Here is a 72,089-nt window from a genome sequence, read left to right as displayed (position 1 = left end):
CACATATTCCCTAGGAGTCTGTCCTACATCAGATTATCCCCTTTAAGTACCTTTAACAGGTAACTTTCCTAATTATATTTTGAAAAGGTTTTCTCAGCATTATACTCTCAACAAACACCTGACAATCTCCTATGTTCATATGTTGCCCCACCCTACCCCCAATTTCTTGGGCAATATTACCCACCGGCCCATCCCTAGCCCCCCTCAATCCCACAAAGCCCCACCCAAAGGTAACCCTATACCCCCATTTTATCCCTTCCTTGTACATATACTTAACTCCAGCTTATCATAGATTTCACTCATGTAGATGTCAGCTTACATCCTTCCTCTACCCCCCGATTTCCTGTAAGCCAATCTTCCAGTCACTAGCTCTCTGAGGCAGCTTGGTTTACTTATTTCATATCATTGAGGTCATGTAGTATTTGTCCTTCAATGCCTGCGTTGCTGCACTCAACATAAGGGTCTCAAGATATCACATGTGTTTGTAGTGTATTTGTCTTAAAGGCGAGTAGTATTCCATTGTTTGTATATACCACATTTTATTGATCCACTCATCTGTTGATGGGCATTTGGGTTGATTCCAACTTTTGGCGATAGTGAACAATGCTGCTATGAACATTGGTGTGCATATATTGGTTTGTGTCCTTGTTTTCAGTTCTGCTGGGTATATACCCAGCAGTGGTATTGCTGGGTCATATGGCAAATCTATGGCTAGTTTTTTGAGAAACCACCAAGCTGTCCTCCAGAATGGTTGGATCCTTCTGCATTCCCACCAGCAGTGAATGAGTGTTCCCCTTTCTTCACATCATCTCCAGCATTTGTATTCTTCTGTCTTTTTCATAGCTGCCAATCTTATGAGAGTAAGATGGTATCTCACTGTAGTTTTGATTTGCATTTCCCTGATAGCTAGAGATTTGGAGCATTTTTTCATGTGCTATTTAGCCATTTGTATTTCTTCTATGGAGAAGTGTCTGTTTAAATCTTTTTCCCATTTTTTAAATGGGTTGTTTATCTTTTTATTTTCAAGATATATGAGTTCTTTATACATGCAAGTTATAAGTCTCTTATCCGATATATGGTTGTCAAATATTTTCTCCCATTGTGTAGGATCCCGTTTACTTTCTTGACAAACTCCTTTGAGGTGCAGAAGGCTTTAATTTTGAGGAAGTCCCACTGATCTATTAGTTCTTTTGCTGCTCGTGCTTTTGGTGTGATATTCATGAAGCCATTTCCTATTACAAGGTCCTGTAGATGTTTCCGTACACTGCTTTCCAAGGTCTTTATGGTCTTGGCTCTTATATTTAGGCCTTTGATCCATCTTGAGTTGATCTTTGTATAAGGTGTGAGATGGTAATCCTCTTTCATTCTTCTACATATGGATATCCAGTTCTCCAGGCACCATTTGTTGAATAGGCCATTCTCTCCCAGTTGAGAGGGTTTGGTGGCTTTATCGAATATTCTATGGCTATATATAGGAAATTCTATATTAGAACTTTCAATTCAATTCCATTGGTCTGTGTGTCTCTCCTTATGCCAATACCATGCTGTTTTCAGTATTGTAGCTTTGTAGTATGTTTTGAAGTCAGGTAGTGTGATTCCTCCAATTTCGTTTTTCTTTTTCAATATGTCTTTGGCTATTCGGGGCCTCTTCCCTTTCCAAATAAATGTCATAGTTAGTTTTTCTAGTTCCTTAAAGAAGGCTGTGTTGATTTTTATTGGGACTGCATTGAATGTGTAGATCAGTTTTGGTAGGATAGACATCTTAATAATATTTAGTCTTCCTATCCATGAACAAGGAATATTCTTCCATTTATTTAGGTCTTCTTTGATTTCCTTGAACAGTCTTGTATAGTTCTCAGTGTATAAGTTTTTTACATCTTTAGTTAAATTTATTCCTAGGTGTTTGATTTTTTTATTTACTATTGTGAATGGTATTTGTTTTCTTGATTTCCTCCTGATATTGCTCATTATTGGTGTACAAAAATGTTACTGATTTTTGCGCATTGATATTATAACCTGCGACTTTACTAAACTCATTTATGAGTTCTAGAAGCTTTGTTGTAGATCTCTCAGGGTTTTCTATGTATAGGATCATGTCATCTGCATATAATGAAATTTTGACTTCTTCCTTTCCAATTTGAATGCCTTTTATATCTGGTTCTTGCCTCAGTGCTCGAGCAAGTACTTCTAAGACAATGTTAAATAGAAGGGGAGACAATGGGCATCCTTGTCTTGTTCCTGACTTTAGATGGAAGGATTTTAGGATTTCTCCATTGTAAACAATGTTGGCTGTAGGTTTTTCATATATGCTTTTTATCATGTTCAAAAAATTTCCTTGTATTCCGATCTTTTGGAGTGTTATTATCAAGAAAGGGTGCTGTATTTTGTCAAATGCTTTTTCTGCATCGATAGATATAATCATGTGATTTTTTTCCTTCAATCTGTTTATATTGTGTATTACATTGAACGATTTTCTTATGTTGAACCATCCTTGCATACCTGGAATGAATCCCACTTGGTCATGGTGTATAATTCGTTTAATGTGTTGTTGAATATGATTAGCAAGTATTTTGTTAAGTATTTTTGCATCTAGGTTCATTAGAGAAATTGGTCTGTAATTTTCCTTTCTTGTGGCGTCTTTGCTTGGCTTTGGTACTAGGCATCATAGAAGGAGTTAGGCAATGTTCCTTCTGTTTCAATTTTTGGAAGAGTTTCAGCAGGAGTGGTGTTAGTTCTTTCCATAATGTTTTGTAGAATTCACCCGTGAAGCCGTCTGGCCCTGGGCACTTCTTAGTTGGGAGGTTTTTAATGACTGATTCTATCTCTTGACTTGATTGGTTTGTTGAGATCATCAGTTTCTTCTTTCATCAATATGGGCTGCTTATGTGTTTCTAGGAATTTGTCCATTTCCTCCAAATTGTCATTTTTGTTTGAATATAGTTTTTCAAAGTATTCTCTTATGATAATCTTTATTTCTGTGGGGTCAGTGGTGATATCTCCTTTCTCATTTCTTATTTTGTGTATTTGCATCTTCTCTCTTTTTTTCTTTGTTAGTCTAGCTAAAGGTTTGTCAATTTTCTCGATCTTCTCAAAAAACCAGCTCTTGGTCTTGTTTATCTTTTCAAGTGCTTTCTTATTTTCTATTTCATTTAGTTCTGCTCTTATCTTTGTTATTTCCTTCCTTCTTCTTCCTGTTGGATTACTTTGTTGTTGTTTTTTCTAATTCCCCCAAATGTGCAGTTAGTTCTTCAATTTTTGCTCTTTCTTCTTTTTTTGATATATGAATTTATAGCTATAAATTTCATTCTCAGTACTGCTTTTGCTGCATCCCATAGATTTTGGTATGTTGTGTTATCATTATCATTTGTTTCAAGGTAGTCCTTGATTTCTTTTGAGATTTCCTCTTTGACCCACTGTTTTTCTAAGAGTGTGCTGTTTAATTTCCAAATCATGGTGTGAAATCTGGGCCTCTGACCCTTGCAAATTTCCAGCTTCACTCCACTGTGGTCAGAGATATTATTTAGTATGATTTTGATCTTTCTGAATTCATTAAGCCTTTCTTTGTGGCCTAGCATATGGTCTATCTTGGAGAATGATCCATGTGCGCTTGAGAAAAATGTATATCCTGCTGTGTTTGGGTGTAATGATCTATATGTATCTATTAGATCCAACTCCTCTAATATACTGTTCAAATGTTTTGTTGCTTTAGTGATTCTCTTTTGGGATGTTCTGTCGAGAGTTGATAGTGGTGTATGAAAATCCCCCACTATAATTGTAGATACATGTATTCTTTCACTTAGTTTTTCCAGCATTTGCCTCACGTATTTAGAGGCACCCTTGTTAGGAGCATAAATATTTATGATTGTTCAATCTTCTTGACAGATTTTCCCTTTTACTAAAATGTAGTATCATTCTTTGTCTCTCACAATTGTTTTGCATTTAAAGTCTATTTTGTCTGATATTAATATAGCTACTCCTACCTTTTTTTTGTCATTGTTTGCTTGTATGATTGTTTTCCAGCCATTCGCTTTCAGCCTCCATGAGTCTCTGGGTCTAAGATGTGTCTCTTGTAGACAGCATATAGATGGGTCATATTTCCTTATCCAATGTCCCAGTCTGAATCTTTTGATATGTGAGTTTAATCCGTTGACATTCAGTGTTTTTACTTTCAAGGAATTATTTGTGTTAGTCATATTTTGATTGGACTTGTCTTTGTCATATTTTGTTTGCTTTTTTTCCCCTTCTCTTTTTGTCTTTTTTGTTGCTCTTACACTCTCCTCCAACTCTGCCTGTCCTGTTTTTTCCTTTCTTCCTCCAGAACTCCCTTTAGAATTTCTTGAAGGGGAGGTTTCTTGTTGGCATACTCTTTCAGTTTCTGTTTATCTGTGAATATTTTGAACTCTCCATCATGTTTGAATGCTAGTTTAGCTGGATAGAGTATTCTTGGTTGGAAATTTTTTTCCTTTAGTACCTTGACTATATCATACCACTGCCTTCTTGCCTCCATGGTTTCAGATGAGAAATCAGCACTTAATCTTATGGAGCTTCCCTTGTATATGATGGTTTTCTTTTCTCTTGCTGCTTTTAGAATTTTCTCTTTGTCTTGAGCGTTGGATAATTTGACAAGTATATGTCTTGGGGTGGGCCTGTTGGAGTTTTTGACAATTGGAGTGCTCTGTGCTTCTTGTATATGGACCTCTGTCTCTCTCAGTAGATTTGGGAAGTTTTCAGCCATTATTTCCTGCAACACTGCTTCTGACCCCTTTCCCTTCTCTTCTCCTTCTGGAATGCCTATAATACGTATGTTTGAGTGTTATGCATTATCATTCAGGTCCCTAAGTCCTAGCTGGATTTTTTCTATCTTTTTATCGACCCCTTCTACTATCTGTTTGATTTCCGATGCACTGTCTTCCACATCACTAATTCTCTGCTCTGCCTCTTCTAGTCTGTTGATATTTGCTGCAAGTGTATTTTTGATTTCTTGAACTGTGGTGTTCATTCCCATCATATCTGTTATCTTTTTGCGTATGTCTGCAATTTCCCCTCCAAGTGTTGTCTTCATGTTGTTAACCTCTTCCTTTACTTCATTAAATTTGTCGGTGATAAATGTTCTGAGATCTTTCATTTCTTGTGTGAAGTTCTGCTCCCCTTCCTGATTTTTAGTTTGTTCATTGGATTCAGCCATGTTTTCCTGATTACTAGTTTGGTTGCTGTCTGGTCATCATTTTTTCTTGACAGGTTTAATCAGTTCCTTAGCTTCTTTGTCTAGTCTTGTGGATTAATTAGCTGTTGTTTTTGCATAAGTGTTATATCTTCTCTTTGTCACTTTGTTCTTCTTATTCTAATTTTTTATTGCTGGTTGAGTTCACTTTAAAGGAAAGTATTAGGGCCGGGGAAAGGCAATTGTGTAAGCAAGGAAAAAGTGTAAAGTAGTGTTGGTGAGAAATGTTAACAGAACAACAATATGAGATCTGGGAGGATGGATATTAGATTCATGTAAGTTGTGTAGATTTATAGCAGTAGGTATAGCACCTATAATGAAGTAGTCGACTGAATATGGGAGGAATATGGTGTGAATTAAAAAGCTAGTATTTTTGTGAGAGAGGGAAAGAGAAAAGGAAGGTAGTAGTTTCAAGAGTGGATAAGATACAGAAAACAAAACAAAGGTATTAGAAATTAAGAGTTAGACACTTTGTGGATCAAAGAAAGGGAGGTGGAATATAGGAGAGACAGTAGATGATGGAGGATATCAAGATGTAGGGGAAAGGGGATAGTGTAGGTAGCCAAAATCAATTCACACAGAAATGAGGCAGTGGAAGATGAGGAAACCCAGCAAATGTGAGGTGTTCCGTGCAGTACCTATTGTATAATTAAGATAAAATAAAATAAGAAGAAAATGAGGGACAAGAGAGAAGAAAAAACAGAAAAAAAAGAGAAGAAAGGAAGAAAGAAAAAGGGGGTGGGTAAATGGCAGGGAACAGGTAGGGGAAAGAAAAAAAAAAGATATACACCAACCACAACAGGAACACCAGCAAAAAAAACAAACAACCCTAAATAACTGGGAAAAAAAAGACTTTGGGGGATACGCTGGGAGAAAAGACTAAGGGATAATGCAATGTTAGCAGTCAGGATATTAAAAAAAGTAAAAAATAAGATAAAATGAAAATAAAAACAAAACAAAATGAAACAAAAAAAGAAAAATGCAAACGTTGTGGGCTAGGGCATTCAAGGACCTCAGATGGACCTTAGGGCGTGATGGATTCAGGGATGGAAATCTGAGATATTGAAGACTCAAGAGGTGTGAGTCTCTGGGGTGTGGGCCACCAGGGTTTAGGGGACTCAGACCTGGCAACCTCAAATCTGGTCAACAGGGAGCCTGGGAAAACTGCAGTATAACACAGCCTTCAGGGATCCCCACAGCTGGGTGCCAGCCCTATGGGGGAAGTCAGATCTGCAAACTCTATCTTATGTCCGAACCCCGCAATTCACTCACTCACTGGGGTCTATTCTGTGGATGTATCATTAATTCGGCTTCAGGACATCTCCCACCCTGTAAGCCCCCAGAATAGCCACCTGAGGTCGTCTCTACACTGCAGCCAATTTAATGACACACATCAGAAGCCAGGCCCAGGGGTGGGGCTCCATCCGGAAAGGTGGACAACAGAGTCCAAAACCGGAATTCCCATGCTTCACAAAATATTCCCCAATCGGCTTCCAGACGTGTCCCCCCACTCGCCACACCCTGTAACAACCTCCCGATTACATCCCTTTATTGCCAGCAATCTAATTCCGCTGCAGATCCGCAGCCGGGCTTGTGGGGGCGGAGCTCCAGGCGGAAGTGCTATTACTTGTGTCCACAATCAAAAATTCCCCGCTTCGCAACAAAACCTCGTTTGTCTCCCCAAATCGGTCTGCAAAGGCGTCCAGTCCTGTCAACCCCCTAACAGCCTGCCCAGGGCTTGCAAATTCCCCAGTAATGCAGAGCTTCCAAAAAGCATGACTGCAGTGCCAGTTCCATGGCTCCACCCACCCCAGGAGGGAGCGTCCCACGTGCAGCTCTCACCTCCGTGCAATAGAGTTTCAATTATATCTTATAGACTAATCCTCTCCGATACCTTCCCACCAAATCGATGTCCAGACACTTCCTGCCCTGCAAAAATCCTGAAACAGCCTGGTCCCGGAGAACCTCCAACACTGCCCAGCCGCTTCTTTGCAGGAGAGACCATCAGGTAAGCTCACTCAGCCACCATCTTACCCCGCCCTCTCAGTTTTGTATAGTTATAGCAATAAGTAGAGTGCCTATAATGAGGTAGTTGGCTGAATATGGGAGGAATATAGTATGAATTAAAAAGCCACTGTTTTCATGAAGGAGGGAAAGAGAAAAGAAAGACAATAGTATCAAGAGTGGATAAAAGACAGAAAACAAAACAAAGGTATTATAAATTAAAAGTTAGACAATTTGGGGACCAAAGAAAGGGTGGTGGTATATAGGAGAGACAGTAGATGATGGAGGATATCAAGATGTTGGGGAAAAGGGATAGTGTAGGTAGCCAAAATCAATTCACACAGAAATTAGGCAATGGAGGATGAGAAAACCCAGCAAATGTGAGGTGTTCCCTGCAGCACCTATTGTATAATTAAGATAAAATAAAATAAGAAGAAAAAGAGAGAAAAGAAAGAAGGAAAAAAGGGGATGGTGGGCAAAGAGAATGGAGGGAAACAATCAAGAAAAAGAAAAGAAGAGAAAGGGAAAAAAACCCTAAATAAATGAAAAAAGACTTTGGGGGATACAATGAGAGAAAAGACTAGGAGATAATGTAATATTAGCAACCAGGACAATAAAAAAGAAAAGAAAAAAAAAGAGAAAAAGGAAAGAGAAAACAAAGAACAAACAAACAAACAAAAACAAACTGCAGCCATCGAGGGCTAGGACAATCAAGGACCTCAGATGGACCTCAGGGTGTGATGGGTTCAGGGATAGGAAGTCTGTGATATTGCAGACTCAAGAGGTGTGATTCTCTTGGGTGTGGGCCACCAGGGTTCAGGGGACACAGACCTGACAACCTCAAATCTGGTTAACAGGGAGCCTGGGAGCACCACAGTACAACACAGCCTTCAGGGATCCCCACAGCTGGGTGCCAGCCCTATGAGGGGGGTCACATCCGCAAACTCTGATCTCTGTGTCAGAAACCCAAAATTCCCCCTCTCACAAGAGTCTCTTCTGTCACTGTGTCACCAATTAGACTTCAGGACACCTCCCGCCCTGCAAGCCCCCAAAACAGCCTGCTGGGGGCGCCTCTTTATTGCGACTGATTTAAGGACCGCCACAGATCGGCAGCCAGGTCTAGGTGGCAGGGCTCTAGCCAGAAGGGCTGAACTCCGTGTCCGAAATCCAAAATTCCCCCCCTCGCCAAAGACTCCTCCGTCTGTTTCACCTAATCGGCTTCCAGCCACCTCCCAACCTGCAAGCCCCCGAAATAGCCTGCTGCTAGTGCCTCTTTATTGTGGCCGATTTAAGGACCACTGCAGATCGGCAGCCAGGCCTGGGAGGGGGGGTGCTCTAGCCGGAAGAGCTGAACTCCATGTCTGAAATCCAAAATTCCCCGCCTCGCAAAAACTTCATCTCTTTCTCACCAAATCATTTTCCAAAGGCCTCCTGCCCTGCAAGCCCCTGAATAGCCCGCTCAGGGCTTATGAATTCCCCAGCACCACAGAGCCTCCAGGAATGCTTGATTAAATTTTGATTAGGGTTTTCTTTGGGTCACATCAGTAGGACAAGGGAACAGGAACTCAGAGAGAAAACAACATGAAGAGAGAGTTGGAATTCTGATGCTGGAGCCCTGGAAAGTAAATATACAGAGAAGCAGAAGTGAGGAAAGAGAGAAGTCTCCATTAGACATGGCAGAGGCCCCAGGAATAGACATGAGCCCTTTGCCTGGTAGTTTACAGCTGGCCTTGTAGAGAAAGCAGGCTAGCTGAGCCCAGAGAGAAATGAGCCCCAGGAGAGAGACGAGACTTGTCCCAGGCTACAGCTGAAAATGGAAGAAGCTGAGACCACGGAGCCTTCATAGGAAGAGGAAGCCAGAACACTTGCAGACACCACCTGCCATCTTGCCCAATATGTGACAAATGACTCTGGGTGAAAAAATATCTCTTATGCTACCTTGAGTTGAACTCTTTAGGGTCTGTTATCTGTAAGCATCTACCCCAGATAAATACCCTATATAAAACCTAAAAGATAGTGCTGAAGGTGGCAAGTATATATCCAAGAGACTTGAATCTCCAGGATGTCCATGTACCAGCTGGGCCCTGAGCCTCAACAGATATTGCAACACCTATGCTCCAGTTCATCAGACTCACCCAGGATAACTAACAAGGAGATGAGGGTGGACAACTATCACACCAAGGTACTGAAAGAGTCTACAAGTAAGGTGTCCCATCCATCAGCTATATGGGATTGAGGCCCCCTCTCAATTAGAAGTGGAGTGGACCTCACCATTCCAGAATCCTCAGGATTGGCAAAGAAAATATGGACTAGAATAGAATTATTGGTATTCTACTATAGACTTTTTGTGATTCTAGTTGTGGAAGAAATTATATCATTGATGTGGAGACAATTGCCACTGGAGGTGCTAAAGGCAGGAAAAGGGGAAAAAAGGTGTAATATGAAGGCATTTTGGGGACTTGCAATTGTCCTGAATGACACTGCAATGACAGACATAGGCCATTATATATCCTGCCAAAACCTACAGAATTGAGTGGGAGAGATTATAAACTAAATTGTAAAGTGTCATCCATGCTTAATGGTAATGCTCCAATTGTGTTCATCAATTGCAATGAGCGTATCACACTAATGAAAGAAATTGTTAATGTGGGGAAGGGTGGGAGATGTGGGGAGTGGGCATATGGACATCCCTTATATTTTCTGGTATAACATATCGTGTAATCTAAGTATTTAAAATACACTTATATTTTTTAAAAATCAACAGATTTTTTGGTACTTTGCACAGCACCCCTTTGACTGACTAATACATCTGTCCACACACAGCAAAGACTGAGGAGTTGTGAGTGTAGGCTTTGCCTACTGCATCAAGTGACCTCTGCTTGAGCACCAGTTTATGGAACCCTACCTCTCTACCAACATCTTGCACAATCTGCCTGCCCAAAAAAGCTGATATGAATACCCAGCTCCAATGGCATTTCTTCCCAGGTGATGATACATCCAGACAGCCTGTCTCCAAGCCTAGGAACTGCCAATCTACATTCTCCATCTCAACTCCTGTCTGGGATTCCTAGTCATAGTGGAACTGATCAAATTCCTGATTTGGTTCCATCTGCCAAGTTGAGGGGATGGTCCCAATACACAATACCTTGTGTTTCATGAAGTCACATGAGTGGGCCAGGGAAAACCTTGATGCCCATTGCTCCTGCACCTCCAATGCTCTGGGTGAATACTGACTTTCTGTGTTGGACAACTCCCAGTTTAGATCTAAAGGCCAAGGTCTGTGCCTGGTTTAGGATGGGTGCTGTGCTCATGTGAATCTGATCAATAACAGAAGTGCCATGGACTCACTCACAATAAGATTCTGGGTGGGAAGGGTGCACCCAGTGGGAAGCTAGGCAAGGGGACATCCTGGACCTGTCTGTCTAGAGAAGAGATGTCCCTGAGAGCTGGGCAGAAAACAAGACCTTGGGCTTCCTCCTCACCCTGTCTTAGTATGCTCAGTCAAGTCCCCTGGCTGGACCTGGATGGATGGGCCACCCAGGCTAGTGGTTGCCAGCTGGGGGAGCCAGCAGGAGTGCCGGTGGTTCTGGTAGGATGGCTGGGGAAAGCTGGGTCCCTGCAGGGGGGAAGATGGGGCACACATGAACTGGGAAAGTGGTGTGTGTGTGTGTGTGTGTGTGTGTTTGTTGTTTGGGGGGTGGGCACTTCCAGGTACAGAGCCAGGCTGGGTAAGGTGGAAGAGGCCCAAGGGCACACCTCCTGTGGATGCCCAACCTGGTGGGATGTCAGAAGCAAAGCAGAGACCCTCCTCTTTGTAATCCACCAAGCAGAGTGCCCAGGACCCCAAACTGTCCTTGGACTCTGGTTCTCTGGACAGGTAGCTGGACACTGCCAGTGTGGTCTTACTACCTGGTCTGCCTTTTAGCTACCCTTGTCACCCAAGGCTATCATTGCAAGCCAAGCAAAAGGCATACCACTGCATCTGGGGTGCCCTTGTAGCTGGTGGTGGCAAGTAGGGATCAGGAACCAGAGGCCCACAGCCTCTGCAGTTGGATGTCTTTACAGCACTATCTAGTGAAGGCTCTTGAAAGTCGAGACCATGGCAACCACAGTTTTCTGCACTACCACCCTGAACACAACTGATGTCAGTCATCTCTGAATCCCAGAGAATGGCTACCTCTAGCCAGTGCCTCACATTCCTCCCCCACCTGCATGGCTATCTCCACCTTGGCCCTGCCCACAGTGGCACAGACAGGTGGCTGCATCCCAGCCCTTCTGTAGACTCCCAATCTCACACAAGCCTTAATCTGGAAGGAACAGCAGAGACCCAAACTTCTGAGGCCAAGATTTCTCATCTGCTAGACCTCTTTTCAGCCATTAGGCCCCCTTACCCCTTTGCACCTTCAAACAAATGGTGCACACCAGGGGCTACCCTTGGCCTTCCCTGCCTTCCCTGGCACAACAGGGATAAGCCAAGGGAATACACTTTCCATTTGCCCCTGGGCCACACCCTACACACTCCCCATGATAGCAGAATGCTCTGGGTTCTGGCATCTAAGTCCTTGGCTATGTCACATAATAGAATTTAAAAGTAAAAAGTTTATTAAGAAAGAAGTAATAGAAATGAGATAAGTACACACCTGAGATATGGGTGTGGGCCTGTTATATAGTGAGATGTGCACTTGTTGCCCCAGGTTAGGCCTTTTTAAAGTTTTTCCTCCTCCCTTTCTTAATGTTGGGTAGGGGTCCCAGCTGTTCTGATTGGATGTCTTACCTGTTAGCCTTCATGGGACCAATGGGAGGCCTGATGTTTGTAGTTATCCAGGTCTTCCCCTTGGTCCTGGAAAGAGATCAAAATGGGACCTAGTGACCAGGGTCTAGGTGTGACATTTCTGGCTTTGTTTTCAGTAGTAGGGGTTTTCTGGGCAGGGTCTCATCACCATGTTCTCTGCTGGGTCCCATCTGCCTTCCATCTTTCCCTGTACTAATCTGCCTCACCTTCCCTCTCAGAGAGCTCACTCCCTTGTACTTAAGGTGGAGCTGAAAAGTGAAGGTCATTCTTCTGCAGCTGTTTCCTGGTATTTAGGGAGAGTAGTCCCTGCCTAACAAGGTATAAAACCCTCTGTCTATTATACTGAGGTTGAGGGAGGATGGGTCTGGCACCATGGTTGGAAATGGATGAAATCCCCATGTTACTAAGACTTTGTTCTGGCTGGTGTTGATTCTGGAAGAAATAAACTTAGAATTGAATATACACTGCCCTGCTAAAATAATAAAAAGAAGATGGTGGTAAATGAGCCCAACCAGGGGTCAGCCATGACATACTGGACCACAACGGTAAGAAAGACAAGGTGCCCTCAGAGTCTGCATCCTCCCAAAGCTGATGTGAAACCGAATTCTTCCTTAAATTCTTTTATATGTTGATTAACTCTAGGGAGAGATTGTGGTAGACCTGTTGGGTTTGGTATAAATTGCTAGTTCTCACAGTGGTAGTTATGCCTAGGATAACCACCTCTTCTACGAGAGGTATGAAGAGAGGGGCTTTTTATACAGAAACTCACAAAGACAGTATAGGGCAAAACAAGGTAAACATATGGCAAGTAAAATAGAGAGTACTTAAAAGAGTCATTCCTTTATCATAAACATACCCATTATTTTAAAAATGAATTAAATTGAACAGGATTTTAACATAGACTTCACTATTGTTACTTATAATTTTCATTCTCTTACAAACTGGGTTTACTTATAAAATAAGATTTTAAAAATCTCTTTGAAGGCTATTTCTGATTATTCTAATCTGTACTGTGACCATGCAATTTTGCACACAAATTTCATTCTTTTTTGTTATTGACTTATAACCAAATTTTGCAATGTTTTGAAATACACTCTACATCATTTTCCTCTACTTCAGTGCTCTGCTTATTTTCTGTGCAGTTTGATATTATTAAATAATTCCAAAAGGCATGTATAGATTATGTTTGTAAACTGGTCTGTTCCTCTGGGTGTGATACCCTTTCATTGTATTAGATTCAGCTGAGACGACTGTGATTAAAGTATGTTAACATTAGAGCTTTGATTCAATCATGTCAGTAGGGTTTGACACAGCTTTGAATTCCTTCCCCATGGTGAGTTATATAAATGGAAACTCACACAAGAAGACACACAGAAGAAGACATAAGAGCCCTAAAGAAACAAGAAGAGAGAACTTAGTTTTAATGCTGGAGCCCCAGAGGGCTTAGCCATTCACTTGATAGTTTATAGCTGACCTTGTCAAGGGGAGAGAGAAAGAGACCCTGGAAAGAAAGAAGTCTTAACCCAGTCTAAATATGAGATCAGTGGTACATGACTCCCAGGGATGAGCTTCCCTGGCACAAAGGGATTACTACCAATACTAACTGATGATACAACTAGAAAATGACCTTGAACAAAAGGGGGAAATGGTAAAGACAAATGAGTTTATATGGCTAAGAGTCTTCAAAAAAGAGTCAGGAGGTCACCAGAGGGGTCACACTTATGAACACCTTAGCAGGATCCCAGATGTATCCAACAAAGTAGATACTGGTGCTCCTGAGGTCTATGGATACACACAGGCTCTACAATCATGGCAGTTGGCTCTGGAGTTCAGTGTCTTGCCAGTGCACCCTACCTTGGAATTTGTGTTCCTGAGTGTGATGGAGTTAGACTCAGGTGTGACCTTTCTATACATGCCTCTTCTGTCACTTTTACTGAAACTGTGGTTGATGTATACCCAAGAGACTTCAATCTCTGGACTGTCCATATGTCAGTTAGGCCCTGAGCCTCAGCAGAGTTGAAGCTCCTACTCTCCAGTTCATTGGACTTGCACAGGTCAGCTAACAGGGAGGTGAAGATGGTCAACCACCACAGCGGAGAACCAAGAGTGCCTACAACTCCAGGCAGGAGAATAGCATCCATTAACCATGTGGGATCTAAGCCCCCTCTCAATATATACATAGAGTGGGCATCACCAACCCAGGGTCCACAAGATGGAGCAATAAAATATGGATTAGAGTGAACTTACTGGTATTCTACTATAGAACTATTGTGACTCTAGAAATGGAAGAAATTTTATCATTGATGTGGAGACAGTGGCCACAGTAGTTGCTAAGGGCAGGGAGAGGGAAGAAGAGATGTGAAGTGGGGACGTTTTTGGTACTTGGATTTGTCCGAAATGATATTGCAGGAACAGATGTTGGACATTATATATCCTGCCATAATTCACTGAATGTACTGGGGGAGAGTGTAAACTACAATGTAAACTAAAATCCATGTGATGCAGCAGTACTCCAAAATGTATTAACCAAATGCAATGAATGTGCCACAATGATGAAAGAGGTTGTTGATGTAGGAGGAGTGGGGGGGATGTGGTGTGAGGTATGTGGGAACCTCTTATATTTTTTAATGTAACATTTTTTGTGATCTATGTATCTTTTTAAAAAAAGACAATTTAATAAAAAAACAAACAAAGATTGAACTAAATTTCAAGAGCATATTGGAGGAGGTTGAAGAAAATATCAGTGAACTCAAGCAAAAACAATTGAAATTGTCTGGGATACAGAGCAGAACATAAAACAATGGAATAAAATGAACAGAGTCTGACTAACTTGTGGAACAATATAAAGTATGTCAGTACATGTAAAATAGGAGTACAAGAAAGAGTAGTGATAGATAAATGGCCAGAAAAAAATACTTAATGACAGCTAACTTTCCAAATCTGTAAGAACAAATAATCAAAGATGTCCAAAAAAATATCATGGGCGAACTTAATGAAGTGAAGGAAGAGAGTAAGGATATTAAGAAAACCCTTGGAGAGCATAATGAAGAAATTGTAAACATGCACAAAAAGGTAATTGTAACAATTAAAGAAATCAAAAATAGACTCAACAAATAATAGCAGATTTGAACAGGCAGAGGAAAGAATTCGTGATGTGGAAAACAGTACATCTGAAAGGAAACAGATGGTAACATTCATAGGTGAAAAGAGAAAAAATCCAGCAGGGACTTAGGATTTTAATGGCAGCACAAAAACACAAACATATGCATTATAGGCATCCCAGAAGGAGGAGAGAAGGGAAAGGGGGCAGAAGGGGTGTTGGTGAAAATAATGGTTGAAAACTACTGAGGGAGATGGATGTACATGCCCAGGAAGTGCAGTGCACCCCAAACAGTATAAATCTCAACAGGGCTACTCCAAGATACATCTTGTCAAATAATCCAATGTTTAAGACTAAGAGAAAATCCTGAAGGCAGCAAGAGAAAAGAGAACCATCACATACGAGGGAAGCTCAATAAGATTAAGTGCCAATTTCTCATTTGAAACCATGAAGGCAAGAAGGTAGTGGTATGGCATAGTCAAGGTACTAAAAGTAAAAATTTCCAGCCAAGAATACTTGGTCCAACAAAGCTTGCATTAAAAAATATTCACAGATAAACAGAAACAAAGAGAGTATGCAAATAAGAAACCTACCCTTCCAGAGCTACTAAATGGAATTCTTCAATCTGAAAGAAAAAACAGGAGAGACAGAATTGGAGGAGAATGTAAGAACAACTAAAAAGACAAAAAGAGAAATGAAAACAACATATGACATATGCAAATCCAAAGAAAATATACCTAATGTAAGTAATTCCTTGAAAGTAATAACACAGAATGGATTAAAGTAGCCAGTCAAGAGACACAGATTGGCAGAATGGATAAGGAAATATGACCCATCTATATGCTTCTACAAAAAAACAAACTTAGACTCAGGGATTCAAGGAGGTTGAAAGTGAATGTCTGGGAAACAATCTTACAAGCACACAATAAACAAACAAACAAGGCAGAAGTAGCTATATTAATATTGGACAAAAATTAAACGCAAAACTATTGTGAGAGACAAAGATGGACACTATATATATTAGTAAAAGGGGTAATCATTCAAGAAGAAAGAATGATCATAAACATTTATGAACCAAACCATGGCACCTGAAAATACATGAGGAAAACACTGGAAAAACTAAGTGGAGGAATAGATACCCCTACAACTATAGTGGGGGACTTTAGTACATCATTTATCACCATTAGAAAGAACATCTCAACAGAGAACCAATAAATAAAGATTTTGAATAATATATTAGAGGATCTGTACCTAATAGATATATACAGAACACTATGCCGAAATATAGCAGGATATACATTCTTCTCAAGGACATATGGATCTTTCTCCAAGATAGACCACATACTAGGTCACAGAGAAACCCTCAATGAATTCAGAAACATTGAAATCATACAAAATAATTTCTCTCGTGGAAGAATGTGGGCTATGGTGTGGACCACTGGCCATGGGGTGCAGCGATGCCCAGAGATGTACTCACCAGATGCAGTGAATGTGTCATGATGATGGGGGAGAGTGTTACTGTGGGGGGAGTGGTGAGGTGGGGGCAGTGGGGGTGAATGGGGACCTCATATTTTTTTAATGTAATATTTTTTAAAAAATGAATAAATTGAGTAGAATTTGGAAAAAAAAATGAGTAAAAGACCAGAAGAGATATTTTCTAAAGAAGAAGTACAGATGGAAAAAAACACATGAAAAAATTTCAACGTCAGTTGGTATTATTGAAATTCAAATCAAAGCTACAATGAGGCATCATTTCATGCATACAAGAATGACCACTATTAACTAAACAGAAAACTAGAAGTATTGGAGAGGATGTAGAGAGATAGGACCCTTATTCACTGCTGGTTGGAATGTGGAATGGTACAGATACTGTGATGGTCTGCTTGGTGGTTCCTAAGGAAGTTATATATAGACCTTCCATGTGACCTGATGATACTGCTACTAGGTATGTACCTAGAAAAACTGAGAGCAGTGACACAAACAGACTTCTGCATACTGATGTTCATAGTTACATTATTCACAATTGCCAATAGATGAAAACAACTCAGGTATCCATCACCTGAAAAAATGGATAAACAAATTCTTTTACATACATATGATGGAACACTGTGCAGCTGTAAGAATAAATGAAGTCATGAAGCATATGGCAGTATGGATGAAATTGGAGGACATTATGTTAAGAGAATTAAGACAGGCACAAAAGAACAAATATTGTATGAATTTTCTATTATGAAATAAATATAATGAGCAAACTCATGGAGTTAATAGCGAGAGTATATTTCATCGGAGATTAGAATATGGTTAAAGAATGGAAAGCTGAAGTTTAATTTCTTGAGAAGTGGTAAAAATTTTTTGTAAGTGTTTGGAAATAAATATAAAAGTTGAAAGAACATCATAGGATTTGTAATTACTCGTGCTAAATATGGGTATGACATTGGTGTTTTTGTTTTGTTTTCTTTGGAGTAAGGAAAATGCTCTAGTATTTATTGAACAGAGGATTGCTCAACTCAGTGATTTTACCAAATCTTACTGATTATTCACTTTAGATAAATTGTGTGGTTATGAATAAAAATACATAATAGAGTGGATTGAAGGAAAATACACAAAATGTAAGTTATGAACTATAAGTAGTAGTAATACCATGACAATGCTTTTTCATAAATTATTACAAATTTCTCACAACAATGGAAGATACTGGTGATGGGGTGATGTATGTGAGCACTGTATGATGTTTTTATGTAAGTTCAAAACTTTTACTATACATTTATTTTTTATATATGTTCATGTATGAATGGTATATGTCAATAAATTATTTTTAAATGAAAAAATATGACAAAAATTGTATTCCAACAAATTAAATAATATGGAAGAAATAGAAAATTTCCAGGAAATTCATTAATTATCAAAATAGACTCAAGAAGAAATAGATCTGAATCTCTGGACTGACAATGTGATAGCCAGGCCCTGAGCCTCAACAGACTCCAGCACCTACAATCTGATTTTTTGGACTCACCTCACTCAGCTAAGATAGAGTTGAAGAAGGATGACCACCACACCATGGAGCCTAGAGTGCCTACAACTGAAAGTGAGAGGATTGCATCCAGCATCCATGTGGAATCTGAGCCTCCTCTTGACATAGAGGTGCAATGGACACAACCAATCCAATGTCCACAGAGAAAAGGTGGCATTGGAGTGGGAAAAGTGGACAGGTGGGTAATGGGTATGGGGAATGGCAGGAAGAGACGAGATGTGGAGGCGTCTTAGGGACTTGGAGCTGCCCTGGATGGTGCTTCAGGGGCAATCACCGGACATTGTAAATCCTCACAGGGCCCACTGGATGGAATGGGGGAGAGTATGGGCCATGATGTGGACCATTGACCATGAGGTGCAGAGGTGCCCAGAGACGTACTTACCGGGTGCAATGGATGTGTCATGATGATGGGAATGAGTGTTGCTGGGGGGGGGAGTGGTGGGGTTGAAGGGGTCCTCATATATATATTTTTTAATGTAATATTTTTACAAAATCAATTTAAAAAAAAAAAGAAGAAATAGAAGAACCTCAAAAAAAAACTAAAAACTGTGTGACTATTTGATGTTGAATGGACTCAAGAAAACATGTCCTTAGAGTAATTCCATTCCTGTAGGGGTGATCTCATTCTAAGTGGAACCCTTCAATTTGGTCATTTCATTTAAGGACATTTTAATTAGATTGTTTAGTAAGGCTGGGCTCTAGGGGGTCTTAATCCCCTTACTGGGGTCCTTTATAAATTGTATGAATACAGAGAGAGAAATGGTGAAAAAAAGATCAGAAACAGAGAAAGAATGCTTTGGGAGATAGAAGCTGAAATCACCAGAACACAAAAAGAGAGAAAGTCACAAAGCAGGAAGCAGGAAGCAAGGGAGCTCAGAGGAGGAGAGAGAGCCCCAGCAGACACCACCATGTGCCTTGCCATATGAAGAAGGAGTCCAGTATAACTGGTGGCCAGTCTTCAGAGAGAAAAGCACTGCCTGATGGAGTCTTGATTTGGACATTTTCATAACTTCAGAATTGTAAGGTTAAAAGCTAATAAATCCTCATAATAAAAGCCAATCCATTTCTGGCACATTACCCTTAGTAGCTTGCAAAGACAGATAACCTGTAACAAGTGAAAGTGGAACTTTCCACCAAAGAAAAATTCAGTACCAAATGGCTCCAATGGTGAATATACTTAACAGTTATGGAATTAGCACCAATTCTTCTTAAACTCTTCCAAAGAATTCAATAGGACATTTTTTAATTCATTCCACAAATCCAGTATTATAGATAACAAAGCCTAATAAAATATTATAAGAAATGAAAACCACAGCACAATTTCCATTATGAATGCAGAGCAAAAATGCCTAACAAAATACAGCAAATTGAATAAATCATATATTGAAAATATTAAACACCATGACCAAGTGGTATTTATGCCAGGGATGCAAGGGAGGTTCATCCTCATTTCATAAAAATATGAAAACAAGTCAATGTAATGAATTAAATAAATAGAAAAAGTAATTTTAAAAAACCACAATTATCTCAATAGATGCATAAAAGGCATTTGGCAAAATCCAGCACCATTTATTTTTAAGAACACTCAGAACACTAGGACTGGAATGCTGCCATCAGCTCAGCAATAGATTGGCTTGAAGGGAAAGCAATGTAGAACTTAAAGAAGTAAAGGACAGAAACAGACACAAGAGAGGAGATAAAGATGGGAGCAGGGGACTCACAGCTTCTGGAACTGAGAGCCTCAACCCTAGTTTCCACATCGTATTTATTGGAAACTACCAAGCAGCTGTTCACTATTAGAACTGCAACATCATCTACAATATTAGGGAACAACTGCAACATCTACAATAGAACAGGTGTAACATTTACAATAAGGAACAGGTAAGCCAGTTTCCAACATTTCCCCCTTTTTGTTTTTGCAAAGTCTATGCTAATGACATTTCACTGACTACCAGCTTTCTGCATATTTTCACTTTTAGGTTTGAACAATACTCATTAAATTTTTTCTCAATACATTTGGTTCCAGGATTGTTCAAACTTAAGAGATTTACATATTCATTCAACAAGGTACATTTATATATCACTTACAATTCATCAGATCACTTAAGTACACAATACGTTTCAATATTACAGTTCTGACTCGATCAAAAATGATCTCATTTTCCCCAGTTTGTACAGTGCTCTTAGTATCTTCCCTGGATCTGGGGCCATATCCAATTCACAGGCTAAGTCAATAACCACCACCTTCTCCCCCCCTTTTTTTAAAAAGCAGCCTGCTGAAGGTCCTCCTACTCCCATGAAGGACCTTTCCTAATTAACACATCTCAGTGAGGGATAAAAGATTTTTAGTATTCCAAAAGTATTACAAATTATATTAACATGAGAAAACATTGTACATTATCAATTACAGCAGAGAGTATAGTTTTGTCTTACCCAATGAAACAACATACAATAATTTGATAGAGTAAGGGCCTTACAACTTGTTGCAATTGTTTGCCTATTGTAGGCCCTTAAAATACCATTGTCTCTGATGTTTCTTAGAAGGGTCACTGCCACAGATTTCTACTGTGCAGCCAGATTCATTGCCACCAGACCAGGGCAGAAAGCCTTGAGGAAGAACAGCAGAAGTTCACAGTTTTTGCACCTTTTGTATTCATTCAGGCTTGTTTTACTTTTACAAAACACATTATCTCACTGAATGCTACCACAAGATTTTCAAACTAGCTCTATGCATCTAGTTATGTCCTGCATATCTCCATACTAACCATTTTATTTTAGGACAAAATCACCTTATAACATTTCAGTTAGCATCCCACATACTTTTTACCTTTTTCAACATTCACTTAATTTTTACATCTTTCATTTTATCCTTCCTTTCTCTTTTTCTCTTTTTCTTTTATCCTCCTTTCTCTTTCTCTTTCTTTTTCCTTCCTTTTTCTTTTTCTTTTATCCTTCTTTCTCTTTCTCCTTCCTTTATCTCTTTTTCTCTTTGTATCATTTCTTTTTGAACAGTCACACACACTGAAACAATTACAACACGCCCACTGACGTTGAACAAACACAAAAGCAGTTCCATATATACTAACCTAGAATTTTTAATTGATTTTAAATTGACTTTTTATATGCTCTCAAGCTGCCCTGTCTTCTGCCTTTTCTCTGTTTCTTTCCTCTAACATTCATTTTGTTAATTATTCTTCTTGCTTTCTTTTATAATCCAAAATTTCTTTTCCAGTTTTCCTCCTTTCATTTTCCTTCTTAATTCCTTTCTGTCCCCAAGCCATACTTGCTTTATGATGCTGTGCTTGAGCAAGGTTCTGTAGTTTACATACTTTGATGTAAAACCACTCTAGTCTTCAGAATGAGACCTAGCCATGCAGTTTTCAGTGTCTGTCTCTCCATCTGCGTGACTGGAGGTTCTGGGTTCCACAGGTATTTTCCTGTGTTTTGACATTCATGGTATGGCTTTATCTGATGAGGTGGTACCCACACGACGTTCTCTGTCTCCTGGGGAAATACAAGCAAACCCTTGAGGACTTTGAAGGCTTTCCAAACAACTCGGGGCTCTGCACCATTACAATCACTTTAATTTCACTCAGGGTGATCCTTCTTCCATTCAAGTCCCTTTTCTGGCACCAGTTACTGCAAGCCTTCTTCCCTTTAATGCCCCAAATTGGGCTCCAGTTGCTGCGATTAGCTCAGCAATAGATTGGCTCAGAGGGAACCTTCGTAGCGAGCTTTACAAAATAAAAGGACAGAAAGAGAGACACAAGAGAGGAGGTAAAGGTGGGACCAGGAGACTCACAGCTTCTGGGATTGAGAGCCTCGACCCTAGTTTCCACATTGTATTTATGGGAAACTACCAAGCAGCTGTTTGCTATTAGAACTGCAACATCATATACAATAATAGGGAACAACTGCAACATCTAAAATAGAACAGGTGTAACATTTACAATAAGGAACAGGTAAGCCAGTTTCCCACAGCACTGGAAGGAAAGGTTCTCAACATAATAAAGGCAATTAATGAAAAATCTACTACAATAGCATTCTCAATGGTGAAATACTGAAACCTTTCCTCTTAAGATTAGGAAGAAGACAAGGATGCCAACTTTTTCACTGCTATTCAATATAATACTATAAGTACTAGCCAGGGTACTTAAGTAAGAAAAAGAAAGGCATGCAAATTAGAAAGGAAGAAGGAAAACTATCTTTATTTGTAGATTACATGATTACATATATATTTATAGAAAATCTAAAGAAATATACACGGAAATTATTAGACTATTAAATTAATAACTGAGTTCAGCAAAGTAACCATGTAAAAGATCAAAAGGGGAAATTAAGGGAAGCAAATTTGGCTCAACATATAGAGCATCTGCCTACCACATGGGAGGTCCATGGTTCAAACCCAGGGCTTCCTGACCAGTGTGATAAGCTGGCCCACATGCCGTGCAAACAAGGAGTGCCAAGTCACGCAGGAGTGTCCCCCACATAGGGGAGCCTCACACTCAAGGAGTGCACCCCATAAAGAGAGCCACCCAGTGGAAAAGTGCAGCCTGTTCAGGAGTGGCACCACACACGCACAGAGCTGATGCAGCAAGATGTTGCAACAAAAAGAGACTCAGATTCCTGGTGCTGCTGGCAAGAATATAAGTGGACATAGAAGAATACACAGAGAATGGACACAGAGCAGACAACTGGGGAGGGGGAGGGTGGGGAAGGCAAGAGAAATAAATAAATAATAAATCTTTTAGAAAAGGGGAAAATTAAGAAAACAATTATATTTACAATATCATCAAAGGGATAAAATACATAGGAACAAGTTTATTCAAGGATATAAAAGACTTCTATATTGAAAACTGTGTAAAATACATTGATAAAAGACATTTAATATGACCTAAATAAGTAGAAGATAGTGCATTTAATGGACTGGAAGAGTTACTATGCCAAGAGGTGAATATTACACAAAGTGATCTATGGATTTAGTGCAATGCCTACCAAATTTCAGTAGCCATTTTTGCAGAAATGGAAAATGCAAAATTCACGTGGAATTTCAAGGTGTCTCAAATACACAAAAATGTTTGGAAAAAAAACAGAATTGAAGAACTCACACTTCCCAACTTCAATTGTAAATATAAAGTAACTAAAACAGCTGTGGTATGGGAATAAAAATAGACAAATAGACTATTTGAACAGAATTGAAAATCCATAAATAAACCAACACATCTCTCATAAATTGATTTTTTAGAGAAGTTGGAGTTTAATAGAAACATACATAAAATATAGTTTCCACAATCACTCATTATTAAAGCTTTGCATTTATGTTCTATATTTATAACAATTAATGAAAGAATATTTTTATAATTACACTATTAACTATATTCCATCATTTAACATAGGTTTCTATGTGTGTGTTATACAGTCCTGTTTTTTTATTCTATCAACAGAAAAACCACCCAAAATGTATCCTGCTACCAATATTCATGTACATAGTTGAGGGCAAACATGAATAATGCCACTATGAACATTGGTTTGCAAATATCTGTTTGACTCCCTGCTTGGGTATATACCTGGAATTTACCATGCTAAAATTTCTGAGGAAAAGCCAAACTATCTTCCACAGAGACTTCACCACTTTACATTCCCACCAGCAATGAATGAGTGTTCTTCTCCACATTCTCTCCCCAATACTTGCAATTTTCAAATTTTTAAAAAAGCTGTTATTTTAGTGGGTGTGAAATGGTATCTCATTTTGGTATAGATTTGTATTTCCCTAACACCTAATGATGTTGAGAATCCTTTCTTGCCCTTTTGAACCATTTAGGTATCTTTGTTAGTGAAATGTTTAATCAAGTATCTGCCTATTTTTAAATTGGATTCTTGTCTTTTTATTGCTGAATTGTGGGGTTTCTTTATATATTCTGGATGTTAACCTCTTGTCAGATATGTGATTTCTAAGTGTATTCTCCCATTGAGTAAGTTTTCTTTTCACTTTCATGATAATGCCCTTTGATACACAAAAGAAGTTTTCATTTTCATAAGTGTATCTATTATTTCATCTGTTGTATTTCATTTTATCTATTATTTCACTTGTTGCTTGTGTTTTGGGTATGAATTTAAGAAATCAGTGCCAAACACAGTGTCCTGAACATGCTTCTCTATGTTTTCTTCTGTTAGGTTAATCATCCTGGTTCATATATTTAAGTATTTGGAATATTTAGAGTTAATTTTCTATATGGTGTGAGACAGGGAAGCCCCCTTCATACCTTTGCCTGTGGGTATTCAGTAATCCCAGCAGCATGTATTGAAGAGACTGTTCATTTCCTATTGAGTGGATTGGTGGGTTTGTAAAAAACAAATTGGCATAGATACAAAAATCCTCAATAAAATACTTGCATATCAAATCACAAAGCACATTAAAAGAATTATACAACATGGTCAAGTGGGTTTTATTCCAGGTATTCAAGAGAGGTTTAATGTAAGAAAATCAATTAACAAACCAAAGGAGAAAAATCACATGATCATCTCAATTGATGCAAAAAAGGCATTTGACAAAATACAGGATATTTTCTTGATAAAATCACTCTGAAAGATAGGAATTAGAAGGAAAATTTATCAGCATGATAAAGGGCATATATAAAATACAGCTAATATTATGCTCAATGGGAAAAGGTGGAAGCTTTCACCCTAAGATCTGGAACAAGATAAGAATGCCCACTACCACCACTGTTATTGAGTATTTTGAATAATAATAATAACAAGAGCAATTAGGCAAGAAAATAAATAAAAGGCATCTAAATTAGAAAAGAAGTAAAACTTGCACTATTTGCAGATGACTTGATCTTATATATAGAAAGTCCCATAAAATCTATATAAAATACAAAGCTACTAGAGCTAATAAATGAATTCAGCAAAATGGTGGAGTACAGATCAATATGCAATAATTGTAGTATACTATAAACCAGTAAGAACAATCTGAGGAAGAATTCAAGAAAAATATTCCATTTACAATTACAATTAAAAATAAAAAATCTAGGAATAAATTTAAGTAAGGATGTAAAGAACCTAAATATGAAAAATGACAAAACTTTTTCAAAAGAAGTCAGAGAAGATCTAAGTAAATGGAAAGCCATTCCATGCTCATAGATTGGAAGAGTAAATATTGCCAAGCTGTCAATTCTACTTCAAATGGTTCCAGATTCAATGCCATCCCAATCAAAATTTCAACACCCTCTTTGCAGAAAAGGAAAAGCCAATCATTGAATTTATGTGGAAGGGAAGGAGTACCATATTGCCAAAACAATTTTGAAAAATAAACATGATGTTGAAGGACTCACGCTTCCTAATATTAAAAATTAATACATGGGAAGTGGACTTGGCCCAGTGGTTAGGGCACCCATCTACCACATAGGAGGCTCATGGTTCAAACCCCGGGCCTCCTTGACCTGTGTGGAGCTGGCCCATGAGCAGAGCTGATGTGCGCAAGGAGTGCCCTGCCACACAGGAGTTTCCCCCACGTAGGGGAGCCCGACAGGCAAGGAGTGGGCCCCATAAGGAGAGCCACCCAGCATGAAAGAAAGTGCAGCCTGCCTAAGAACAGCACCACCCACAAGGAGAGCTGACACAACAAGAGGACACAACAAAAAGAAACACAGATTCCTGGTGCTGCTGACAACAGAAGCGGACAAAGAAGTAAATGCAGCAAATAGACACAGAGAACAGACAACAGGGGTGGGGGGAATGGGGAGAGAAATAAATAAATAAATCTTTTTAAAAAATTAATACAAAGCTACAGTGGTAAAAATAGCATACTTGCATAAGGATAGATATAAATTAAAAAATTTGTATTGACAATCCGAAAAAAACCTGATGACATATTGCAAATATAGTATTATGAGCTTTTATATAAAATACAGCATAACTCATTAAAATGCATTTGCTTTTAACTATGTTGTGCCTTCAAAATATATGATAAGGGATATCTTGTTCTCCCACAGCACTGGATGCCTAGAAATTTCACTGAGGTGAAGGCCCCTGAATTTTTGTTGGATTTGTTTCCCATCTTCTGACATGCAAATATCTTACCAATAAGACTGCAGTAGTTGTGTGGTATTATTTACCACTGAACCTATGTAATAAGATTTAAAGTCCAGAAGTGAGAGTCCTCCATTTTCTCTCTTCCTTTTTAAGGTGTTTCCGGTATTCAAGGTCACTTATCCTTCCAAATAAGTTTGCTAATTGTGTCTTCCATTTCTTTAAAAAATGCTCGTGGAATTTTTATTGGGATTGCATTGAATCTGTATATCAATTTGGGTAGAATTGCCATCTTAATGATATTTGGTCTTCCAATCCATGAGCACAGAACATTCTTCCATTTATTTAGGTCTTTTTTTTTTCTTTTACCAATGCACTATAGTTTTCTGAATAGAAGAGATTCACTTCCATAGGTAAGTTTATTCCAAAATGTTTGATTCTTTTAGTTGCTCTTGTAAACGGAATTTTCCCCCTAACTTCTACCTCAGAGTGTCTATTACTAGTGTATAGAAACACTAATGATTTGTGTTTCTTAAATCATTCCTATGGGTGTGGCCCATTATAAATAGGACATTTTAATGCAGTTACTTCAGTTATGTTGTGGCCCAAATGAATCCGGTGGATTTTAATCCAGATTATGGAGCCCTTCATAAGGAGAGTAAAAGTTGAAGAGAGAGACCACAGGGATTAACCAGATCTTGAAGAGAAGGGAATAGGAAAGAGAACTGTGTATTGTCATGTAACATAAAAAGCAAGGAACTTCAAGATTGCTGTTGAGCAAACTGATACTGATTCTGGCAGGAAGTAAGTCACTGAAATTGCGGGCCAATAAATTCCTTTTGTTATGCCAACCTATTTTGTGGTCTTTGTTCAACAGCTAGGAAACTAAGACAGTAGCCATTCTATTGGACATGAAAGAGTATCTAATTCTGGTTTTGATTTGGATTTACCTAATGGTTAAAGAATTTAAGAGTCTTTTCATGTGCACAATAAGACAAAAGATATCAAATACTTAGCGGTCATTATTCATAGATGATGGAACTGTCTCCACAGGAAATATTAAAGACCACAGAAAATATTATGAAAACTTAGCATAAATATAAATATAAAATACAAAAAAAAATTATATTACCTTCAAATAGACCTATAGGTTAAAGCTGAGGAGCTTGTATATAAAATACTGCATAACTAGTTAAAATGCACTTGCTTTTAAGTATATTGTGCCTTCAAAATATATGATAAGTGGCAAGGGGGTGGTTTGGTGTTGGATGGGATGATAGTGTTGCATTGATGTGCATGGGATGGGCAGCTAGAATGTGAAGGTGAGTAGGACGTGAAGTGTTAGGTGGAACTATCCATGGAAGAGGGGAGGTCTGGAGGAAGGAACAGGTGAACCCTGGGGATTTGTAAGTCTGTGCTTGAAATTACAATGGTGGGAATGATCTATTAGCAAATATGGCAGGCGATGGTTATTAGTGCAGGGCATCAGGGGTGGGTGTATATGTGGGAAAGGATGCACCTGGGGCATGGGTCTATGGAATATGAAAGTGTTCATCTTGTCATAGAGTGTTATATCAGTGGGTGGACTCCACACAATAAACAAGAAAATATTAAACTCCCATCCTGGAGAGTGCTGCTAGGTTCTCAAATATAGGGGCAAGAGTCTCATGAAAACATAAGCAGTGACTAATAAAAGAAAACAAACCAAGTGATGCATTTAAAAAAAGACCTTAACCATAAGGGAGAAATATTAAATACAAATAAGTTTCTATGGCTAAAGACTTCAAAGTGAGTCAGGAGGTCTTTCCAGAGGTTACACTTATGCATGTCTTAGGAGGATCTTCCTGACCACCGCAGTAAGCAGTGCCTTAAGGAGGGAGACTTCTTTTTTTTTTCTTTTTTTTTATTGATTTTGTAATAATATTACATTAAAAATATATATGTGAGGTCCCATTCAACCCCCCCCCACCCCACCTCTCCCCCCCCCCCCCCCCCAGCAACACTCGTTCCCATCATCATGACACAGCCATTGGATTTGGTAAGTACATCTTTGGTCACCTCTGCACCTCATAGTTCTGAGAGCTTTAGAAATATCTGGACACTAGAGGAGGGGCCAACAACCCCAGGAATTCAGTGCCTTATCAGTGGGGCTAACCTTGGAATATATGATAACCTATCCCAATATATTGTACAGGGAAATTATATATTCCAATATATTGGAGTTGGATTCATATATAATTTTCCTACACATGGTTCTTATACTCCTTTTATTTGAACCTATAATTAGCACATTACCCATTAAATGTGTCCCAGAGACTTATATCTTCACATGGTTCATATACTGGTTTAGCCCAGAATCTCAGCAGAGTTGTAGCCAAAACCTGTTCTTGAGTTTATCAAAGTCGCCCAGGACAAATAACAAAAGGATGACGACAGACAATGCCCACCCCACAGAACAGGATATCTGTAACTGCAAGCAAGACATTTCTGGCCATCTTCCTCATGGGATCTAAGTCCCCTCTCAATCAAAAGTAAAGTGGTCATCATCATGCCAAAATCCTCAAGATTGAGTAATGAACAAACAAAAGGGGAAATGCAAACTATGGGTCGAAGTAGACTTATTATTATTCTAGTAATCGAAAAACTTGTAACATTGATATAAAGGGAGTTGTCTCCAGAGACTCTGAGGGGAGGAAGAGGGAAGAATAAGTATAACATAGGTCATTTTGGAGACACTGGAATTGTTCTGCATGACATTCCAATGATGGATACAGACCATTATACATTTTGTCAAAACCTATAAAATTGTGTGGTGCAAAGTGTAAACTATCGTGTAAACTATAGAACAGGGTTAGTAGCAGTACATCAATATATGTTTTTCCATGATAACAAATGTACCACACTAATGAAAGATATTATTAATGGGGGAAATTGTAGGAGGAAGAGAAGGTGAAGTGTATGGGAATTCCCTATATTTTTGATGTAACATTTATGTCATCTAGAGCTTCTTTAAAAATGATAAAGTAAATATAAATAAATAAATAATAAAATAAAAGTTTCACCTTCACACTAAATAAGTCATATGGTCTGAATAAAAACTCTCAGTTACAATTTCCTTTAAGAACTCATTCCCAATGGAGCTGCCTTTGATGAGGTCCTCCCTCAGTCTCCCAAGTTTCAATGAAATCCCACATCTCCTTTCCCAACTTACAGTGTGGCTTATTTTCATGTTCCCATAGATGTCAGCTTCCAGATGAGGCTTTTTGAACTCATAGTGACCTGATCTAGCCTCTTAGCTTGAGCTGGTATCAGCTGTTCTGAGGCTTCTTCAGTCCAGTTCCTCCTCGGGCTGTTGATTCTCAAGCAGTTGAGTGGGGTCTGTGACATTAAAATGGATGGAGTAGAGATTCTCAAATGAGAACTGGATTACAGTAGCCTCAGGGTGCCAAAGACACCACAAGAAAGGAAAATTACAGAACAATTTCTCTAATGAACCTAGAGGCTAATATCCTCAACAAAATACTTGCTAATCATATTCAACAACACATCAAATGAAATATATACTATGTCCAAGTGGGTTTCATTCCTGGTATGTAAGGAAAGTTCAACTTAAGATCTATCAATGTAATATACCACATAAACATATCAATAGAAAAAAACCCCATGATTGAATACATAGATGCAGAAAAATCATTCAACAAAATACAGCACCCTTTCCTGAAAAAAAAAAAACACAAAACAATACTGCAAAAGGTGGGAATAGAAGGAAACTTTCTGAATGTGATAAAGGGTATATATGAAAAACCCACAGCTAACATCATTTACAATGGTGAAATCCTAAAATCTTTCCCTCTAAGTGTGGGAAACAAAGGCATGTTGTTTCCATAATAGCAAGTTACTTCCTTGACCACTGGGTCATGCTGTCCCTAGAGGTATACGTGCAGCTCATAAATCTCTCAGGAAGATGTAACATTCTGGTGGAACCAGGACTTGCTAGAATGGAATGACCTGGGCAACAAGATTTATGAGTATATTTGTTTCAATAACATAATAGAATATTGTGAGCTTCAGTTACTTTCTAATCTACTGTGTTATTAAGAATGAGATAATGGTAATAATTACCTAGAATAGTTGCTGCTTCTCACGATTGGTTGGGGTATATAAGGAAGCCCCTGAGACCAATAAATTTGTCTGATGAGCTTGAGGCTTCAATGCTCTCAATCCTCTGATCCCAATCTCTCTTTGTCTTTCATTCCTAATAGCCTTCGGGTCCATGACTTCAACACTAAGAGCAGGATGAGGACACAGATATAACATTGTGTTAGAAATACTAGCTTGAGCACTAAAGCAAGAAAAAGATATAAAATGCATCCAAATTAGAAAAGAAGAAGTCAACATTTCACTATTTGCAGATAACATGATCCTATACATAGAAAGTCCTGAGAAATCCACAACAAAGCTTCTGGAACTTATAAATGAGTTCAGTAAAGTCACAGTTTATAAGATCAATGTGCAAATATTGGTAGCATTTCTGTTCACCAATAATGAGCAATCATAGTGGAGAGGTTGAAAGCTTGCTCTCTAAGATCAGGAACAAGATAAGGATGCCCACTGTCACCTCTGCTATTCAACATTGTGCTTGAAGTTCTAGTTAGAACAATTAGGCAAGAAAACGTTTTTAAAAAAAGACATTAAAATTGGAAAATAGGAAATAAAACTCTCACTATTCACAGATGACATGATCAAATATTTATAAATTCCTAAACTATCTACAACAAAGCTACCTGAGCTAAAAAAATGAGTTCAGAAAAGTGGCAGAATAAAAGAACAACAAACACAATTCAGTAGTGTTTCTATATGAGTAATAAGTCAACTAAGGAATTCAAGAGAAAAATTCCATTTACAATAACAACAAAAATCCTCAAAAATCTAGAAATTAATTTAACCAGAAATGTAAATGATCTGTATTCAGAAAGCTACACAACACTGTTAAAAGAAAACAAAGAGAACCCAAACAAATGGAAGGACATTTTGAGTTCATGGATTTTGGAAGACTAAACATCATAAAGATGTCAGTCCCTTTCAGACCCATCCATAGATTCAATGCAATGCCAATAAAAATTCCAACACCATACTTTACAAAAATAGAAAAGTCAATTACCAAATTTATTTGGAAGGGAAAGTGTTCCAAATAGCTCAAAACATCTTCAAAAAGAAGAGCAAAATTGGTGGACTCACACTCCCTGGGCTTGAAGTGCATTACAAAGCTACAGTGGTCAAAACCACATGGGATTGGAATAAATATAGACATATTGGTGAATAGATTTGAACTGAGAGTTCAGAAATAGACCCTCAACTCTATGGTCAGCTGGTTTTTTGTAAGCCTACAAAGTCCACATATCTGGGGCTGAAAATAGATGGTGCTGGGGGAACTTGGGTATCCATAACCAAAAGAATGAAAGAGAACCCCTATCTCACTTCTTATACAAGAATCAACTCAAAATGGATAAAAGACCTAAACATAAAAGTCATGACCATAAAACTCCCCGAAGATAATGTCAGGAGACATTTATAAGACTCCTGGGAGATGAGGTTATCTTAAACCTTAACCCAAATCATGAGCAAAGGTGCAGCGGTGCTCAGAGATGTATTCACCAAATGCAATGAATGTCTCATGATGATGGAGGAGGTTGTTGTTATGGGGGGAGGAGTGGGATGAGGGGGGTGGGGGGTATATGGGGACCTCATTTTTTTAATGTAACATTAAAAAATCAAATAAACACAAAGAAATTTTTAAAAAGTCAAAAAAAGTGAAAAAAGTCAAATAAATGAAACTTCCTCAAAATTACACATTCCTGTACCTCACAGGACTTTGGGAAGAGGGTATCCTGCCTTAACCCACTGCCTGTACTGGGGAAGAGTGTAAATCACAATGTAAACTATTATTCATGCAGTGCAAAAGTGCTCCAAAATGTATTTACCAAATGCAATGAATGACCCACAATGATGAAAGAGGTTGATGATGTGGGAGGAGTGAGGTAGGTGGGGTGTGGGATATAAGGGAACCTCTTATATTTTTTAATGTAATATTTTTTGTGATCTATGTATTTTCAAAAAAATACAATTAAAAATAAGTAAATTAAAAAAACAAAACTATGAGACTATAAAAGAAAAGGTCACTTTACTCAATGGGAGAAAATATTTGGAACTCACACCTCTGAAAAGGGTCTAAAATCCATGATGTACTAAGAGATCCTACAACTCAACAATCATAAGGCAAATGATACAATTAAAAAGTGGGCAGAAGACCAGAAAAGACTTTTTCTAAAGAAGTACAGAGGGAGGAAAAAACACATTATTGAAGATGGATTAGAGTTTCTCAAATGAGAGGTGGATTACTGTAGCCTGAATGGAGATTGTCACAGAATGGTGTGCATTTTGCTGCCCAAACCTATGCTCTTTCCAAGTTAAGGTGTCTCAAGGCACTTCCCCCTCTGTGATAGAGACTGTATTGCTCTCCATTTCTTCTGCCAGCTCTCCTGCTTCTGCAGCCATTCTTACCTCAGAATGTTCAGCTCCTGTTTCTGTGCTCCTGTTATAGTGCAGGCGTTGACAGATTTATCCCCTTTAACGTTCTTCTTCATGGCCACCATGAACCTCTGCTGCTACTGCTGGTGCCACTCTGACCTGAAGGAAAGTGAGGTTAAGTGTTTCTGTCCATTTCAACTGTGTTTCTTTTTTTAAAAAAAGATTTATTTATTTATTTATTTCTATCCCCTCCCTTCCACCCCAGTTGTCTGTTCTCTGTGTCTATTTGCTGTGTGTTCTTCTTTGTCCACTTCTGTTGTTGCCAGCGGCATGGGAATCTATGTTTCTTTTTGTTGTGTCATCTTATTGTGTCAGCTCTTTGTGTGAGTGGCACCATTCCTGTGCGGCTGCATTTTCTTTCACGCTGGGTGGCTCTCCTTACGGGGCGTGCTCCTTGCATGTGGGGCTCTCCTACGTGGGGACACCCCTGCATGGCACGGCACTCCTTGTGTGCATCATCAGTGTTTGTGGGCCAGCTTGACATGGGTCAAGGAGGCCCGGGGTTTGAACTGTGGACCTCCCATGTGGTAGATGAATGCCCTAATCACTGGGCCAAGTCCACTTCCCTCAACTGTGTTTCTTGACAAATTTTACTTAAGGTTTTCTCTAAAATATAGTTCATTCTTTCCACCTTTCCTGGTGACTCAGGTCTCCAGGCTGCATGCAATTTCCATTTAATTTCAAGACACTGATTGACACCTTGTACCACAGTTTAAATAAAAGCAGGTCCATATCTGACTGAATTGTTGGGGCAGTCCAAATCTTGGGATGATTTCCTGGAGGAGGAAATTATTTTCCATGGAATGCTGTTCTGTGCATCAGGGAAAGGCTTCCATGCTCCCTGAAAAGGTGTTTATGAGTACCAAAAGATACTTAAAGTTTCCTGTGGTTTTCTGCATCACTGTGAATTCTACTTGCCAGTATTCAGCCAGGGCAAGCCCTTGACTTTGTGTCCCAAAAGAAGTCCATGATGTTCTCTTTGGGTTATTTTTCTGGCAAGTAAGACACTGGTTAAAGACTGAATGCACTGCTTGAGCAAGGTGAGGTCCCACCACCAATCAGTGAAGAAGGCTTAGCAGGGCTTGCTGTATCAAATGTGTGGTTTGGGGATAATAAGAAACTAGGGGATATAGGAGATTTTCAGGCAGATAAAATAGTCCTTGGCTGTTTTTCAGCCACTTATCCCCTTTTTCTAATTTCTCTGAATTTTCTTGAAAACCCCATTCTCTTGCACATTCAATGTCTGCAGGGGTATAGAGAAGACTTCCTCTATATCTTGAGGAATCTGAGGTTTAATGAGTGCAGCTACTTGACAAGGAGGGTAGCCTTTTCTTGTAGCCTCTGTTGCTGCTTGGCCTGCTTGCCTGTTCATTAGGGTGTCCCCAGCAGTGCACTACAGCTGCTTCTGCAGGTAGTTTTACTGTTTCTAAAAGTTCATGATTTGTGTGGCACGTTTAATGTATTTTCACCCAGATGACAAAAGTCCTCTCTCCTTCCAAATGGCCCCATGTGCATGCAAGACAAGAAAAACATATTTTGAGACAGTGTGCATATTCACTCTTTTTCCATCTCCTCTTTGGAAGTCTCTAAGAAGAGCAACAAGCTCAGCTTTTTGTGCTGAGCTTCCTGGGGGAAGTGGTGCATCTTCTAGTACTTCCCCTGCAGTTACAAGAGCACATCCAGCTTTTCAAGCACCCCCTTCAATGAACCTACTTCCATCAGTGAAGATTTCTAAATGTGTATTTAGTAGAGGAGTATCCTGCAAGTATTTCCTGGAAGAGAAGACTTCCCCTAGCATTTCCATACAATCATGAATTAGTATTTCCTCAGCACTTGATGGGACTAGAGAAGCTGGACTTAAGGCTGCACAAGCTTTTAATTTAACTTCTAGGTTGTCTAGGAAGTCTCTTTTGGGTTATTCAAAAATTTCCTTTCTGTTCAAGCAGTGTAAGTACTCGATGGGGGGTGTGAATGGTGAAGTTTTGCTAATGTAAATTATCCAGCTTCCTGTAGTAAAACAGGTTGCAGCAAAAGCTCTTAAACATGCCAGCCACCCTTTTGCAGTATTGTCTAGCAATTTTGAGAAGTACACTACTGGACGATGCTCACCTTCCATTTTCTGGGTTAATACTCCAAGGGCTACAGCTTGTTTTTCATGGACAAATAAATCAAAAGGCTTTCTTAGATCTGGTAGTCCCAGGGCAGGGGTACTCATTAGCTTCCTCTTCAGTTAGTGGAAGTCTTGCTCACATTTAGAGGTCCCGTGGAGGGACTCTGCATCCCACCAACCAAAGTTGTGTGCAGGGGTTTAGCTATTAGCCCAAAATTTAGAATCCAGATTCGGCAGAACCTGGCCATGCCTAAAAATCCCAGCAGCTGGCAATGGCTCTTTGGACTTTTTTATTTCTAAAACAGCTTTTACTCTAGCAGTTGTCAGGGTACAACCCAAGATAGTAGATTGATTTCTGGACTAGCTGCACTTTATTCTTTGAAACCTTGTGCCCTAAATTTTCTAAGCTATTTAGCATTTCAATTTTATCTTTAACACGTTCCTCTTGGGTTGGGCTTGCAATTAAAATATCATCTACATACTGAAGATTTTGCCCAGTTAACGTAACTGTCTCTCACAAGTCCTGGGCTAATTGTTCACCAAAAATGGTTGGGAAATTTTTGAACCTGTTAGAGATTCTCCCTCACTAGATTTTCAATAATCAACAAGCTGTGACTCAGTTCTCTGATCTCTCCCAAATCAAACACCTTCTCGGATCCCTCTCAACTTATCAAAACACACCTGTCCCTAATAGCCTTATTTACTTTACAGTTGCTTTCCTCTTGCAAGTAAGCTTTTAGCTGACTCCTAAGTCTAGAGGTACTCCAAAAAGCAGTAATCCAAAATATAGTCCCAAATATCTATCTAAACTATTAAGTTAAAGCCTAACTGCATTTATCATGTTTAAATATTCCTCTCTTGATGATTATTAGTAAAAGTGTTTCCAAAAACAAGTTGCATATTATAAACAGCACCAATTCCAAAAAAATATCTTGATATCTTCTTAGCTATAGCCATACCTAAGAAGTAAGAATTATGAGTCAAATTAGTGAACTTTGTTTCTGCCTGTGTGTCATAACTCTTTCTGTTTGTTTGTTCAGTGCCAGTGTATATTTTAATACCTCTGGATGGTAATATTAATTCCTAAAAGAGCTCTATTCAATGGCAAAAAATTAAACAACCACATATATTAACTGTTAGAGGTTTGCAATAATTAACAAGCTGTAGCTCAGTTTTTCCTGATATGCATTGAGGAAAGGCTAACCCCATCCCCCATAAGCCTACATGTCCAAGGGCATGGCACTTCCCCACAAGTTAAATAAAGAAGTCTCTCTTCATACCCCCCCCCCATGCTGGTGAGGGGCCTGAAGTCTGTTCCTCAGACCCCCTCTGTTGGGAGATCTTCCCAATAAGTCTTTCTTTGTCTATAGTCATTTCAGTCTCCGTGTCCCAGGAAGTGCCATATTTTTTTCTCCAACATTAACAAATAGGTAGGAATGCTAATTAGATCTTTAAAGTGATGAAAATTGTAAGTCTTGATGATGAAATTGCTACAAATCTTTTCATAAAAAATGGTTCTTGCCTAAATTAAAATGAAAGTTTATTTTTCCTCACAGGATGAAATGTAGGACATTAAAAGCAGTAAAAAGTTTGTAGGAGTGCTGACTGGAATTTGACAAGTTTGTTCAAGAAACTGTGTTTTGTCCTAAGCTAAGATGGTTGATTTTCATAAAATTAGAATGGAAGTATGCAGGACAAAACTTGAATGCATATGGCAAGTTGTAGAAGGTACTGTGGTAGCACTGAGTAAGGGAATGTGTTCTGTAAAGCCAGAGTTTGTCTTGAAATAAAGTAACTATACTTTATGCAGTTATGAATAGTTATAAGAAGTCTGTAGAAGCATTGCTTAAACTGAAATATTCAAATAGCTAATTACAGAAAGTCATTATTAAACAGAAAATGAACTGATGATTGAAAGCCACCTCAATCTGCATATTACAGTGGTGATAGGGAAAAAATAATTTTAATTCCATTGGAAATCTTCGGTTTTCAGAAAATAATGAGGAAAGTAGTTTTTCCTGCACTGCTAAAATAAAATACCTGCTACTTAATGTAATCATAATTGTATGTTCTAAGAAATTTGTTTTGAGACAGTTCCCAAAATCATTTTACTAGCTTATGCATCTATGACGTATAGAATGTGTCTTATTGTTAAGGAAAAAGATAGTAATTTTGCCCCAAGATAAAATATCTGGTTATCAGGAAAAGTGAAAATGCAAAACAAAACCTGAATGAATACAAAAATGCGGAAAGTTCATGAAAAGTAATTTTTGTAGTTAAAGTTGAGTAACATTTGGTATTTATTGAGTCTATCCATAAATTCAAAGCTGTAATAACAAATAGTATACTAGTGGTCTGTTTTAGCAAACGTTTGCAAAATGTTTTTCTCCTGACTAATTGTATAAAAAAGAAAAATCTCTTTTTATCAAAATAGCTTCATATACTTAACCTTATCATTTCCTTGGCTGTTTAAAAGTAAATAAATAAATCTTATCACTTTAAAAGAACATAATATTCAAACCTGTCTTCTCAGAGTCAAGTCCTGAAAAATATCTTTCACTTTGGGAAAAAGTGAAATAATAAAATAGCTGAGTTCATTTGATATATTATAAGTTGAATGGAAAGTGTTTAAAAGTGGTATAAAATTAAAAATGTTTCTTTAACCCTCTATTAATCGAAGTACTCTTAGTAAAATGTTTGCATGAATACTTAAAAGAGTAAAGAAAATTCCTGATAATCTAAAAATGTTTTGGCATAATATTAGATTAAGTATAATTCTGTTCATCATGATTTATGTGTCTCCTAGAAATCAAGAGACAAATACTTTAGCTCATGCTCGATTGATTTGCCCCACCTCCACTAGGGAAGCAGCTCTATGGCTGCAGAGTGATCAGTGAGAGCTGCCAGGGGTGGTGCATAACAGTAGATTATCATGAATTAAAGTAACACCACTGCTGTCTGCAGCAGTCCTGATTATTGCAAGGCTGTTACAAAAATTAATATCCACTTATGTCACTGTCACTGTGTTTAAAACTTGTAAGGCTTTTTTTAGCATCTCCTCAGACAAATCATGAATTATTGGAGCTAACCCCAACTTCCTTGGGGAAGTTGGTATTACTTGATGTGAATTGGCTGAGCATGAGGTTTTAACTGTATTTTTACTTGATTTGCACATGCAGCATGGTCAGGGAGTCCTGTTGCCCAAATCACTGCATTTACCTGAGAGTCTATTTGAAAGGGGTAAGTTATTCTCTTCATGCTCTACTCCCACTTCAGCTAATAGTGCAGCCTGAAGGGCCCATGCTTGATTTGTTGGAACTCTCACATTTAGATATCCTTTTTTACAAGTGATTTCTGCTAGAAGTTTAGCTAAAAGGTCCCTACCTAAAAGGGGAACTGGACACCCAGTCATGTAGAGAAATTGGTGATGAACCTGGTCTTTCCTAATCTGGCAGCTTAAAGGAGCTAAAACTGTGGTTGCGAAGTATTTCCCATAGCTCCAGAAATTGTGGTTTCCTTTTCAGTAGGACAGCCTAGCTGTTCATTAACTACTGAGTAAGTAGCTCCTGTACCCATGAAAAACTTGACTTGCTTCCTTCCCCCTGTTGCAATAATCCAGGGCTCTTGTTCTGAGATGGGGATAATGGGTGGGAGGCTCCAGTCCCCAAGCTTTGGGCTCCATCATTCAGAGTCACTGTGGGTTTCCCCAGCTACCATCATTTTGGATTTTCCTCCTTTTAGCTTGGGGCACTCCTTTATCCAGTGGCCTTTGCCTTTGCAATAGGTGCACTGTTGCAGTCCTAAGCTCGGGTGCTCAGACCCCTAATGCCCACTAGGCTTTGTGTGCTCAATATTGCCCACAACCTAGGCCTCCTCTGTGCTATTGCCACTTCCAATAGCCCCACTTGCTTTTTCATCTGCTTCTGGTGTTTTTCCTCCCTGGCTTGATCCCAATGTATGTACACTTTGAAGGCAATTTCCACTAATTGTGAGATAGGCATACTAAGCCCTCCATCTAACTTCAGCAATTTCCAATGAATATCAGGGGCACTTTGACTAATAAAGGTTAAATTTACCTTACATGCATTTTCAACTTTCTTGGGTCTATGACTGTATATCTGTGAAAAGTACTAAAGATACACTCAAGAAAGGCAGAGGGATTTTCCTAAAGTTCTTGTTTGACCTCCTGTAATTTAGTATTGATTTTTGCTTTGGAACACTGTTCTGCATCCCAGCGAGAATGCAGACCTAATAATGATCAAGGCAGTTCATATGGCCTTGGTCGTTAAGATTCAAATGAGGGTTCTGGGCGGGGTAAGATGGCAGCTGAGTGAGCGCACCTGATAGTCTCTCCTGCAAAGAAGCAGCTGGACAGCATTAGAAATTCTTCAGAACCAGGCTCTTTCAGGATTTTGCAGGGCAGGAGGTGTCGACATCAATTTCATGGGAAGGTAACAGAGAAAATTCATGTAAAAGATAAAATTGAGGCTCTCTTACACGGAGTTGTGCGTGGGACACTCCCCCCTGGGGCAGGCGGAACTGCGGCACAGGCACTGCGGTGGTGATTCCTGGTGGCTCTGTGGTACTGGGGAATTCATAAGCCCTGAGGCAGACTATTAAGGGGCTAACAAGGCAGGAGGCCTTCGCAAACTGATTTGGTGAGACAGACGGGAGTTTTTTGCGAGGTGGGGAATTTTTGATTTCTGACACGAATAATAGTGCTTCTGGCTAGAGCCCCGCCCCCAAGGCCAGCTGCTGATCTTCAGTGGCATTAAATCACTCCCAGTAAAGAGACATCACCAGGAGGCTATTTTGGGGGATTGCACGGTGGGAGGTGTCTGGAAGCCAAATAGGAGAATCTTTTGCGAGGTGTGGGATTTTCGGTTTCAGACACTGATATTAGCACTTCCGGCTAGAGCCCTGCCCCTAGGCCTGACTGAGGATCTACAGCATACTTAAATTGGCTGCAATATAGAGGCACCCCCAACTGGCTGTTTCGGGGGCTTACAGGGCAGGAGGTGTCCTGAAGTCGAATTGGTGATACAGCCACAGAAGAGACCTTAGAGAGAGGGGGAATTGCAGGTTTTGGACACATAGGTCAGAGTTTGTGGATGTGACCTCTCCCATAGGGCTGGCACCCAGCTGCGGGAATCCCTGAAGACTGTGTTGCACTGCAGTGCTCCCAGGCTTCCTGTTAACCGGATTTGAGGTTTCCAGGTCTGTGTCCCCTAAACCCCGGTGGCCCAAACCCCAGAGACTCACACCTCTTGAGTCTGCAATATCACAGACTTTCCATCCCTGAATCCACCACGCCCTGATGCCCATCTGAGGTCCTTGATTGTCCTAGCCCTTGGCATTTGTGGGTTTTTTTTAGTTTAATTTTAATTTTTTATTTTTTATTGTCCTGGTTGCTAATATTGCATTATTTCCTAGACTTTTCTCCCATTGTATCCCCCAAGGTCCATTTTTTTCTGATTTATTTAGGGGTTATTTGTTGTTGCTGTTGTTGGTGTTGTATATCTTCTTTTCTTTTCCTTACTTGTTCCCCTCCCTTTTCTTTATCTACCCCCCCTTTTTCTTTCTTTCTTTCTTCTCTCTTTTTTTTTCTCTCTTTTCTCTTGTCCCTCATTTTCTTCTTATTTTATTTTATCTTAATTATACAATAGGTGCTGCAGGGAACACCTCACATTTACTGGGTTTCCTCATACTCCATTGCCTCATTTCTGTGTGAATTGATTTTGGCTACCTAAACTATCCCCTTTCTCCCACATCTTGATATCCTCCATCATCTACTGTCTCTCCTATATTCCACCTCCCTTTCTTTGATTGCAAATTGTCTAAATCTTAAATCTAATACCTTTGTTTTGTTTTCTGTCTTTTATCCACTCTTAAAACTATTGTCTTTCTTTTCTCTTTCCCTCTCTCACAAAAACAATAGTTTTTTAATTCATACCAGATTCCTCCCATATTCAGCCAACTACCTCATTATAGGTACTCTACCTACTGCTATAACTCTACACAACTTACATGAATCTAATACCCATCCTCCCAGATCTCATATTGTTGCTGTTAACATTTATCGCCAATACTACTTTACACTTTTCCCTTGTTTACACAATTGCCTTTCCCTGGCTCAAATACTTTCCTTCAAAGTGAACTCAGCCAGCAATAAGAAATTAGAATAAGAAGAACAAAGTGACAAAGAGAAGATATAACATGCAAAAACAACAGCTAATTAATCCCCAAGACAGGACAAACAAACTAAGGAACTGATTAAACCCATCAAGATAAAATGATGACCAGACAGCAACAAAAATCTACCAACCAAACCAATAATCAGGAAAACATGGCTGACCCAATGAACAAACTAAAAACCAGGAAGGGGAGCAGAACTTCGCACAAGTAATTAAAGATCTCACAACATATATCACAGACTAAATTAATGAAGTAAAGGAAGAGGTTAAAAATATGAAGACAACACTTGGAGGGGAAATTGCAGACATACACAAAAAGATAACAGATACGATGGAAAAGAACACCACAGTTCAAGAAATCAAAAGTACACTCACAGCAAATAGCAGCAGATTAGAAGAGGCAGAGCAGAGAATTAGCGATGTGGAAGACAGTACATCAGAAATCAAACAGTAGAATTGATCTATTAAAAAGATAGAAAAAATCCACCTAGGACCTAGGGACCTGAATGACAATGCAAAATGTACAAACATACGTATTATATGCATCCCAGAAGGAGAAGAGAAGGGAAAGGGATCAGAAGGAGTGTTGCAGGAAATAATGGCTGAAAACTTCCCAAATCTACTGAAAGAGACAGATGTACAAATCCAAGAAGCACAACACACCCCAAACATCATAAACCCCAACAGGCCCACACCAAGACATATACTTGTCAAATTATCCAATAATGAAGACAAAGAGAAAATTCTAAAAGCAGCAAGAGAAAAGAAAACCACCACATACAAGGGAAGCTCCATAAGATTAAGTGCTAATTTCTCATCTGAAACCTTGGAGGCAAGAAGGCAGTGGTATGATATAGTCAAGGTACTAAAAGGAAAAAATTTCCAAACAAGAATACTCTATCCAGCTAAACTAGCATTCAAAAATGATGGAGAGTTCAAAATACTCACAGATAAACAGAAACTGAAAGAGTATGCCAAAAAGAAACCTCCCCTTCAAGAAATTCTAAAGGGAGTTCTGCAGGAAGAAAGGAAAAAACAGGACACGCAGAGTTGGAGGAGAGTGTAAGAGCAACAAAACAGATAAAAAGAGAAGGAAAAACAAACAAACAAAATATGATAAACACAAGTCCAATCAAAATATGGCTAACATAAATAATTCCTTGAAAGTAATAACACTGAACATCAATGGATTAAACTCACCTATCAAAAGATTCAGACTGGGACATTGGATAAGGAGATATGACCCATCTATATGCTGTCTACAAGAGACACATCTTAGACCCAGAGATTCATGGAGGCTGAAAGTGAATGGTTGGAAAACAATCTTACAAGAAAACAATAACCAAAAAAAGGCAGGGGTAGCTATACTAATATCAGACAAAATAGACGTTAAATGTGAAACAATTGTGAGAGACAAAGAAATATACTACATCTTAGTGAAAGGGACACTCTCTCAAGAAGAACGAACAATCACAAATATATATGCTCCTAACAAGGGTGCCTCTAAATAGGTGAGGCAAACGGTGGAAAAACTAAGTGAAAAAATAGATAAATCTACAAATATAGTGGGGGATTTTAATACACCACTATCTACTCTGGACAGAACATCTCAAAAGAGAATCACTAAAGAAACAAAATATTTCAACAGTATATTAGAGGAGCTGGATCTAATAGACATATACAGATCATTACACCCAAACACAGCAGGATATACATTTTTCTCAAGTGCACATGGATCATTCTCCAAGATAGACCATATGCTAGGCCACAAAGAAAGGCTTAATGAACTCAGAAAGATCATAATCATACAAAATAATATCTCTGACCACAGTAGACTGCAGCTGAAAATTTGCAAGGGCCAGAGGTCCAGATTTCACACCAAGATAAGGAAATTAAACAGCACACTATGAGAAAAACAGTGGGTCAAAGAGGAAATCTCAAAAGAAATCAATGACTACCTTGAAAAAAATGATAGTGATAACACAACATACCAAAATTTATGGGATGCAGTAAAAACAGTACTGAGAGGGAAATTCATAGCCATAAATTCATACATCAAAAGAGAAGAAAGAGCAACAATTGAAGAACTAACTGCACATTTGGAGGGATTAGAAAAAAATAACAAAGTAATCCAACAGGAAGAAGGAAGGAAATAACAAAGATAAGAGCAGAACTAAATGAAATAGAAAATAAGAAAGCATTTGAAAAGATAAACAAGACCAAGAGCTGGTTTTTTGAGAAGATCAATAAAATTGACAAACCTTTAGCAAGACTAACAAAGAAAAAAAGAGAGAAGATGCAAATACATAAAATAAGAAATGAGAAAGGAGATGTCACCACTGACCCCACAGAAATAAGCCTATCATAAGAGGATACTTTGAAAATTTATATTCCAATAAAACGACAATTCAGAGGAAATAGACAAATTCCTAGAAACACATAAGCAGCCTATATTAATGAAAGAAGAAATTGGAGAGCTCAACAAACCAATCACAAGGAGATCGAGTCAGTCATTAAAAACCTCCCAACTAAGAAGAGCCCAGGGCCAGACAGCTTCACAAGTGAATTCTACAAAACATTCTGGAAAGAACTAACACCAATCCTGCTGAAACTATTCCAAAAAATCGAAACAGAAGGAACATTGCTGAACTCATTCTATGATGCCAACATCACCCTAGTACAAAAGCCAAACAAAGACACCACAAGAAAGGAAAATTACAGACCAATTTCTCTAATGAACCTAGATGCAAAAATATTTAACAGAATACTTGCTAATTGTATTCAACAACACATTAAATGAATTGTACACCACTACCAAGTGGTATTCATTCCAGGTATGCAAGGATGGTTCAACATAAGAAAATTAATCAATGCAATACACCATATAAATAGATTGAAGGAAAAAAAATCACACGATTTTATCTATAGATGCAGAAAAAGCATTTGACAAAATACAGCGCGCTTTCTTGATAAAAACACTCCAAAAGATCAGAATACAAGGAAATTTTTTGAACATGATAAAGAGTATATATGAAAAACCCACAGCCAACATTGTTTACAATGTAGAAATCCTAAAATCCTTCCCTCTAAAGTCAGGAACAAGACAAGGATGCCCACTGTCTCCCCTTCTATTTAACATTGTCTTAGAAGTACTTGCTCAAGCACTGAGGCAAGAACCAGACATAAAAGGCATTCAAATTGGAAAGGAAGAAGTCAAAATTTCCTTATTTGCAGATGACATGATCCTATACATAGAAAACCCTGAGAGGTCTACAACAAAGCTTCTAGAACTCATAAATGAGTTTAGAAAAGTCTCAGGTTATAAGATCAATGCGCAAAAATCAGTAGCATTTCTGTACACCAATAATGAGCAAGATCAGGAGGAAATCAAGAAACAAATACCATTCACAATAGTAAATAAAAAAATCAAATATTTAGGAATAAATTTAACTAAAGATGTAAAAAAACTTATACACTGAGAACTATACAAGACTGTTCAAGGAAATCAAAGAAGACCTAAATAAATGGAAGAATATTCCCTGTTCATGAATAGGAAGACTGAATATTATTAAGATGTCTATCCTACCAAAACTGATCTACACATTCAATGCAATCCCAATAAAAATCAACACAGCCTTCTTTAAGGAACTAGAAAAACTAACTATGACATTTATTTGGAAAGTAAAGAGGCCCCGAATAGCCAAAGACATATTGAAAAAGAAAAACGAAATTGGAGGAATCACACTACCTGACTTCAAAACATACTACAAAGCTACAGTAGTGAAAACAGCATGGTATTGGCATAAGGAGAGACACACAGACCAATGGAACCGAATTGAAAGTTCTGATATAGAACCTCATATATATATTCATATAATATTCGATAAAGTCACCAAACCCTCTCAACTGGGAGAGAATGGCCTATTCAACAAATTGGTGCCTGGAGAACTGGATATCCATATGTAGAAGAATGAAAGAAGATTACCATCTCACACCTTATTCAAAGATCAACTCAAGATGGATCAAAGACCTAAATAAAAGAGCCAAGACCATAAAGACCTTGGAAAGCAGGGTAGGGAAACATCTACAAGACCTTGTAATAGGAAATTGCTTCATGATCATCACACCAAAAGCACGAGCAGCAAAGGAACAAATAGATAAATGGGACATCCACAAAATTAAAGCCTTCTGCACCTCAAAGGAGTTTGTCAAGAAAGTAAAAAGGGAACCCACACAATGCGAGAAAATATTTGGCAACCATATATCTGATAAGAGATTTATAACTTGCATATATAAAGAACTCCTATATCTTGAAAATAAAAAGATAAACAACCCATTTAAAAAATGGGGAAAAGATTGAAACAGACACTTCTCCAAAGAAGAAATACAAATGGCTAAAAAGCACATGAAAAAATGCTCCAAATCGTTACCTATCAGGGAAATGCAAATCAAAACTACAATGAGATACCATCTTACTCCCATAAGATTGACAGCTATGAAAAAAACAGAAGAATACAAATGCTGGAGAGGATGTGAAGAAAGGGGAACACTCATCCACTGCTGGTGGGAATGCAGAAGGATCCAAGCATTCTGGAGGACAGTTTGGCGGTTTCTCAAAAAACTAGCCATAGATTTGCCATATGACCCAGCAATACCACTGCTGTGTATATACCCAGCAGAACTGAAAACAAGGACACAAACCGATATATGTACACCAATGTTCATAGCAGCATTGTTCATTATTGCCAAAAGTTGGAACCGACCCAAATGCCCATCAACAGATGAGTGGATCAATAAAATGTGGTATATACATACAATGGAATACTACTCGGCTTTAAGAACAAATACACTACAAACACACGTGATAACATGGATGAATCTTGAGAACCTTATGTTGAGTGAAGCAACCCAGGCATTGAAGGACAAATACTACATGACCTCAAAGATATGAAATAAGCAAGCTGCCTCAGAGAGCTGGAGACTGGAAGATAGGCTTATAGGAAATCGGGGGGTAGAGGAAGGATGTAAGCTGAATCTACATGGGTGAAATCGATGATAAGCTGGAGGTAAGTATGTGTACAAGGAAGGGATAAAATGGAGGCATAGGGTTACCTTTGGGTGGCGCTTTGGGGTTTGAGAGGGTCTAGGGATGGGCGGATAGGTAATATTGCCCAAGAAATTGGGGGGAGGGTGGGGCAACATATGAACATAGGAGACTATCAGGTGTTGTTTGAGAGTATAATGCTGAGAAAACCTTTTCAGAATAGAATTAGGAAAGTTACCTGTTTAAGATACGCAAAGGGATAATCTGATGCAGGACAGACTCCTAGGGAATATCTGAATGCTCATTTTGTCAGAGTGGGTTATACCATTGGGTAGAGACCCATATAATGAGAGTGAAGGTAGACCCACAACCTGGGGCGGACTAATGCCATCAAATAGAGGGAACTGTATCTCTCAAGAGAAATGGTGGCTCCCAAGGCATTAGGGCAGTTGAGCAAGTCAAGCCCTCAACACTGTTGCAAGTATCTCTGAACATGGCTCCTCAAGAAATGAAGATTGACTGTCACTGTGGGCCCCAAGGGGAGGGGGAAATAGACATTGAATAGATGGAACCAACATAACTGTGAGGGCAATAAAAGTGTTTCACTAGAGTACACAAGGATGGATATAAAACATGTAGTATTACACCAAAAACATACAGGGGACGACAGACTAATAATGTAAACCATAATGTAAAACATAGGATAACTAAAAAATTTAGAAAACTGTATAGCCTAAATTATAAACCACAATGTAAACACAAATGTTACCTTGTTTGAAAGCTATTGTCTCAATATCTGTACATCAGTTTCAATAAATATGATATGAATAAGTTAAAAGATTATCAATGTGGAAGGGAAAAGGTTTTATAATGGATATGTGGGAGTACTGTATATTGTATATATGAATTACTGTGATCTAAGGCTCTTGTGAAGAGAAGCTCAATAATTAGGGAAAAAAGGAAAGAAAAAGATAGGATGTAGAATTTTTCCAAATCAATATGTATTCTATATCTAACCTTTAAACTCATCGCTACATTCCATTTTACTAGTAAGGGAACCTGACATTATATTGAGCTTCACTTTTCAGAAAGTTTTGGATCACAGAGTGGTTCAACAATGGCAGCAGAGGAATACTGGTATGGGATGTTATTGACAGGGGACATATGGTTGACAGGGAGTTATACAGGGCATGTGTCCAGGGTGCATGGAAATGTTTGGATATACTCATAGTGGAAACAATTAAACAACCAAGCCAAGGTCCACAGGAAGGAGGAATGCAGTAAGGATTAGAGTGGACTTAATGATATTCTATTCATGAACTATTGTGGTTAACAATCGAGAAAATGTGGCATTGGTGTGGAAAAAGTGGCCTTGGTGGCTGCTGGTGCGGGGAATGGGAGGAAGAGATGAGATGTGGAGGCATTTTCGGGCCTTGGAGTTGTCCTGAGTGGTGCTGCAAGGACAATTGCCAGACATTGTATGTCCTCCCATGGCCCACTGGATGGAATGTCGGAGAGTGTGGGCTATGGTGTGGACCACAGGCCATGGGGTGCAGCTGTGCCCAGAGATGTACTCACCAGGTGCAATGGATGTGCGATGATGATGGGGGAGAGTGTTACTGTGGGGGAGTGGTTGGGTGGGGGCAGTGGGGTGAATGGGGACCTCATATTTTTTTAATGTAATATTTTTTAAAAAATGAATAAATAAAATAAAATAAAATAAAAAAGATTCCAATGATGATTAGTTTCATGGACCAGCCTCATTTGGGAGGCCATAAATAGGGTTTTGAGGTGCTGCCTGCTACAATGCCTCAGCTTCTTGTCATGCTTTCCAAAGGACCGTATGCCTTTCCTCAGGGTTGAAGAAGATGTTCATAAAGGCTTGTATATCAGCCCAGGTAGGGTTGTGTGTGGCAAAAAAGAAAAAAAAAGTTCATTATTTTCTCAGGATCTGCATAATAAGCCAGAGTGTTATTTTTCCAATTAAACAAATCAGAGGTAGTGAAAGCAATGTGGACAAAAAGAAAACCTCAGGGTCTTCTTTGGGTTGCAGGGGATACCCTGGCCCAAAATAGCTCCACTCTGAGTATGGGAGAGAGATTGAGGAAAGGCTGTTGTGGGAGGAAAAGGGGGTCTGATACCTCCAAGGGAAGTGTGGGTGTTGGTGGTGGTCCTGGCAGGGGAGGAGGCAGAGTTGGTCCAGAGTAATGAGGTGGTAGAGTACTTAAATCAAGGAGTTTATCGATGGGTTCTAAGAGGGGATTCCAAGACCTCAACTGTTTTTGTAACCAGGGATGAAGGGGTCCCACAAAACATCAACCCACAACTCTTTCTGGTTTCCTTATCTTTCCACAACTCAAGGAAGACTTGAACATATGGGGCCTCTGCCCATTTCCCTTGCTGTTTACAAAACATGTCCAATTGCAATATAGCATGAAAATTGACTCATTTTCTGGCCAAATTGCTCTGTCATCTAATCTATATCTAGGCCAAGCTTAATTATAAAAAATAATTAATCTATTTTTCTGTAATCAATATCCCCCAAATTTAGACCAATTTTTCGGAATATATCCTAGTGGGAAGCACTTGGGTACTGACACCTCATTCTCCGTGGTGGCAGAAAAAGAGAGTGAGAGAACAGCCAAAATAGAGGCATGAAAGGCAGCAGGTTTCCCCTTAATGGGAGCAAGGGAGTGGGACTCAAACCCACCAAAACCTCTACCACTGTAACCAAACTTTCACTACTTTAGCAAAGGTAAACCAAATGCTAACTATTGGTCAGCTAGAAGAAAAAAAGTAATGACTAAAGGAACAAACTCACCTGACAGCGTAAGGAGATGACCCGCTCCTCCATCCTAACCTCATGAGCCTTGGTTCCTTTGGTGGCTGGGAAAGGGCTCTGTCCCGAGTAACCCCCCCGACTCCTCAGGAAAATCACTAGCAGCTGCTGGAGTCAAATGCCTCGGTGCAGGCAACCCCCTCTGCAGTTCACCTTGGAAGAATACTCTGGTTACTATTTTTATTTATTTATTTGTATCCTGGTGGAGTCACCAATTTGTCAGGCCTCAAGGCAGGGCCTTTATAGATAACCAGAGATGGCATGAAGAAAACTTCAACAGGAGAGTTAGGTAAGCTCACATTTATTATGTCTGCAGAGGTAAGGAGCCAAGGCCAGTCTAAAATGACTCAGACCTGACTCCCTGTGCTGCGGTTTCACTCTTGCTAAAATATCCAAATTACTACTTAACATTTGCTTTGATTATGCATTAGCTTTTATGCATATAGATGAACACACATAGCTGGTTATATAATTGTATGACAAGTATGTTCAGGAAATCATGCTTGCCTATACATTGCATAATCAAAAAAGGGGTGGATAACTCCACCCCTGGGTGGGAAATTTACTATGTTAAGTAAGATGAAGGGAGGCCATCCTGTTGATGCTGGCTTTCATATTTCATTACTTCAACAGGTATTCCTGACCACCAAAAGTGGAATTTGGCAGAAAGAGAGGGTTGCATCTCATTACCTTCTGATTTACATACAATTCTTTCCTTTGTATCCTAGCAATAGGGAAACTAGTTACTTTCAGCTATTCAGTCATCCTACATCCATCACACTGTGTGCTCCAGGATGACCTCCAAGGAGGGGAACACATGGTAACAGGTCATATACCATGGAAGCCTTGCTCCCTGGTGATCAGCCAGTTCATAGACTGGCATGGGACCTCACTTCCTCCTTAACCTGGACAGTGGGTTCAGGGATACATGCCTCTGCAACTCCTGGAATGTATCAATGGCATAGAAAACACTAGGTGTTCATTAAACTGGGGGTGAACAGAGTCTATGATTATCTCTTTGGAGAGCTCAGTCTGAAATACTAGAATATTTTTCCCATGAGTGAAAATGTGATTTTGGCTTGCCTCTCAACAATACCCCCTCTACCATATACACCTTGTTAATACATAAACACCTGACCATTTATGCTCTGAAGATCCATAGCTTGATGAACTTGAAGTCTGCTCAGATGAAGCTGAACAAGACCTCTATGATATTCTTGGAATCTTACTGGACTTGGAACTTGGACCTTGATTTTGATGCTATAGGGTGCTCAGAACCTTCCTTTGGATTCGAAGCCTCTGAAAAGAGAGTTATGTACATGAACTCCCTGGGTCCCAAGCTACAAAACCAAGAACTCTGGTCACATGCATCCCCAGAGATTTCTCCACTCTTACCATCCCCCAAATTGTGAAATCACATTACTTATTCTTCCTCCTTTGGATATACTGCTGTGTACAATGTCCTGTGAACAATTATAATAATGATAATACTGCCTTATAACAAGATTTGTACTCTGAAAATTATGTAATACTTACTAGGATTTTATTATTATAATTTTAATTTTCTTCCATTTTAATTTTCTTATTTTGGCATTTACTTTTTGAATGCCCTTTGAATTGTCTCCTTTGGTGCATGGAATTTGGTCTCATATTTCTGAACATTTGTAATATGTGAATCTCTGAAAAAAGTTTTCTAAGTAAATTTCAAGTGGAAGCACTCAAACGGTATATGGTAACCTTTTTTTAACCTATTTTATAAAGAAAGCTAATATAGAATGATTCATATTTAGAAAGAATTAAGTGGTGTATTTTGTTAAGGTTCTTATGGTCTTTTTTAAATTCATTTTTAAAAAAATATTACATTCAAAAAATATGAATTCCCATTCAACCCCACCGCCCCCACCCCTTACTCCCTCCACAGCAACACTCTCTCCCATCCTCATGACACATCCATTGCATCTGGTAAGTACATCTCTGGGAATCGCTGCACCCCATAGTCAATGGTCCACATCATAGCCCACACTCTCCCACGTTCCATCCAGTGGGCCCTGGGGGGATCTACAATGTCCCGTAGTTGTCCGTGAAGCACCACCCAGGACAACTCCTAGTCCCGAAAACGCCTCCTCATCTCATCTCTTCCTCCCATTCCCCGCACCCAGCAGCCACTTTACAATCTTCTTTGTATCTCTCATAACAAAGCAAAAGAAGGAAGTTAAAATTGTCCTTCTCAGAACAGAATCTCCTCTTAATGTATCCTTATTAGATGATATCTTTCAGGGAGAATGTAGAAAATAGATGTCCATATCTGAAAGCATTGATTCCACAAATGTCAAATGATCATGACACAAAAGCCTCAGTTAAGGTTGCTGGAATCAGGGTGATATTAGCCTATGGATATCATAAGTTTGTGAATAACAGGGAAGGATTGCAAAGTGCAGGATGAAGAAAAAAGGAAGGAAACATAAGTTTTGTGGTGGCAGGGCATGGTGGGAATGTGAAAATCCAGCAAGAGACATAGGATAGAGAGAAGGAACCTCCAAGCAGGGTGTTAGATGCCAGGCAGAGGATAGGGAACAGGAATCAGGGAGGAGACACTGGGAGGGAGTACAGTGGAACATCAGAGAAGGAGAGAGGGAGGGGGAAACTGGCTGGAGAAAGAGCACAAAACTAGGAATTATAGCAGAAGAACAATTTAGGGAAAGCAGTAATTAAAAATGTGAACCTGAGTTGAGACTAGACAGATATAGGCTGTTAGATTCTTTGAAAAATGTGGGTAGAAAATATAGTAGAGCATGAGCTCAGGATGGGGCAACAGAGCTTAAAAGAATAGAGGTGTCTGGAATAAATGTGGGACATTGTGCTCCATCATGTCACCCATTCTCTTAATGTCCTGATCAATTTTGTTAATTCCTAAAAATATGCATTCATTATAATTAGAAAATGTAATAAAAATGAAGTATGGGGTCTTTTTCTAGTTACATCACCAGCTGGTGCTTGATAGTAATCCCTGGGGACCAGGGAGGCTCATCCCTGTGAGCCATGTTCCATGCCGGGGGGAAGGTAATGTGTTTACATGCTGAGTTTGGCTTAGAGAATGACCACATTTGAGCTGGATATTCTCAGGAAGCCACTCTTAGGCACCCTGCAGCTCTAGGCCTACTTGAAATTTCAAGCACACAGGTCTATAATCATAATCATCAGTATCAAGGGCCCATAATTAGACCCTCCTTCCCTGGTCTTTAGCCCTTGCACTTGGGGAATTGTTGCTGCTCTATTGGGGAGTGAGGTAGAGTTTCCTGGAATGGGAACTCAGCACTCCCTCTGTAGTCATGTGAAATTTGAACCACTATGTAATTACCCAATGAACATCTGAACATATCTGTTTACCCAATATGCATGTCCTGGAGAACTCCCTCCCATCCATGCATCTCCCATCAATGACACCCCACATCAGTGCTCCTCCCCTGCCATAGTTGAACCCCTCTATGATCCAAAACTTCTTCAAAAATGAAGTCTAATATATTGACAAATTCAATTAATAGGAAAATGAAATAGTAAGGATCGGTTTAAAGATTAGAAACAGAATACATAATAATTTAGAAAAACTAAAATAAAGTAAAAATTAATTAGGTATTAAAATGAAAAATATCACAATTTTTTTGATGTTTTGCCTTTTTCATCACTGTAATAGGTGTTGCCCTGTATGTACAGTGGCAAGGCAATCTCTCCCATTTCTTCCCAGGTGTCCACAAGCTTATTTTTTTATTATGTCTTCAAAAAAGATTTAGGTTGCACTAGAGTCACATATAGAATATAGGGGACTCCCATAAACCTAACATCAATACCTTCTCCCCCTTTCCCAGCAATGATCTTTTTACATATGGATGTTACATTTGCTGCAACTGATGTACAGATATTGAAATATTGCTGCTGACCATGGTTCCATTATGGTTTACATTTTAGACTGTACACTCTTATAAGTTTTTGTTTACATTATGGTTTACATTACAGTTTATATTTTAATTGTACACTTTTATAAATTTTTGGTGAAATCTAACACCTTAAACCAGCAACCCTTCCTTATTATGTTTTCTAAGCTTTTTCAGCATTATAGTTTCAACCACGTACCCGTCAATCTCCCATGTTTGCCTGCTCCACTCAACCCTCCCCCAAATTCCTTGGACCATCTGACTCATTGCCACAACCCTAGTCCACCTCAAGCCTGCAAAGCCCAACCCAATAGTATCGCTATGCCCCATCTCATCCCTTCACTTCACCCCCCCAGGGTACTCAGGATGGAGGAATAAAATATGGATTAGAGTGGACTTTCTGGTATTTCACTATAGAATTATTGTGACTCTAGCAATGAAAGAAACTGTGTCATTGATGTGAAGACAGTGGCCGTGGGAGTTTCTGAGGACAGGGAGAGGGAAGAAGAGGTGTGTTATGGGGGTTTTTTCAGGACTTGGAGTTCTCCTGAATGCAGGAAACAGATGCAGGGACAGATGCAGGACATTATACATCCTGCCATAACCCACTGAATGGACAGGAAGAGAGTGTAAACTACAATGTAAACTATAATCCATGCTGCATAGCAGTGCTCCAGAATGTATTCATCAAATGTGATGAATGTGCCACACTGATGAAAGAGCTTGGTTATGTGAAATATGGGGGGGTGGGGAATGGGGGTATATGGAAACCTCTTATATTTTTTAATGTAACATTTTGTGTGAACCCTGTATCTTTAAAAAAAGAGAACAAAAAAGTGAAGGAGAAAAAATTCTACAATTGAATGTAAGAAATAAAACTCTTACTGAGAGAAAAATGAAGTATGAATCTTCTGACCTCTTTTTCCCAGGCCCACACCCTTCTTTCTACCCTAGTTGCCTACTTAGTTCTTCCCTTTCCATCTATATAAAGCAGTTAGATTACAGACCTGATAATTGGGTAATTTGCCTATGCCTATTCTGGAAAGCCCCTTAGACTCAAAGAAGAATTTTTGTGTTGCCCATTTACCCTTCATTTATCCATTCATATGTTGTGTCTACCAAATAACAGGAAGTACTTCTTCAGTGAAAGACTCAACGGGCTTCATGCCTTCACTGCAAACCCTTCATTTTCTTTCTTTTGGTCATGGGGAAATAACTCCAAGAGCCATCAGGGAAAATCTGATCCAGGAGAAATCAGACCACCCACAAACCAGCTCTCAGCAATCAGAGGCAATTTTCCTTCCATCCTTACCTACAGACTTAAAGACCTCTTCATTCCAGATCACTGTTTCATGTTGTCTGGGTGGATGTGAACTAAAAACAGCCTCTGATGGATTTTTATTCTTCTTCCTAGTTGTAAGTAATTTCCCAATTTCTCCTGAGTTGGGTGATCTGATTTATTCCTGAATATCCATTCAGTTGGTATACAAATTTCCTCTCCCACAGGCAGATCTCAGATGGTCAAACTGATGGAAGAGCAGATGGATCTGAATGAACACCAAGGCTTCCAGTAACACTTCTGTGACATCATCATTGACATAACTCAGTTCCATGTGCCTAGTTTGAACGTAAACATGGCAACATGAATCATATGACAACTGTTGGAACAGGATATTGGTTGTAGAGGATAGAGATTTTATAATAAAAATGAATTGAAACTTCTCTCTGCCCTCAAAGAAGGGGCCATCCATTGACTGAGGAGCAGGGACTGATAACGCTGATGGACTGTTGCTTTCTCTTAAGTCTTTCATTTGTCTGTGCTCTTTCTCCAGCCTTGGTCACAAAATGTCCACTCAGAACCGCTCTCAGTTCCATTTGCCTCTGAGTCTCCATACAGCCTCTTACCTCTGAGTAGAAGGCTTTTTTGCCCCTCCCCTCCCATGGCTCATCTTGCCTCAGAGACACATGGTGTTTAAGAGAGTTGAGCTCCTGCATTTTGGACCTAGTTCCACTCATTTCTGTTCATGTGATCATAGACATTTCAGCTGATCTTTCCATGTCTTACTTCCCTCATCTGTAAAATATGGAGTACACTATAAATTGCGTAGTGTTGTAGGTGGATTGAAATAGGCTACTACATGGAAACACTGAAAATAGTGAGTGGCTGGCACAGAATAAGACCAGGTGAATATCTGCTCTTTATTGTTATACTTAGGTCACAGTTTACTGAGCATATGCCAACTAGGTGGTTTTCCTGCTTAATGTTTTCAGAGTACCCAATTATATCCCTTAAGGTACTAATCATGGTTGATGGGAGATTTTATTCACAAATCTGTCTCCTCCAAATAGACTGTAGAAACTTGGGGAAAAGGCAGGTCTAACTCATCTTTGCAGCTGCAGAAATATGATTGTGTCTAACATATAGTGTGTACTTGATATACATTTGTTGAATCAACAAATGTATGGTGACTCCTCCAAAGGACACACCTACCATAGATATCCAGTAGAATGGGATTGTGTGTTCTGGTTCTTAGAAGTGCCATCACTCAAAAGTGGAACTTCAACCACTGTTATTTCATCTACTGACCCTGAAACTGACCCAGAAAATGTTACTGTGAATGTCCTCAGCCCCTTCATGTACTTCCCCTTGGGGTCTCTGGAACGGGGTTATGATTGTCCTCAACATAAAAGGACTGAGTTCAGGACCTCTAAGATTATCTGTCTGGGAGGTTTAGGAATGCACTCAGGTAAAGATCCATTGTTTTTTTCTTGAGTCAAACTTCCATAATTATTTTGGGGTCTACCTGCTAACATCAGAAAGTCCAGTTGAGTGCAGCTGAGTCTGGACCAGACAAGAAGATGCTCAGATTGACAATCTCATGAGTTGTGAGTGTAGCGAATGTCGTTTTAAACCTCCAGATTTGTGTTTCATTTGCTGTACAGCAAAAAGGTAACTAAAACAATTTTTTACTTGGCCCTATTTCTCTCCAAACTTTGAGGGAACTTCTAGTCATTTCCTTCTCAAGAACACCTGGCATAGTATCTGACATGTAGACCTTTGTTCACTGAATAGATGTTCACTAAAAATAGGTATTTAGAGGTGTGAATCTGTGTATAAAATTATATGTGCAATAAGAATTTTTTCATAATACTTCTTTAAGTAAATGAAACTCCATGTTGGAGGTGCCTGCTTACCAAATGGTAGAAAACTTAAAATTATTTCTTCTTAGTGCATACCTCCCACTGGTTCTGCAATTTTCTCCAAGATATAATGAAGTACCAGAGCATTGGTAAAGAGGGTTAATGCACCCCTTTCCCTGAAGCATTGGCTCTGCTGCTTCAATGCCCTATTTGAGCATGGGCAGCTTGACAAGGCAAGGAGCACCATTAGATTCGTTTCCCTACATCTACACTTTCCCTCTGAATTGTTGACTACCGACCCCAAGAAAGAAGCAATTAACAGAGCCCTGTCTTTTACCAATATCTGGGACTCTCTTTTCCCACAACAACTCACCTTCCCCTCAGTCTCCAGTTCACTTGGTGTGACCACTTTCAATGAGCTGATTATGAAAAACACCTGAAGAGCCATACACTTTTCAAAGCTTTTGCTTTTCAGAGTCCTATTATCTCCTTGAATTAGGTAGGGTAAGAAGAAAAATAGAAGAAAATTTTACATTCAGTTTGTTTTAATAATTTATCTTGCCAAACATTTTCAAAAGGCCATGCAGGAAAAAAAAATCCATCGTTTTTCTTAAAAGTTGCAAAATGAAAAGAGGTTTCAATTCTGTCATAATCTACAGAGAAAGATGCAAAGAGCAGATGGGAAGAGGAATAACTCCCTAGCCATTCTTTGTGATGTACCCACTCTCACACTTCACTTGGAAGTCACTGAAAATACCATGGAGTCCCTCATGCTTCCACAGCAAGCATCATTTATGCTCCAAAGCAGGAATTGCTGTGTGTCCTATCATCTGCTGCAAAATTATATCCAAAACTGAAAACCAACAAAGAGGTAGGTAAAAAAAAAATAGAATGAAAGAAATGAAATCAGGTTTTCATATAGATAATGACTTTCCTGAGTATTTTCAAAGATTTTATTCATACGGGTGTCACATAAAGAAAGTACATTTGGTGAGGGAGACACTTGGGATGCTGCTAAAATAACATGTATCCCTCCTAATATAATATTACATGTGTGATATTTTGCTTATCATATGCCTACTTCACACAATAATGTTCTGTGAAGACAATATCTTGTTTGGATGTTGTCAGTATATGACTATTATGTATATGGTAACTGGTACCTGCCAAGAACCCAAAAATATTTGTTGAATGAGTGAATTAAGTAATTAATCAATATTTTGGGGGATTTAACTTTGCACAGCTTCTTTATTTCTTCTGTGAAAACAGGAATAAATAAATTGACATTATCCCAAATACAATTATTTCTTTTTCTATTTTTTATTTTTTTAGGAGGTATGGGGGATTGAATCTGGGACCTCATACAAGAGAAGCAGGCACTTAAACAGTTAATCTACATTTGCTCTGCCAACTGATTTTTCCTCTCCTCCTCCCCTGCCCTGCTGTTTTTACTGTCTGTGTCCATTCAGTGTGTGATCTTCTGTATCTATTTCTCTTTTTGCCTTCTCTTCTCCTCTTTCTCTTCTAGGATTCACAGGGATTCAATCCTGGTGACCTCTGATGTGGAGAGAGCTTTCCTGCCAATTGTGCCACCTCAGTTCCTGGTCTCTGCTGTACTTCACCTAGACTCTCCCCTTTGTCTCTCTTTTGTTGCATCATCATCTTGCTGCATGACTCACTTGTGTGAGCACTGGCTCACTGTGTGGTACTTGGCTTGCTGTATGGGCACATGCCTCACCATGTAGGCACTGGCTCACCATGTGGGCACTGGCTTGACATGTGGGCAATTATGCAGGCACTCAGCTCACCACATGGGCACTCATCTTGCTAGCTGGGCACCCACACAGGCACTTGGCTCAATGCATGAGCACTTGGTTCACCACATAGGTACTTCACTCATGGCGTGGGTACTCAGCTCACCATGCAGGCACTGGCTCATTGTGCAAGCATGGTTTCTCTTCTTTTTCACCAGGAGGCTCCAGGGATAGAAACTAGGTTCTTCCTTATGGTAGGTGGAAGCCCATTCACTTGAGCTACATCTGCTTCCCCCAAATACAATTTAGAATTAAGGAAAAGGAGAAAAGGAGGAGTGGGTATAATTCAGTGTTCAAGTGCCTACTTCCTGTGTATGAGGTCTTGGGTTCAATTACCAATTCTTCCCAAAATTAAAAAAATAAGAAATAGAAAAGAGCTTGAACAATGAAATTATAGAATATAAGATTGTGCACAAATCAAATCTGCCATCCTTGTCTTTACTTTGGAGAGAGAGAGCTCTCTTTCTGCCACTCACACTGTAGAATGTGCAGGTACTAAGAACCTTTCATCTGGCTATGAGTTTAAATGTACAATCATTCAAGCAAAAAAATTCTGCCCCAGTTCAAGCGTTACACTACAGAAGTTTTAAAATTGAGTACACACAGAATATCTGAAAATGGTATCATAAGTACATTTTTTATTATAATTTTTGAAAAAGAAGAGAGCCAAGATGGCAATTTTAGCATGATGAAAAATTGGCAGGTGTATGAATTGTTAGATATGATATAAGTTGTTACATTCTTCTGTTATGGACTAAATGTCCATGAACCAGGCCTAAGACATTACTCATCTCCAGGTTTTCTGACAGGCTTCTTAATATCAGAGCACCTTAGAGCTCAGTAGTTAGTCCTTTCCCCTCTATTGATGCATCTCTCTCATTTGCCCCATTATGTGCAAGGCTGTCTGTAGCTGATTACATCCTAGTTTACACCTTCACCCATCCCACCTCCTTCGTGTTTCAGATTCATATATTTTATTATCTGCATAGCACTCTTTGTCTCAGCTTCACCCTCTGTAAAATATAAATTATAATAATGTATTCCTCACATGGTTGTCATACACAGAAAATACCTAAGAAAGGAGAAACACTTAGAAGATAGACTGGCACCAGAATGTGAATGTACGCAATGACTGTTAATTCCCTAGTGTTATTGCTTGACATCCCCACATAGCGAAGAGCAATACAATGTTATCATACAGCAATTCTTGGTTCCAATCCCCATGTCACTCTTATCAATGAATCTTTCAAGACTTCACAATGGATATAGTTTGGCAGGTTGCTACCTAATAAATTGTTCTAATGTTCATGTGGGTGACCATTGAGCCAGATCTCAGCCAATTTATTTAGCAAAGAATTATTATCATTCATGCTGCTCATGCTAATACACTCAACCAAGAATATCTGATAAGCATACCCACTGGATATATTCTATCCAGTGTATAATGCAATTTCCTTCATTGTATAGCCCACCAGTATCCTGCTCTTTCCTTTCCAGTGACCTCAGCTTTAACCTATTTGCTGTGAAAAGGTCTATTTGAAGGTAATATAATTTTTTGTATTTTATATTTATATTTATGTTAAGTTTTCACAATATTTTCTGTGGTCTTTAATATTTCCTGTGGAGACAGTTCCATCATCTATGAATAATGACCGCTAAGTATTTGATTTCTTTTGTCTTATTGTGCACATGAAAAGACTCTTAAATTCTTTAACCATTAGGTAAATCCAAATCAAAACCAGAATTAAATACTCTTTCATGTCCAATAGAATGGCTACTGTCTTAGTTTCCTAGTTGCTGAACAAAGGCCACAGAATAGGTTGGCATAACAAAAGGAATTTATTGGCCCTCAATTTCAGTGACTAGAGGCTTGCTTCCTGCCAGAATTAGTATCAGTTTGCTCGACATCAATCTTAATCTTGTAGTTCCTTGCTTTTTATGTCACATGACAATACACAGGTCTTTTTCCCATTCCCTTCTCTTCCAGATCTGGTTAATCCCTGTGGTCTCTCTCTTCAACTGACTTTTACTCTCCTTATGAAGGGCTCCAGTAATCTGGATTAAAATCCATCTGATTCATTTCGACCACAACATAACTGAAGTAACTGCATTAAAATGTCCTATTTATAATGGGCCACACCCATAGGGATGGTTTAAGAAACACAAATCATTAGTGTTTCTATACACTAGTAATGGGCACTCTGAGGTGGAAGTTAGGGGAAAAATTCCATTTACAAGAGCAGCTAAAAGGATCAAACATTTTGGAATAAACTTAACTATGGAAGTAAATCTCTTCTATTCAGAAAACTACAGTGCATTGGTAAAAGCAAAAAAAAAAAAAAAAAACAAACGAAAAACCTAAATAAATGGAAGAATGTTCTGTGCTCATGGATTGGAAGACCAAATATCATTAAGATGGCAATTCAACCCAAATTGATACACAGATTCAATGTAATCCCAATAAAAATTCCATGAGCATTTTTTTAAAGAAATGGAAGACACAATTAGCAAAATTATTTGGAAGGATAAGTGACCTTGAATACCAGAAACACCTCAAAAAGGAAGAGAGAAAATGGAGGACTCTCCCTTCTGGACTTTAAATCTTATTACATAGGTTCAGTGGTAAATAATACCACTACAACTACTGCAGTCTTATTGGTAAGTTATTTGCATGTCAGAAGATGGGAAATAAATCCAACAAGGGATGCTGGGAGAAGATGGTGGCTGCGTGAGCTTGCCTGGTAGTGTCTCTGCAGGGGGCGGCTGGGCAGCGTTGAAGGCTCTTTGGGACCGCGCTGTTTCGGGGATTTTTGCTGGTTGGAAGGTGTCTGGACGTCAATTCGGTGGGAAGGTAACAGAGAGGATACGTCTATAATATATAAACGGAGGTCCCAGCTGGGCGCGGGAAGTTCCCTCCTTGGGTGGGCGGAGACGCGGTAGCGGGCACTCCGGCAGCTCCGGAGCCGCGGCGGCCAGGGTTTTTGTTTTGTTTTTTGTTTTTTTTTCCTTATTCTAGAGGCTTTGTGGTGCTGAGAAATTCGCGGATACTGGGCTGGCTGGTGAGGGATTGTTGGGACAAGACTCCTTTGCAGATTGATTTGCGGAGACAGACGGTGTTTCCCTGTGAAGCGGGGACGTTTTTGGTCTCCGGACCGGGGGGGAGTAGCGCTTCCGCCTGGAGCCCCATCCCCACAGGTCCGGCTGCCGATCTGCAACGGAATTGGATTTTGGACAATAAGGGGACACAATTGGGAGACTGTTGTAGGGTGCAGTGAGGGAGGAAGACACGCCTAGAAGCTGATTGGGGAATATTTTGCGAAGTTTGGGATTTCGGATCTTAGAGTCTGTTTTCGGCGTTTCCAGCTGAAGCCCACCCCACCCGGTGGGGCTTGGGATCTGGGTCATTGAACTGGCCGTGGTGTAGAGGCGCCCTCAAGTGGCCGTTGCGTGGGAGCACAGGGAGGGAGCTGTCCAAAGGCTGATACCCTGAGGAGTTAGGTGAATTTCAGAGATCAGACATTCAATATAGAATTCGCCAATCTATCTTCCCCCACGGGGCTGGCACCCAGCTACGGGGATCCTTGAGGGCTGTGTTGCACTGCGGGGCTCCTAAGCTTTCTGTGGACCAGATTTGAGGTTGCCAGGTCTGGGTCCCCTGGACTCTGGCGGTCCACACCCCAGACTCACACCTCTTGAGTCTTCAGTGTCTCAGACTTTCCACCCCCGAATCCATCACGCCCTGGGGTCTACCTGGGGTCCTTGAATGCTCTGGACCTTAACGTTTGTGTTTTATCTTTATTGGTTCATATTGTTTTGTTTTTATCTTCACTTTATCTTATTTTTTACTCTTTTTGACGCCCTGATTGCTAATATTGCATTATCCCCTAGTCTTTTCTCCTAGCGTGCCCCCCAAAGTCCCTTTTTTTTTTTTATACAGTTATTTAGGGGTTTTTTTGCTTGTTGTTTTAGATAGTGTTGTAATTGTGACACTTGTATACCTGTATCTCTCTTCCCCCTATCTGTTCCCCACCGTGTACCTATCCTCTTTTTCTTTCTTCCTTTCTTCTTGTCTTTCTTTTTTTCTTTATTATAATTAGTGTTTTTTTTTCGGTTTTCTCTTTCCCTCTTGTCCCTCATTTTCCACTTATTTTATTTTAATTCAAGTACACAATAGGTGCTACAGGGAACACCTCATATTTGCTGGATTTTCCCATCCTCCACTGCCTCATTTCTGTGTGAACTGATTTAGCCTACCTGCACTATCCTCTTGCCCCTACATCTTGATATCCGCCACCATCTACTGGCTCTCCCATATTCCACCTCCCACCGCCCTTTCTTCGATCCACGAAGGGTCTAAGTCTTAATTTCTAATACCTATGTTTTGTTTTCTGTCTGTTATCCACGCTTGAAACTATTACCACTTTTTTTTCTCTTTCCCTCTCTCACGAAATCAATAGCTTTTTAGCTCATACCATAAGCCTCCTATATTCAATCACCTACCTCATAATAGGTACTCTACCTACTGCTATAACTCTACACAATTTACATAAATCTAACCTCCATCCTCCCAGATCTCATATTCTTGCTTTGTTAACATATATCACCAATATTACTTTACACTTTTCCCTTGCTTACACAATTGGCTTTCCCCAACACTAATACTTTCCTTTAAAGTGAACTTAACCAACAACAAGAAACTAGAATAAGAAGAAAAAAGTGACAAAGAGAAGATATAACACCGATGCAAAAATAACAGCTAATTAACCTCCAAGAGCAGACAAAGAAGCTAAGGAACTGATTAAATCCGTCAAGATAAAGAGATGACCAGAAAGCAACAAAAATCTACAAACCAAACCAGTAATCAGGAAAACATGGCTGAATCCAATCAACAAACCAATAATCACGAAGGGGAGCAAAACTTGGCACAAGCAATGAAAGATCTCAGAACATTTATCACCGACAAATTTGACGAAGTAATGAAAGAGGTTAACAACATGAAGACATCACTTGGAGGGGAAATTGCAGACATACGAAAAAACATAATAGATATGATGGGAATGAACACCACAGTTCAAGAAATCAAAAATACACTAGCAGCAAATATCAGCAGACTAGAAGAGACAGAGCAGAGAATTAGTGATGTGGAAGACAGTACTTCAGAAATCAAACAGATAGTAGAAGGGGTCAATAAGAAGATAGAAAAAATCCAATTAGGATTTAGGGACCTGAATGACAATGCAAAACGCTCAAACATACGTATTATAGGCATTCCAGAAGGTGAAGAGAAGGGAAAGGGGTCAGAAGGAGTGCTGCAGGAAATAATGGCTGAAAACTTCCCAAATCTACTGAAAGAGACAGATGTACATATCCAAGAAGCACAGCGCACTCCACAAGTCATAAACCCCAACAGGCCCACCCCAAGACATATACTTGTCAAAATATCCAAGGCTCAAGACAAAGAGAAAATCCTAAAAGCAGCAAGAGAAAAGAAAACCATCACATACAAGGGAAGCTCAATTAGATTAAGTGCTGATTTCTCTTCTGAAACCATGGAGGCAAGAAGGCAGTGGTATGATATAGTCAAGGTACTAAAGGAAAGAAATTTCCAACCAAGAATACTCTATCCAGCTAAATTAGCATTCAAACATGATGGAGAGTTCAAAATATTCGCAGACAAACAGAAACTGAAAGAGTATACCAACAAGAAACCTCCCCTTCAAGAAATTCTAAAGGGAGTTCTACAGGAAGAAAGAAGAAAACAGGAAAGGCAGAGTTGGAGGAGAGTATAAGACCAACAACAATAACAAAAAAGACAAAAAAAAATATACAAACAAAATATGACAAACACAAATCCAATCAAAATATGGCTAACACAAATAATTCCTTGATAGTAATAACACTGAATGTCAACGGATTAAACTCACCTATCAAAAGATTCAGACTGGGACATTGGATAAGGAAATATGACCCATCCATATGCTGTCTACAAGAGACACATCTTAGACCCAGAGACGCATGGAGATTGAAAGTGAATGGCTGGAAAACAATCATACAAGCTAACAATAACCAAAAAAAGGCAGGAGTAGCTATATTAATATCAGACAAAATAGACTTTAAATGTGAAACAATTGTGAGAGACAAAGAAGGATACTACATTTTAGTGAAAGGGAAAATCTGGCAAGAAGATCGAACAATCATAAATATCTATGCCCCTAACAAGGGTGCCTCTAAATACGTCAGGCAAACGCTGGAAAAACTAAGTGAAAGAATAGATACATCTACAATTATAGTGGGGGATTTTAATACACCACTATCAACTCTGGACAGAACATCTCAAAAGAGAATCACTAAAGAAACAAAACATCTGAATAGTATATTAGAGGAGCTGGATCTAATAGATATATATAGATCGCTACACCCAAACACAGCAGGATATACATTTTTCTCAAGCGCACATGGATAGATCTCCAAGATAGATCATATGCTAGGCCACAAAGAAAGGCTGAACGAATTCAGAAAGATTGAAATCATACAAAACATTATCTCTGACCACAGTGGAGTCAAGCTGGAGATTTGCAAGGGACAGAAGCCCAGATTTCACCCCACAATTTGGAAATTAAACAGCACACTCTTAGAAAAACAGTGGGTCAAAGAGGAAATCTCAAAAGAAATCAATGACTACCTTGAAACAAATGATAATGATAACACAACATACCAAAATTTATGGGATACAGCAAAAGCAGTACTGAGAGGGAAGTTTATAGCCATAAATTCATATATCAAAAAAGAAGAAAGAGCAAAAATTGAAGAACTAACTGCACATTTGAAGGAATTAGAAAACAACAACAAAGTGACCCAACAGGAAGAAGAAGGAAGGAAATAACAAAGATAAGAGCAGAACTAAATGAAATAGAAAATAAGAAAGCACTTGAACAGATAAACAAGACCAAGAGCTGGTTTTTTGAGAAGATTAACAAAATTGACAAACCTTTAGCAACACTAACAAAGAAAAAAAGAGAGAAGATGCAAATACACAAAATAAGAAATGAGAAAGGCGATATCACCACTGACCCCACAGAAATAAAGACTATCATAAGAGGATATTTTGAAAAACTATATTCCAACAAAAATGACAATCTAGAGGAAATGGACAAATTCCTAGAAACACATAAGCAGCCCATATTGACGAAAGAAGAAATTGATGATCTTAACAAACCAATCACAAGCAGAGAGATAGAATCAGTTATTAAAAATCTCCCAACTAAGAAGAGCCCAGGGCCAGATGGCTTCACAAGTGAATTCTACAAAACATTCCGGAAAGAACTGACACCAATCCTGCTGAAACTATTCCAAAAAATCGAAACAGAAAGAACATTACCCAACTCCTTCTATGATGCCAACATTACCCTAGTACCAAAGCCAAACAAAGACATCACAAGAAAGGAAAATTACAGACCAATTTCTCTAATGAATCTAGACGCAAAAATACTTAACAAAATACTTGCTAATCGTATTCAACAACACATTAAACGTATTATACACCACGACCAAGTGGGATTCATCCCAGGTATGCAAGGATGGTTTAACATAAGAAAATCAATCAACGTAATACACCATATAAACAGATTGAAGGAAAAAAATCACATGATTATATCTATTGATGCAGAAAAAGCATTTGACAAAATACAGCACCCTTTCTTGATAAAAACACTCCAAAAGATTGGAATACAAGGGAATTTTTTGAACATGATAAAGACTATATATGAAAAACCTAAAGCCAATATTGTTTACAATGGAGAAATCCTAGACTCCTTCCCTCTAAACTCAGGAACAAGACAAGGATGCCCACTGTCTCCACTCCTATTTAACATTGTCTTAGAAGTACTTGCTCGAGCACTGAGGCAAGAACCAGAAATAAAAGGCATTCAAATTGGAAAGGAAGAAGTCAAAATTTCATTATTTGCAGATGACATGATCCTATACATAGAAAACCCTGAGAGATCTACAACGAAGATTCTAGAACTCATAAATGAGTTTAGTAAAGTCGCAGGTTATAAGATCAATGCGCAAAAATCAGTAGCATTTCTGTACACTAATAATGAGCCAGATCAGGAGGAAATCAAGAAACAAATACCATTCACAATAGTAAATAAAAAAATCAAATACTTAGGAATAAATCTAACTAAAGAGGTAAAGAACTTATACACCGAGACTATACAAGATTGTTCAAGGAAATCAAAGAAGACCTAAATAAATGGAAGACTATTCCTTGTTCATGGATAGGAAGACTGAATATTATTAAGATGTCTATCCTACCAAAACTGATCTACACATACAATGCAATCCCAATAAAAATCAATGCAGCCTTCTTTAAGGAACTAGAAAAACTAACTATGAAATTTATTTGGAAAGGAAAGAGACCCCGAATAGCCAAAGACATACTTAAAAAGAAAAACGAAATTGGAGGAATCACACTACCTGACTTCAAAACATACTACAAAGCTACGGTGGTGAAAACAGCATGGTATTGGCATAAGGAGAGACACATAGACCAATGGAATCGAATTGAAAGCTCTGAAATAGAACCTCACATATACAGCCACATAATATTCGATAAAGCCACCAAACCCTCTCAACTGGGAGAGAGTGGCCTATTCAACAAATGGTGTCTGGAGAACTGGATAGCCATATGTAGAAGAATGAAAGAGGATTACCATCTTACACCTTATACAAAGATCAACTCAAGATGGATCAAAGACCTAAATATAAGAGCCAAGACCATAAAAACCTTAGAAAGCAGTGTAGGGAAACATCTACAGGACCTTGTAATAGGAAATGGATTTATGAATATCTCACCAAAAGCACGAGCAGCAAAAGAACTAATAGATAAATGGGACTACCTCAAAATAAAAGCCTTCTGCACCTCAAAGGAGTTTGTCAAGAAAGTAAAAAGGGAGCCCACACAGTGGGAGAAAATATTTGGCAATCATATATCTGATAAGAAACTTATAACGTGCATATATAAAGAACTTCTATATCTTGAAAATAAAAAGATAAACAACCCATTCAAAAAATGGGAAAAAGACTTAAACAGACACTTCTCCGAAGAAGAAATACAAATGGCAAAAAAGCACATGAAAAAATGTTCCAAATCTCTAGCTATCAGGGAAATGCAAATCAAAACTACAATGAGATACCATCTTACACCCATAAGATTGGCAGCTATGAAAAAAACAGAAGAATACAAGTGCTGGAGAGGATGTGAAGGAAGGGGAACACTCATCCACTGCTGGTGGGAATGCAGAAGGATCCAACCGTTCTGGAGGACAGTATGGCGTTTTCTCAAAAAACTAGCCATAGATTTGCCATATGACCCAGCAATACCACTGCTGGGTATATACCCAGCAGAACTGAAAACAAGGACACAAACAGATATATGTACACCAATGTTCATAGCAGCATTGTTCACTATTGCCAAAAGTTGGAATCAACCCAAATGCCCATCAACAGATGAGTGGATCAATAAAATGTGGTATATACACACAATGGAATACTACTCGGCTGTAAGAACAAACACACTACAAACACATGTGATAACATGGATGAATCTTGAGAATCTTATGTTGAGTGAAGCAACCCAGACATTGAAGGACAAATACTACATGACCTCAATGATATGAAATAAACAAGCTGCCTTAGATAGCAAGAGACTGAACGATAGGCTTACAGGAAATCGGAGGGTGGAGGAAGGATATGAGCCGATGTCTGCAGGGGTGGAATTTAAGACGAGATGGTGGTAAGTATGAACACAAAGAAGAGATAAAAGGGGGGCAAGGGGTTGCCTTTGGTTGGGGCTTTGCGGGTTTGAGGGTGGCTGGGGAGGGACGGATGGGTGACATTGCCCAAAAGTGGGGGGAGGGAGGGGTAGCATACGAACACAGGAGAGGGTTAGGTGTTGGTGGAGAGTAAAATGCCGAGAAAATCATATCAAAATATAATAAAGAGGGTTACCTGTTTAGAATGCTCGGAGGGGAGGGTCTGATGCAGGACGGGCTCCTGGGGAATGTCTAAATGCTCATTCTGCCAGAGTGGGTGTCACTATGGGGTAGAAACCCAAGTAGTGAGAGTGGGGGTGGACCCACATCCTGGGGAGGACTGATGCCACCAAATAGAGGGAACTGTATCCCTCGAGAGAAAGGGTGGCTCCCAGGGCATTGGGGCAGTTGAGCAAGTTAGGCCCTGAACACTATTCCATCTATCTCTGGAAGTGGCTCCTCAGGAAACGGAGGTTGGCTGTCACTGTGGGCACCAAGGTGGAAGGGAAAATGGACGTTAAATGTGTGGAACCAAGGTAAATGGGGGGGTAAGAGAGGAGTTTCTTGAGAGTACACAAGGATGGATATAAAACATGTAATATTACACCATAACATATAGGAGATGACAGACTGATAATGTAAACCATAATGTAAAACATAGGATAACTAAGAATGTAAAGAACTGTGTATCCTAAAGTATGCACCATAATGTAAGCACAGATGTCACCTTGTTAGAAACCTAATGTCTCAGACTCTGTACATCACGTTAAGTAAATATGATGTGAATAGGGTGTAAGTGTATTGCTCTGGAAGGAAAAAGAAAGGTTTTTGTGGGGGATGTATGGGAGTGCTGTATATTATATATATGCATTGCTGTGGTCTAGGACTCCTGTGAAGAGAAGCTGAATAATTAGGGGGGAAAAAAAAAAAAAAGATAGGATGTAGAATTTTTTCAAGTCAACATTCTTTATCTAAGTTCTTTATCTAACTTTATCCAAGTTCTTTATCTAACCTTTAAATCCCTCGCTATATGCCATTCCCTAGTAAGGGACCATGACATTATATTGGGCTTCAAATTTCGGGGAGTTCTGGATCACAGAGTGTTTCAACAATGGCAATGGAGGGATACTGGTATGGGATACCAATGACAGGTGATATATGGCTGACAGGGAGCTGTACAGAACATATGTCCAGGGTGCATGGTAATGTTTGGATATACTCATAGTGGCAACAATTAAAAACCACAGTAGGGGGGGTACTGGGTTCCTGGCCAGTGGTGCTCTGTCGTGGTCCCTAGGGGAGCAGCGACAGTCTCCCAGGTACAGTGGTGGGGACCGGGAGGGAGTGAGGGTTCAACAGTGAGCCCCTGATACTAATGACTATGCTTGTGAGCTGATAAACCCAAAATAATAACAAGGCCTAGAGCAACTTTGTGCCTGGGAATTTCCTTCTGTCAGCCTTCATGTTACTCAAATGTGGCCAGTCTCGAAGCCAAACTCAGCATGTAAATGCAATGCCTTCCCCCCAGCGTGGGACATGACACCCGGGGATGAGCCTCCCTGGCAACGAGGGACCACTATCAACTACCAACTGATGATGCAACTGGAAAATGACCTTATACGGAAGGTTCAATGCGGATCAGCAGAATATCCATGTCTACATAAAATACCATGACTTTAAAATGCTGTTTGACCTAAAGTAAGGGGGAAATGGAAAGGAGAAATGAGTTTATATGGCTACGAATTTCTAAAAAAGAGTCTGGAGGCTGGCAGAAGGTTTGCCCTCATGCACAACTGAGCAGAGTCAGAGAGACAGATAAAGCAGATACAACCCCCAGATATTGGTTCCTTTGAGGGCTAAAGAGACCCATGGGAGTTATGGTCATGGCCGATGGGGTTAACTACCAGGGCAGATGGCCCCTCTTTGGAAATGGTGTTTATGTGTGATGAATCTGGACTCAGATGGGATCTCCCTTCATAAGACTTTCATGCTAATGTGCTGGAGGTGCAGTTAATGTTGGGGTTTAAGATATATTTAGGGGATTTGAATCTCTGGACTGACAATGTGATAGCCAGATCCTGAGCCTCAACAGACTCCAGCACCTACAATCTGATTTATTGGACTTACCACACTCAGCTAAGATGGAGGTGAAGAAGGACAACCACCACACCATGGAGCCTAGAGTGATTACAACTGAAAATGGGAGGATTGCATCCAGCATCCAGGTGGAATCTGAGCCTCCTCTTGACATAAAGGTGCAATGGACACAACCAATCCAGTGTCCACATAGAAGAGGTGGCATTGGATTGGGAAAAGTGGACATAATGGACAAAGGCTATGGGGAAAGGCAGGAAGAGATGAGAGGTGGAGGCGTCTTCGGGACATGGAGCTGCCCTGGATGGTGCTTCAGAGGTAATCACCGGACATTGTAAATCCTCACAGGGCCTACATGATGGAATAGAGGAGAGTATGGGCCATGATGTGAACCAATGTATATGAGGTGCAGAGGTGCCCAAAGATGTACTTACCAAATCCAATGGATGTGTCATGATGATGGGAACGAGTGTTGTTGGGGGGGGGGAGAGGGGAGGTGGGGGGGTGGGGTTGAATGGGACCTCACATATATATTTTTAATGTAATATTATTACAAAGTCAATAAAAAATAAAAAAATTAAAAAAAAAAAAAGAGCCAAATGAAACTACAAAGAGGATTCTAAGGTTGTATGTATGACATATACTTGAAATAAAATCTACGAATATTGCTCAAAAAAAAAAAAAAATAAAAACCACAGCAGGGGGGGGTACTGGGTTCCTGGCCAGTGGTGCTCTGTCGTGGTCCCTAGGGGAGCAGCGACGGTCTCCCGGGTGCAGTGGCGGGGACCGGGAGGGAGTGAGGGTTCAACGGTGAGCCCCTGATGCTAGTGACTGTGCTTGTGAGCTGATAAGCCTAGAATAAGAACAAGGCCTAGAGCAACATTGTGCCTGGGAATTTCCTCCTGTCAGCCTTCAGGTTACTCAAATGTGGCCAGTCTCGAAGCCAAACTCAGCATGTAGATGCAGTGCCTTCCCCCCAGCGTGGGACATGACACCCGGGGATGAGCCTCCCGGGCACCGAGGGACCACTATCAACTACCAACTGATGATGCAACTGGAAAATGACCTTATACGGAAGGTTCAATGTGGATCAGCAGAATATCCCTGTCTACATAAAATAACATGACTTTAAAATGCTGTTTGAACTAAAGTAAGGGGGAAATGGAAAAGAGAAATGAGTTTATATGGCTACGAGTTTCTAAAAAAGAGTCTGGAGGCTGGCAGAAGGATTGCCCTCATGCACAACTGAGCAGAGTCAGAGAGACAGATAAAGCAGATACAACCCCCAGATATCGGTTCCTTCGAGGGCTAAAGAGACCCATGGGAGTTATGGCCGATGGGGTTAACTACCAGGTCAGATGGCCCCTTTTTGGAACTGGTGTTTATGTGTGATGAATCTGGACTCAGATGGGATCTTCCTTCATAAGACTTTCATGCTAATGTGCTGGAGGTGCAGTTAACGTTGGCGTTTAAGATATATTTAGGGGATTTGAATCTCTGGACTGACAATGTGATAGCCAGGTCCTGAGCCTCAACAGACTCCAGCACCTACAATATGATTTATTGGACTTACCACACTCAGCTAAGATGGAGTTGAAGAAGGACAACCACCACACCATGGAGCCTAGAGTGATTGCAACTGAGAGTGGGAGGATTGCATCCAGCATCCATGTGGAATCTGAGCCTCCTCTTGACATAGAGGTGCAATGGACACAACCAATCCAATGTCCACATAGAAGAGGTGGCATTGGATTGGGAAAAGTGGACATGGTGGCTGATGGGTGTGGGGAAAGGCAGGAAGAAATGAGAGGTGGAGGCTTTGGGACATGGAGCTGCCCTGGATGGTGCTTCAGAGGCGATCACCGGACATTGTAAATCCTCGCAGGGCCCACTGGATGGAATGGAGGAGAGTGTGGGCCATGATGTGGACCACTGACTATGAGGTGCAGAGGTGCCCAAAGATGTACTTACCAAATCCAATGGATGTGTCATGATGATGGGAACGAGTGTTGCTGGGGGGGGGGGGAGAGGTGGGGTGGGGGGGTGGGGTTGAATGGGACCTCACATGTATATTTTTAATGTAATATTATTACAAAGTCAATAAAATAAATAAATAAATAAAAAATAAATAAAAATAAAAATTTAAAAAAAAAAATTCAGGGGCCTTCACCTCAGTGAAATTTCTAGGCATCCAGTGCTGTGGGACAACAAGATATCCCTTATCATATATTTTGAAGGCACAACATAGTTAAAAGCAAATGCATTTTAATTAATTATGCTGTATTTTATATAAAAGCTCATAAAACTATATTTGAAATATGTCATCAGATTTTTTTTCCGAT

At 39.4% G+C, this 72,089-nt stretch overlaps 1 long non-coding RNA gene across 1 annotated transcript; it reads right to left on the bottom strand.

Moving 5' to 3' along the window:
- Positions 1 to 30,307: 30,307 nt before the first annotated feature.
- LOC131276598 (uncharacterized) lies at positions 30,308 to 54,387 on the bottom strand. Its single transcript, XR_009184054.2, has 3 exons — positions 54,196 to 54,387; positions 32,741 to 32,866; positions 30,308 to 30,464 (listed from the first exon to the last, which is right to left on the bottom strand). It is a non-coding gene; the product is annotated as an uncharacterized lncRNA (long non-coding RNA).
- Positions 54,388 to 72,089: the final 17,702 nt, after the last annotated feature.

This window comes from Dasypus novemcinctus, chromosome 29 (genome assembly GCF_030445035.2).
Source record: "Dasypus novemcinctus isolate mDasNov1 chromosome 29, mDasNov1.1.hap2, whole genome shotgun sequence".
NCBI lineage: Eukaryota > Metazoa > Chordata > Mammalia > Cingulata > Dasypodidae > Dasypus > Dasypus novemcinctus.
This window is presented reverse-complemented; position numbering and strand designations above follow the sequence as displayed.